This window comes from Eucalyptus grandis, chromosome 2, assembly GCF_016545825.1.
Source record: "Eucalyptus grandis isolate ANBG69807.140 chromosome 2, ASM1654582v1, whole genome shotgun sequence".
NCBI lineage: Eukaryota > Viridiplantae > Streptophyta > Magnoliopsida > Myrtales > Myrtaceae > Eucalyptus > Eucalyptus grandis.
In genome coordinates this window covers 36,259,108-36,331,196 of record NC_052613.1, presented here as the reverse complement: position 1 = coordinate 36,331,196, position 72,089 = coordinate 36,259,108, and the positions used below count along the sequence as shown (strand labels likewise).

At 38.3% G+C, this 72,089-nt stretch overlaps 2 protein-coding genes and 2 long non-coding RNA genes across 12 annotated transcripts; all 4 read right to left on the bottom strand.

Annotated features, from left to right (window-relative positions):
- Positions 1-8,763: 8,763 nt before the first annotated feature.
- On the bottom strand, positions 8,764-13,885 carry LOC120290957. 2 transcript variants are annotated; one of them, XR_005548756.1, is made up of 4 exons: positions 13,032-13,885; positions 12,847-12,940; positions 12,303-12,563; positions 8,764-9,089 (listed from the first exon to the last, which is right to left on the bottom strand). It is a non-coding gene; the product is annotated as an uncharacterized LOC120290957 (long non-coding RNA). The 2 variants fall into 2 exon arrangements; XR_005548755.1 differs by having other exon boundaries at positions 12,847-13,885.
- A 15,132-nt stretch (positions 13,886-29,017) lies between these two features.
- On the bottom strand, positions 29,018-36,472 carry LOC120290688 (secreted RxLR effector protein 161-like). The gene is made up of 4 exons (XM_039307051.1): positions 35,851-36,472; positions 29,511-29,545; positions 29,167-29,218; positions 29,018-29,097 (listed from the first exon to the last, which is right to left on the bottom strand). The coding sequence occupies exons 1-4, from the start codon at positions 36,470-36,472 to the stop codon at positions 29,018-29,020; spliced, it is 789 nt and encodes a 262-aa protein (XP_039162985.1).
- A 9,902-nt stretch (positions 36,473-46,374) lies between these two features.
- On the bottom strand, positions 46,375-49,092 carry LOC120290409. Its single transcript, XR_005548394.1, has 3 exons — positions 48,859-49,092; positions 48,529-48,777; positions 46,375-46,894 (listed from the first exon to the last, which is right to left on the bottom strand). It is a non-coding gene; the product is annotated as an uncharacterized LOC120290409 (long non-coding RNA).
- A 3,619-nt stretch (positions 49,093-52,711) lies between these two features.
- Positions 52,712-59,728, bottom strand: LOC120290407 (disease resistance protein TAO1-like). Of its 8 annotated transcripts, none has more exons than XM_039306569.1 (8): positions 58,086-59,728; positions 57,623-57,918; positions 57,016-57,309; positions 55,799-55,958; positions 55,250-55,505; positions 54,562-54,917; positions 53,428-53,518; positions 52,712-53,328 (listed from the first exon to the last, which is right to left on the bottom strand). In XM_039306569.1, exon 1 carries the CDS (start codon positions 59,634-59,636, stop codon positions 58,221-58,223), a length of 1,416 nt encoding a protein of 471 aa, XP_039162503.1. In that variant the 5' UTR covers positions 59,637-59,728; the 3' UTR covers positions 52,712-53,328; positions 53,428-53,518; positions 54,562-54,917; positions 55,250-55,505; positions 55,799-55,958; positions 57,016-57,309; positions 57,623-57,918; positions 58,086-58,220. The 8 variants fall into 8 exon arrangements, with proteins under 8 accessions (XP_039162503.1, XP_039162505.1, XP_039162508.1 ...); XM_039306574.1 differs by having other exon boundaries at positions 53,020-53,328; positions 53,428-54,917; positions 58,086-58,709; positions 58,803-59,728; XM_039306575.1 differs by having other exon boundaries at positions 53,020-53,328; positions 53,428-54,917; positions 58,086-58,691; positions 58,803-59,728.
- Between the last annotated feature and the right edge of the window lie 12,361 nt (positions 59,729-72,089).

The window sequence follows — 72,089 nt, the reverse complement described above, 5'->3', positions numbered from 1 at the left end:
ATATGGACATCAACCTAGCTATATGTGGAATTTTACGTATATAAAGGCTTAGGAGACCAAAGGGATTTGTATGAAAGCTTGTGGGACCAAGACATGTTGAAAATGAGATATCTTATTTACGTTTCCTTCCCCCCCTTTCGCCCTCTCTCTCGAGCGTCGCCCATGCCGATCCTTTCCCCATCCGACAACCCTCTGTAGTAGCCTTCAATTCTCTTTTCCTCCTTTGACTTTGGGTCCTCCCTTATCCATTCATCCCATGCACATTTCTCCCTCTCTCTCCCTTTTCTTTATTTTCCTGCACGTTCTTTTCCCCCTTGGTCGACACTCTCTACTCCTTCACCCCTTCTCTTTCCTGTTTGTCTCACACACCAGGCAACCAAACCTCTCCCTCACACTTTTGTCTCTTCTTTCATCTCCTTGGAAGCTCGACTTCTTCCTTTTGCTGCTCCATTGGCTTATGTTCTCCACTGAAGCTGCTGATCTTCATGCCAGCAACTGCCATGAAGACGCGAGCCCACTCCACCGAATCAATTCTACCAGCAATCATCCCCCACCGAGTCAACGCCATCTCCACTGAATTTCTTCAGGTTGACGCCAGCCTATTCTCCCACGCTAGCTACCCTCTCCCCTCCCCGCCAACGTTTAGCACATTCACAGCTTCTTTATCAAGTCCACCGAATCAACTAAATGCCACTCCCCCTCGACATCACACCCATAGCCCCACTGTAGCCCGCAACTTAGCCGAGCCAAGCCGTGACCAACAGCAACTGTGAGCCTTGTGGGGTCGATTTCGGCCTCAGTTTGGCCTCTTTTGGTGTCGCCGCTTCGGAGTTTGTCGCTCGTCTTCGCATCGCCATCGTCGTGGACTCACTGGATTGTTAAAACAGTGAGTTTACTCACTAATCTCCACTTATGAAGTTAATTATACTTAATGGTTGATTAGTTTATGCTAATTAGGGATTATGTGGTTAGTTAAAATGGATTAACAATTTAATTACTCATTATTGCATGTTAGGTATTTAGGGTAGCTTAATTAGCAACTAGATAGGTTGTATTCTTTATTTAGATTGGTTCAAAAATTTTCTCGGCGCATCTCGGTATTTAATTAGGCTTTTCCGACCTAAGTTTGCATTTATGGCATTTATTGGAATTTATTTAATTAATTTTGGTAATTATTTAATTATTTATTATTTTTCAGAAATTAGACCGAGATAGCCGATGACCGGAATTTCGTGCTAATCATAATGGTATGATTGGTTTATTTAATTGAATGCTAATTTGTGCAATTTGGTTGATGATTGTAATTTTGGGTATTTATCCCAAAATTTAATAATTTCAGTATTTAATTAGAAAATTACCAGGGCTTCGGTTTATAATGCCAAAAATATTTTTATAGACTATATAATTAGTGGGATATTATAAAATAAAGATATTATATTTTTGGCTCAGACCTACCGTGTACCCACACACGATTATTTTACTGGGTATTATGAAAACAGTGAAATGGTTAGTTGATGAGTATAATATCTCTATATCAACTTCGATGAGTTATAACATACAAATATTAGATTCGGTGAGCATATATCAGCTTCAAAGAGCTATATTATCTATCTAGATCAACTTCAGTGAGCTATACTATCTATCTACATCAGTTTAGGCGAGCATTTATTATACATCAGCTTAGGTGAGCATTAATCGTTTCGATGAAGCGATTTGATAGATAGTATTATTAGATAGATATTATTAATTTGATTGATTTGAAGTGATTGGTTGAGTGTTTAATTCATGCTGACTTGTAGGAAGGAACTGAGGCAAATGTAAGTCCTCTATCTCGTGTGTGTTTAGGCAGCCTTTAGGCATATTTCCTTCCTAATCAGAATTTAGGGGGTGAACTTGCTGAGACATTGTCTCATCCTATCATGGGCTCAACATTTTTAGGTCCTTAGATGGCGATTCCTCTAGAATTTTTTGGATGGCCGCGGGCCATTACTGAGCAGTGTATGGATGCCTTGGTCCTCGGTAGTGATTGGGTCTATGAGCTAGTGGTAACCACCGTCTAGGTCGAAGAAGGCCTATCTAAGAGGGTACCTCATCAATTCATGGCATGGTGCCTCCATGCACCCAATGGGCATAGGATAGATCCCATCTAGGGATTTGATATCCCTACCGTTGAGCTCAGCGTCGCTTTGGGTGACAACGCAGCTAACCCTCCTAATGGTGTTATGGAGGACCCGACGCCCCTGGAGCCTATGGAGATTGAAGAATTGGTGAATGGGTATGACTATATGGTCATAGGACAGCTCATTTGAAGGATTGACTTTTTGATGACTTTTATGAATATCGACTAGCTTTGTAAATGACCTAGTTTGCTGTGTATAAAAGGTATGTTGTGGTTTTCAAAATCTATGGCTCTGCTTTTCTATCCCATTTTTGTGTTGTCTGGGGATTTATTTATTCGTTTCCACATGTGCATAAAAATGATTGAGTCGGCGACGCGTCCTAGAACGTTGCAATTTAATCGATCATCGAGAGATGGGCATGCGCTCGAGGATCGGGGCATGATACATAGTATGACATTGTGAGATTTTTAAGTTTTTGGTGAGGGTAAAGAGAGTCGAGGACTTCAACTTCAAGCTCTTCATTTTGGAAATTTTCAAATTCTATACTCCATTGCATGGTCAACCGACATAATCCCTTCTTCATGCATAAATTGGCATCGTTGGCATCGCTAGCTTCTTGAACCATATGCAAATAAGAGTTGCACAATTCCTCTCCAAAGTTTTCTAGGTTTTTTAATTGATTCAACCTCGAGCCATTTCCCGTTCCTATTAAAAACTTTGACAACATCTCAAGACCCACCAAATGACCTATATTCAGAGGCATTGTTGTTAGTCTCCCTGTGTTGATAATGTCGAGAAATCTCAAATTGAGGAGTTTCTCCATACCTTTGGGTAATTCAATAAGGTATTGACAATCCCGCAATATCAAAGCTTCCAGGTTGTACGATGCAACAATTGACTTTGGAAGCATTACAATATCAGTATACAATAGATTAAGGTGCCTCAGTTTGCCAATGCAATCCGGTACCTCTTTGATGTAGTAGTGACTTAATGAAAGCACTATCAAGTACTTCAATGCCAACAACAAGTCACATAGCACATTCTGAGACAAAAATGACCTTTCATGATTGCTAGATTGCTTCTCAAACGATATGAAGCTCGTAAGTCTTTTCATTCCATGATATATCTTTACCTTTTTTGACACGATGTGCCTAGTGGAAATGAATGAGGTGTGACAAGCTAAAGACACATTTTTTTGATCACCCTCAAACTCAAAGTCCTCTGAGCTAAAAATGGGTTGCATTTGCAACTAACTGTGCTAGGTCATTCACAAGATCATAGATCCAGAATAGTGATTCATTACTACTCGACTTTTGAAATAACGATCTAGATACTAGCTTGTTGAAATAATTCAAACCTGCATCCCAATGGTCATTTCCTTTTTTCCCCCTCCACCAAGCCCTCTACAATCCACCAGCGAATCAACTCGTTTCAATGGATTTCATAGTCCTTGGGAAAAATAGCACAGTAAGCAAAACACCTCTTTAGATGAGGAGGGAAATGGAAGTAGCAAAGTTTCAAAGTTTCAAAGTTGGAAGGATCTTAATTCTTTCTTTTGGTAGATACCAAATCTTACTATTCAATATATCTTCCCATTCATTGGGACTAACTTTATTGCGTAGCAGCCTGGCCCAACGTCTTCAAAGCTAATAACAAACCTTCTCATTAATCCACTATTTTCCAGGCCGATACTTCAAGTTTAGGATGAAGATCGAAATTTCAGACTTCAAGAGCATGAAATGTGAACAAAGTCATAGAGACATCTAGTGACAACACTTCGAAAGTTATCGGTGTAGCACCGGCTATTGAAGCAACTTTGAGGTGACAAGTAGTGATAATGATCTTGCTTCCCTTCACTCCAAATTGAAAAAGGCTTCGAGAGGGTAGTCCAGTGTTCATAATGCTCATTCCAAATATCATCTAATATGACAAGAAATTTCTTGCCTAAAAGATTTTTCTTGAGCTTATCTTGAAGCCAATTCAAGGTTTTACCTTCACAGAACAAATAGCTATTGGTTGTCTCTATAATACCTTTTGTAATAGAAAGCACGTTGAAATTATCGAAAACACATGCCCATGCTTTCTCACCGAAGGTGAGACTAGCATCAATGTAGACTTGTTGAGCTAGGGCTATCTTCCTAACACCCCCTCCCTAATCCTACAATGGCAATCACTTCTAAATCCGCACATGTGCTATCGTCTTGTTCTCTGGTCAGTATCTCCAATTTTTCATCCTCCCTACTAACGAAAATAGTGTCCTTCAAATTAGTAGTGGAATCTGGCACATTCGATCGACTGTATGCTAATGGCCTCCCGACATTCTCTCTCAGGCTTAGAGTATTTTTCCAATTTATGATCGCCTGTAATCTGCCATCTGTCTTTTCCATCTCAGATCTCACTTTGCAGTTGAACATAAATGTTCTTGGGCTCAATCTAAAGCAACAACGTTGAAGGAGGGAATGCACCTTGGTGGTGCTCGGTTCTGCCTCTTGGACTTGTTTTCCGCAAATTTTATGGTGAACTCATCAAGCAAGTCGTCAATGTTGTAGGCCAAATTCCTGATATCTTTGAGCCATGACTTCACTCCTCCATGGCTGGTTAGTTGCCTATCCTCGGCATCATCCAACACCTCATTGATACTGGTCAGCATTTCCTTCCATTTCTTCAGAAACGTATCAATCCCCTCGCGCCGCGCAAAGTCGAGCAGCTCAGGAGAGGCCAACCTCTCGAACAACATTGAAAAAAGTGCACCAAGAAAGAGCTCTAAAATGAGCATGGATTGGTTCTAGAGTAGCAGAGGATTAAACAAGAGTGCGCAGATGATTTGAAACGAGGTATGCTGAGCGGAGAGGAAACAAAACTTCCTATTTTTAAAACAAGAGCATAAAATGATGGTGTGAACCAAAGACTCTTTTAGCATTAAAGTTCTCTAACTAGACCGAAATGGCTTTTAGAGTGCATCTCTTCAATCCACTTACACTGAAAAATGGACTTTGAGGAAACGGTCCGTGCAATTTGATCGGTCCAATGATAATTGTTGCATCAACCTAATATAGGGAGATCTGAATTTGAACCATTGAAAAATGTTGACCTCGTATGGACCTTGCATGATTTAACGATTTATATTCAATTTAAGATGTCTACTAAATTTGCTAAATAATTGCTCACATCCAATATATTGTGATAGAGGATCAGACTAAAATTGTCAAATGGATCATCTGTGAGCATCGAGCCACATTTATTTATTTTTTGGTCAAAAGGAATGTTTGATTTAAATAATCAATTTCTAAGCATTGATTTCACAAATTACAATAACAAAATACACAGAATGCTTCAAAATTTCCACTGTTGATTGATTAACAAGGTCTAGAAAGGGTCTATAACAAGATCTTTTTAAAATAATTAAAATTAAAAAAGGTGTCGTTAAATTCAATACTAAATAAGTATATAGGATTTAAAAGGACAAAATTATCCAAATTAAGGGTCCCATTCCTCATCGTCTCCATCTTCTCCAAGTTTGCGTGCCTAGACCGCCCTTCACCTCCATTTTGTCCATTCATTTCCTTCTACTAATAATGGCTGACAATGAGCGGGCTTAGGACTAGTATCTAATTCCATTAGCGTTGGAGAAAAGAATTGAGACTTAAGACTGGTGGTGGTGACTGGCCAAGTAAAGGACATATACGATGCAGAAAATCATCCATCTATATATATATATATATATTTATTTATTTTATAAGTTCAATATTCTTGTCTTGATTGAGGCCACCGGCAGGTCTCTTTTCAATATTTAGGTTTGGCCAGTGATGATTTGAAGCAGTCTCCTACCAAAGTTTTTCGGCGACTTGTGTTAAGTTGATAACTTAACTAAGGATACGTTATGGAATTCCGTAGTCGATGCCCATTTCCTCTGTCCACCTCGTCATCTGGGCCTTTGTTTAAAGTCCTAAAGTCATTGGATTGCTAGTACTAAATCTTAGCCGTTGATAATCAAATATTCAGCTAAAAAGTTGCTGGTTTTTCTTTCTCCATTGATTGCCCCGCGATGCTTCCCTTCCTTCGTCCTTTTTTGCACTCGAATCTGTTTTGCTCTTTCTTCTCGTCGGCCCAACCATTCTTCCTCCTCATCCTCTTCTTCGGTATCTGATTGTTCTTTTTCATCACTCTTTCTGTGTCTCTGTTTTTTTGTTTGTTGGTTTCTTCCTGTGGTATTCTCGCTCTTTCTTTCTCGGAAGAAGCTGCCGTTTCATTTTATCTGGTCTCATTTGATTTAATTACATTTCTTTTGCCTTAATTTCTCGAAAGCAAGTCGGTCGGATGTGGGACCAAATCTTGGCATCGTTAAAGCCGCGAAAGCCTCGGAAGATAAAGAAATGGGCCCGTCTCCAGCCCAACCCCGAAATTTGTGCTTTGTTCAGTGAGTTCTCTCTCACCACTCACATCACACAATTCCCAAATGCACCCATCTACCATCATCATGCATCACATAGATCATATGGCATCATGATTTCATTGATTCAGCCTCATGAATTCCATCCCGCTATCAAATATAGGACAGTTATTAAGTTTATGTGAATTATATCATCATTAACCAACAATCATAATTTGAGAGCCCTATGCGTTGAAAGCAGTAAAATTTTCGTAGTTTGATTGCTTAATGAGTGTCCAAAAACATTCGATGACAAAATTATTTTTAAATGATGACCCAAAAGAAAAAAGAATTATTAGTTTCTCTTCAATTCTGTCATTTTCACCTAGACTATAATTTATAACTTAACGCTCTATCTGCGTAGAACTAATCCCTTACACATGCACGATAGAATATGGACATAATCATGTCAATGGGATACAAGAAATTTTGAACCATCCACATGTGCTTTGATACAATGCTAGAAATGAATAAGTAGAACGCAGACAATTTGTTGGAAATTTAACAAAACAATTTGCTAATCCTTCAGAAGAGATTCTCTCTAGGTTCCGATTATACCCGGGAAAAGTGCCAAAAAAGTCCTAAACCTTTTGCCTTTGTGCCAATTTAGTCCTAAACTTTTTTTTGGTGCCGATTCAGTCCTAAACCTTTTTAAGTTGTGCCAATTCAGTCCTTTCCGGCCAATTTTAGCCGGATTTTGCTGACTAGACGCCGGCCGGTTGACGTGGCATGATCGGTGCTGACGTGGACAACTTTTAATAATTTTTTAATATTTTAAAAATATTTTTAAATACTTTTAATATTTTTTTTTTTTTTTCCCTCCAGCCGGTCGCCGAGGTCCGGCGACCGCCGGAAGTGACCGCCGGCGAGGGCGAGGCCGACCTCGCCGACCATGGGCGAGGGCCGGCGAGGGCGAGCCTCGCCGGATTTGGCAAGGTCGAGCCTCGCCGGCCCTCGCCGGCCATGGGCGAGGCTTGCCTTGCCCCGGCGAGGCGGCAGGGCGAGCCTCGCCCATGGCCTCATCTCGGCGAGGTCGGGCAAGGGCCGGCGAGGCCGGACCTCGCCCCCGAGATCCGGTGAGGCGAGCCTCGCCCATCGCCCATGGCCGGATCCGGCGAGGCGGCCATGGGCGAGGCTTGCCCTCGCCGATCTGGCGAGGTCGAGCCTCGCGCCCCTCGCCCATGGTCGGCGAGGCATGGTTGGCGAGGCTCGACCTTGCCGATCCGGCGAGGTCGGCCTCGCCTCGCCGGCGATCGCCTGCGGTCGCCGGACCCGGCGACCGGCTGGAGGAAAAGACAAAAATAAAAAATAAAAAATTATTTAAAAAATAAAAAAAATAAAAATTATTAAAATTTGTCCACGTCGCGCCGATCAAGCCACGTCGCCGGCCAAGGCCCAATAAGCAAAATCCGGTCAAAATTGTCGGAAATGATTGAATTGGCACAACTTAAAAAGGTTTAGGACTGAATTGGCACCGAAAAAAAAGTTTAGGACTAAATTGGCACAAAAGCAAAAGGTTTATGACTTTTTTGGCACTTTTCCCGATTATACCCCATGATCATTACCCTAAAGAAACCTACTCACCCTTTAAACTTTGCCAACCAGCGGCTCTAGGGCTATGTATCTTTGATTCCATCAAGCAAAATAAGAATAGTTATCAAAATAAACAATAGGCAAAGATTTCACTGAGTGCTATCCGAAACGTGAAACGCCTTCATTTGTGTTTGTACTAAAACTGACTAAGTCGTTCCTTAATCTTGGATTGTGAGTAAAATGCTGGAATGGAAGGGTTGAGACGCAATAAAAATCCGTTTCCGCGATAGATTACGATGTGCTTCACAGTGTGCTCAGAAATAAGACGATTGCCTGTGGGAATAAGTACTTTGTATCACTAAATGCAGGTAGAAATTTAATACCAAGTTCCTTCCGCTCATGGTGAGTAAATTTTGCAAATTAGAATCAGAGATATAAGGGAAAGTAGTCAAGTACGTTCAACAACTTAGTCAATGTGTTCAAATGGAGTTTCCAGACTAAAATAGGCAAAAGAATTTAAAGCACCTAACTGCCATTAACATGGCATCAACATGCCCTATCCATCTGAAGTTCTGAGCTACACTTATTCAATGCGGTACAACTTTATAAAATTTTCAAACTTGTGTTTGCTATTTATTTATCTTATAAACTTATGTCCAGACTTTAGATTTGTCCAGTGGATTGAAACACCAGTGAAAAACAGACATTTATTGAACAGAGAAAGAGAACATATCCATAACTATACCCGTGAGTAATTTGAGAACCAACTAATAATGGAAAAGTTTCCACAGAAGTCAAGATATTAAGAATCAAAGCATTCTGACAATTTCCCCAGCAACAAAAAAGTCAGAGCAACCACTTTAAGATTCTGTGCGTACAACCTTGTCTGCAGCTAAGGAATTAGAAAAAACCACACCACAAACTGCAGCCTGGATGAAGACCAACTCTTTAGTCCTAGCAGCAAGCCACTTCCAGTGAGAGTTACGAATTGCAGCAGATCCTTTGGCCTGCAGAGGAAGAGCAGAATCATAAGTTGTTCTCCTTGAGAAATGATTGCGGCAAGATCCCAGCATGATGCGACAAGTCATACTAAAGAGAAATATTATCTCCATTACCCACTATATAAATAACATGGCGTTCCAAAATTTTCCCAACTCTTCCAAGGACGATGGTTTTATAGCTAGGGAAAACATTGAGACCCACACCTCAACAAAACGCTCCACAGACACCCCATAATACAATCAAGATATTTCAAATGCCAAGGCCTCCAAACTGCTTAGGAGATGAACAATGTCCCATCTAACTTTTGCTCCCTCTTTAGCATCAGGATCTCCGTTCCAAGGGAAAGCACTACACTTTCCCTCAACCATTTCAATTACTTTCTTGGGCAACAAAAAAGAGTTGATAGTAATAGTTAACCATACTACAAATAACAGATAGGGATAAATGCTGTAAAAGTCCTAAAACTTGTCACGAAAATGCAATTGAGTTCTAAAACTTGAAAAAAGTGTAATCAAGTCCTAAAACTTGTCAAAATGGTTCAATTGAGTCATAAAGTTAACACTGTCGGCCTTATTGATGGAAAATGGCGACATGGCATTTTCAATTATTTTTTATGTTCCATCTGGCTTTTTAAAATAATTTTTATTCAATTTTTAAAAAATTATATTTAAAAACTAAAATTCATATTTTAAAAACTATTAAACAAAGAAAAAAAGAAAATGGCGGGAGGAGGCCGTCGCCCATCGCCGAAGGAGCCGGCGACGGTCACCCGGCCGCCGTTCGACCGAGGCGAGGCCTCGCCGGCGCAAGCGAGGCGCCTAGATCCGGGCACGCCGCCCCCCGGGCGAGGGCCGGCGAGGTCTCGCCTAGGGCGGGCAACGGTTGCCGGCCCCTCGTGAGGGCCGGCATGCCCGAGATCCGGGCGCCCTCGCTCGTGCTAGGTGAGGGTCGCCGGCCCTTGCCCGGGGTTGGCGAGACCTCGCGCTGGTCGAGTGGCGGGCGGCGATCGTCGCCGGCCCCTCCAGCGATGGGCGGCCACCTCCTCCTAACATTTTTTTTAATAGCTTTTAAAAATTAAATTTTAGTTTTTAAATATAATTTTTTAAAAAAAAATTGAATAAAAAATTATTTTAAAAGCTAGGTGGAAAATAAAAATTATTTAAAATAGAGTTAATACCATGAAGACCCCAAATTGGTACACCTGTGACAAATTTACCTCAAACTATTTTTTTTTTACCATGAAAAACCCAAACCGGTACACTTGTGATAAATTTACCCAATTAACCATAAAAATCATAAACCGGTACATTTATGACAAATTTACCACAAACTAATTTATTTGACTGCAAAAAACCCCAAACTGGTAAATTTGTGACAAGTATATCATTTGCTAAATTGTATTAATACCACAAAAAAATCACAAAAATTGTTAATGACAAACGAGCATAAAAGCCCAAATTGGTATACCGCTTAATCTGTCACATGTCATTTAATTTAATAATTTGATAGTAAAATTTAATGAAAAATTAACAGAAGGTAAATTTGCCATAAGTGTACCAGTTTTGGGTAAATTCGTCAAAGGTATACCGGTTTGGGGTTTTTGGTGGTAAAAAAAAAATAGTTTGAGGTAAATTTGTTATAAGTGTACAAGTTTTGGGTTTTTTAGGGTATTAACCCTTTAAAATACTACATTGGCGCCACGTCGGCATTTTCCGTCAATAAACTGATGGTGTTAACTTTAGGACTAAATTGAACCATTTTGACAAGTTTTAGGACTTGATTGCACTTTTTGCAAGTTTTAGGACTCAATTGAACATTTTGACAAGTTTTAGAACTTGATTGCACTTTTTGCAAGTTTTAGGACTCAATTGCATTTTCGTGACAAGTTTTAGGATTTTTACAGCACTTATCCCTAACATATATAATAAGTTGAGGATTGCCAGCATAAGAGTGGCTTTTAACAGTCCAAGCTTTAACTCTTGTTGTAAGTTGATGATTTTATGAGAGGCTTATAATCCTTGTCTGAAAGTCTTCCAGACCATAAAAAATTACTAGAAGAAAGAACCAAACAAGAATGCAGGGTTGGCTGAATGGTCATGCTGTCTGATTTGATTGCTGCATGTTAGACAAATGCATTTCTTAATAGTTTAACCTGTTAGGAAAGTATAGCCAACGTATAACTTAAACTCTCGTGGAGTAGAACCGATCCTTTACGCACAAGAGAGTGTGGACGTGATCATGTCAATGAGATAACTGGGGAAATGATGACAAACAATGTAACAGACGGGAAACTTTAAACAATTGACATGCGCTTTGATACAAGGCTAGAAATGAACAAGTAGAATGTGGACAATTTGTCGGAAATTTAACAAAACAAGTAGAATATAGACAATATGCTAATCGTTCAAGGGAGATTCTTTCTAGATTCTGATTATACCTTAATCTAGATTTTGATTATAGCTTATGATCATTACCCGTGTCTTTCAAACAGCCTGTCAAAAGAAATAGCATAAACAAATCTACCCGCCCTTTAAACTTTGCCAACCAGCGACTGCAGGCCCATGCATCTTTGATTCCACGAAGCAGAATATGAATAGTAATCAAAATGAACAATGGGCAAAGATTTCATTGAGTGCTATCCAGGACGCAAAACAACTTCATTTATGTCCATACTCAAATTGACTAAACCATTCCTTAATCTTGGATGGTGAGTAAAATGCTGGAATGGAAGGGTTGAGCCCCAATAAATCTGTTTCCCTCATAGATTTCAATGTGCGTCACTGTATGCTCTGACCAGAAGATTGCATGTGTGGAAATAAGTACTTTGTATCGGTATATGCACACAGAAAGTTAACACCAAGTTCCTTCCATTTCTGGTGAATGTTGAAAGGTAATTTTCACATATCAGAATTAGAGAAATAACGAAAATTAGTCAGGTACATTCCACAACTTATTAAATGGCTTCAAATGGAGTTTCCAGAGTAAAACAGGAAAGAGAATTTAAAGCACCTAACCACCATTAACGTGACACCAACTTGCTCTATCCATCTGAAGTTTGGAGCTACACTTATTCAATGTGATGCAACTTTCAAACATTTTCAAACTCGTCTTTGCTATTTATTAGTCATATAAATTATGTCCAGACTTTAGATTCATCTAGTGGATTGAAACATCAAGGGAAAAACATTAATGAACAGGGAAAGAGAAGAGATACATACCTCTATCGCCATGAGTAATTTGAGAACCAACTAATCATGGGAGAGATTCCACAAAAAGTCGAGACGTTAAGAACGAAGCCTGCAGTGGCATCTCCCTTCTTCTGCACAATGAGGAGCATTTTAACATGCAGGGTCCCCTTCAGCATCTTCTCCTTCCTAGACTTAATACCGGTGAGGCATGGTGAAGGAAGGGTATATCAACCTTTCTATAAGTCGCCAGGTCATACCGACAAACTTCGCCTGATGTAAGTACAATATAATCTATGAGGTAAACAAGAGTTAGAGAATCTTGAAGAACAAGACAGAGCACAGTGATGACAAAACAATTGGATGAGTGCAGAAAACTGCTAAAATGCAAAAATAAGCTGAGTCCAAATTCAAATGCAACAGTCCGTTTATAACATCCCAGACTTTTATGACATTTTTTATGGAGCGATGAAATCATGTGAAGCGGTTCAATGGAGAGAAAAACTGATGCCAAATCTGAGAAGAGAAGTGACTACGAGTAGAAGAGTAGAGGAGTAGTAAATGGCAAAGGCAATACCTGATTTTAATGAAATATTTCAAGACAGAGAAATCTTCATGAAAGGGGGTACTTTTGACGCCCTAGTTACGGCCTAAAGCTTCAGCTCACCAATCTGCTAAAATTAAAACACGCTTCTTTAAGCAACATAATTTTTGGGTCTAAAATATGAACAGCTTTTAAAGAGCCAACTCAAGTGATTATACCCCTTAATTCAACTTTTGGGATTTCGCGGATGAGGTCCCAATAGTAGCCGGTCCGTTTGGAGCACTGCTCCTTGAGAATCCTACAATTAAAGATCATGAGTTGCTCGAGGGAGGGAGGGAGGCCATCCTGGGGCAACTCCCTAAGCTTTGGGCATCGTGAGATCCCTAAGGCTCGGAGAGTGGGAGGGAGACTGCCGGATAATCTTTTCACATTAACTAAATCATCGATTCTAAGATGGAGCAGAGAGGGAGGAAGTGGAAGCATAAGATCCTCCTCTTCTCCCACTCCTCCAGCATTGCCGTCGATCCATAGATTTTGAAGGGAGGTGAGGGGGGTAAGCCAATCCCTCACCGATTGCTTCATATTCTCACATCCCCATACTGTAAGTTCCCGTAGCTGGGGCGGCAATCCTCCATGAGGGAAACACGTAATGCTCTCACAATCTAAAATTTCAAGATCACGGAGATATTTAAGTTGATTCAACCGGTCAGGCAACGATTTTATCTTCGGACATGCCCTAATAGAAAAGCAAGAGATGCAAGGAGGAACAGGAGGAAAGCACTCCAGCTCCAGAGCAGGACATTTGACCAATATCAAGGAAGTGAGATGGGACAGAGTATGTAGGTACTGTGGTAAGCTTCTCAAATTCTCACAATGCCTAATTTCAATCACCTGAAGTGACTGAAAACGGTCTAGAATTATCTCTTCAAGCGACTCCACTCCTTTGCAGAATGAAATTTTAAGACTCTCGAGGGTTGCAGGTAAAAATCTTCCCTCGTTGAATTGAGAGGCTGGTAGAGAATGGCATCCGAAGATCCTTAACTCTTGCAAACAAGACATCATGTCAGCCTGGGTATTGCTGCTATTGTTTGGTTCATCTATATGAATTCTTAATCCTCTGGGTAAAGATTGCAACATCTCGCAATTTGTAATATTGAATGATATCACCGATGTTGGTATGCCTGTTTCGGGGAAGGACACGAGTTTTGGACAATTCCCAATGGTCAAGCCTCTAAGAGAAGAGAGGGTGTGTGTCTTGCTTGGGAGCTTCTGTAGATTGAAGCAATATCTCAATTCAATAGTCTCGAGGTTGCTGGGCAGCTCTATATCTTCTTCAGCCATGAAAGATACGAGCTCTGGACAATTTTCAACGCATAAGCTCTTCAAACAAACGAGATTCCGAATTGCATCTTTATCTTGCCACAAGTACATTAACTTTTGACAACTTCCCATCTCCAACTTCTCTAATTTGATCAAGGAGCTTGTAAACTCATGATTTAAGCAAGCTAGGTCAGCAACGTCTTCTATAATAAGAGTGGTAAGAGATGTCAGGTTTAACAAACTTTTTAGCACCCCATCGTTACAACCTCCAAATGTTAATTTATTGAGACATGGAAGGCTTATGATAGAGAGCATGGAATCCATAAGTGGACATGACTTGATTTCGAGCTTTTTGAGGGAGTTTAGTTGACTAGGCAATCTTCCGATCAACATAGGACAATCCCGAATGACGAGATGCTCAAGACAAGGGAATATAACTCCTACTTCTTCAATGCCAACGTAATGAGACCAGTCTTCCCACAGTGGCATGTCCTTGAATTCCAAAGTCAATAAGGATGGAAAAGGACTTTCAACTCCATAAAATTCAGAACCTACCTTGCATATTGCATTTAAACCATCAATGTGCAATTCTTTTAGTGAAGATAGCTGCCCGAGTGATGGTAGTGCTTTGGCCTTGTGACACCCATGTAAACATAAATGCACTATATTAACATGTAAAGGACTTCCTAACCATGACGGGAATTCTAGGCCGCCATAATAGTATATTGTGAGATTTTCAAGGTTTTTGTGAGGGCAAAGAAATTCAAGGACCTCTCCTTCAAGCTCTTCATTTCGAAATTTTTTAATATCTATACTCCATTGCATGGATAATGTGCATATTCCCTCCTTTGTGCATAAATTGGCATCCTTAGCATCTCCGGCTTCTTGAACCATATGCAAATTGGTGATGCACAATTCTCCTCCAAGGTTTGTTAGGTCGTTTAACTCCTTCAATTTCGACCCATTTTCCGTTCCCACTACAAATTTGGACAACATCTCAAGACCCACCAAATTACCTATATACATTGGCGTTGCTATTAGTCTCCCAGTGTCGCTAATGTCGAGAAATCTCAGAGTAATCAGTTTCTCCATACCTTCAGGTAATTTGATAAGGCGGCGACAGCTTCGCAACAATAAAGCCTCAAGGTTGTACAATGCAACAATTGACTTTGGAAGCATTTCAATATCAGTGTATGACAAATTAAGGTGTCGTAGGTGCCTCAGTTTGCCAATGCAATCTGGTATCTCACTAATGTGATAGTGACTTAATGAAAGCACCCTCAAGGACTTCAATCTTAACAACAAGTCACATAACACTTTATGGGACAAGAAAGACTTATCGAAATACTTAGACTGCTTCACTAACGATATGAAGCACCGAAGTCTCTTCATTCCTTGATATATCTTGAATCTTTCTGGCACAATGCGATGGCTGGAAATGAATGAAGCGTAACGAGTTAAAGATGTATCATTTTGATCACACTCAAACTCAAATTCCCCTGAGCTAAAATAGGTTGCGCCTGCAACTAGCTTTGCTAGGTCATTCACAAGGTCATGCATCAAGAATTGGGAGCCATTGCTATTCGACTTTTGAAATAATGATCTAGATACTAGCTCGTTGAAATAGCTCAAACCTGTATTCCAACGGCTCTTTTGTTTTTCTCCCTCCAACAAGCCCTCTGCAAACCACCAGTGAATCAACTCATCCCGTTCGATTTTGTAGTCCTTCGGAAATATAGCACAATAAGCGAAACATCTCCTCAGATGGGAAGGGAGATGGAGGTAGCTAAGTTTCAAAGCCGGAAGGATGTTATTTCTTTCTTCTGGTAGATCCCAAATCTTACTGTTCCATATAGCTTCCCATTCATATGGACTGACTTTAGTGCGTAGCAACCCTGCCAATGTCTTCACAGCTAATGGCAACCCTTTGCATTTTTCTGCTATTTTCCGACCTAATACTTCAAGATCGGGATGATGATCGAAATTAATGGCTCTAAGAGAATGAAATGCAAACAAAGTCATGCAAGCATCCAATGACAACACTTCAAGAGTTATTGGTGGAGCACCAGCTATTGAAGCAACTTCGAGGTTTCGAGTCGTGATGATGATCTTGCTTCCCTTCGCTCCAAATTGAAAAGGCTTCAAGAGGGCTGTCCAGTTGTCATAATTCTCATTCCAAACATCATCTAAAATAATAAGAAACTTCTTCCCCCAAAGGTCTTCCTTGAGCTTGTCTTGAAGCCAATCTAGGTTCTTACCTTCACAGGGTAAATGGTAGTTGGTTGTCAGTAGGATACTCTTTGTAATAGCAAGCACGTCAAAATCATCACAAACGCAAGACCAAGCTTTCACATCAAAATAGTCAGTGACTCTAGCATCATTGTAAACTTGTTGAGCGAGAGCCGTCTTCCCAACACCTGGCATCCCTACAATAGGAATCACTTTTATGTCTGAGCATGTTCTATTGTCTTCTTCTTTGGTTAGTAATTCAAGGATCTCCATTTTTTTATCCTCCCTACCAACAAAAAATTCCTCCATCAAATGCGTGGTGGGAAACAGCTTATTATGTCGATTGTATGTTGATTGCTCCCCCTTTTTCTCTCTCAAGCTCAAACTATCTTTCTGAGTTATGATTCCATGTAATTTGGTATCCATCTTTTTTATCTTGGATCTCATTTTATAGTCGAACATAAATGCACATGGGCTCAATTTGAAGCAACAACTCGGACGAAGGGGTCGCACGTTGCTATAGCCAAAATCTACCTTGGATTTGTTTTCCGTGGATTTTGTGGCGAACTCATCAAGCAAGTCTTCGATGTCAAAGGCCAAGTTCCTGAGATCTTCGAGCCATGACTTCACCCCGAGATCACCATTCAGTTGCCTATCCTCTGCATCATCCAGTACTTGGTTGATACTGATAAGCATCTTCTCCCATTTTTTCAACAGTGTATTAATACCCTTATGTCGTGCAAAGTTGAGAAGCTTATGAGAGGCCAACCTATTAAATAGTATCGGAAGAAAGGCACCAAGAAAAAGCTCTGCAATGGGCATGGCTTGGTTTGTGAGCGGCAGGGGATTAAACAAGAGTGCCTTGAAGGGTCGAAACAAAATGTACAAAGCGCTGAGGAAACAAAAGTTCTTCTATCACACCCCAAAACCATCAAAATGAGGGATGACACAGTCGTCCTTTCACATTAAGAATGTAGCCTCAAACCACTAAATCCAACTCCCAAAAGTTCCCATTGACATCACTCTTGCTCTATTGCCCACTAATCGAGAATCTGAAAAGGTTTGGAAGAGAGGGATGAGCAATCACAAGCTCAGTGAGTACATTTCTTTTTTAAACAAATCGAGTAGCTACTATGCATATATAAGTATAAAGCACTACCAGAAACTCATAATCCAAATCTTTAATATATATATATATATATATATATATATATATATATATATATATAAAAATCATATATGAGTTGTTTACAAATCAGAAAAACTCATTTAAACTATTCTCACATTTCAAACATCAATGGTCAAGTCCATTAATTAATTTCTATTAGATACCACATCATGGTTCATCCATTGATCCATCTCATATCAAAACAAACGTCGATGCTCCATCTATCGACCATTTTTTTGTTCAATGACTAACTATGATCACGACATAATGCCTTACGATAAAGCGGTCAAGATTCTCTCCTTGGTAAGATCTCCACTTACGAAGCCGGTGGCTCGACCCAAAAGGATATCATAAACTCAGTATGCATATCCAAATGCCCCTCAATGAGCTCACAACGATATTGAGCACTAGCCTAACATCCTCCAATACCAATATCAAATCTACAATCAAAACCACAATTCACCTCATAAACTAGTTTCACAAACCAAATCGAATTAACTTTCACAACTCAATTAATCAAATACAATGTGTTTCGTAAAGCACTTCACGTATCCATACCCATAACTTTTGGCAATTCCTTCACAAAGCATTTGATCAAGGCATTTACAAATGATCGTTTCAAACTATTTCAATTCCTCATAAACCAAAACATATAACCAAAACATATAACCATTAATAAAAGTATTCTTTTCATGAAGAATTTCCTCAATTCGTTCATGATAATAGACTCATAAGCCATTTCCACAGATGCTTCACCATGTAATTTCAAAATCAACAGGGTAGTAAATGCTCGATCTAGATTTATGCAACAAACATGCTCTTCTTAGTTCAATAAATAAATAAATAAATATATATATATCGAATCATTATCAATCTAAGACATGATTTTATAACTCCATAAAAGATATAGTCTTACTCACACCCGTTGCCTATGATCAAACAATAAATTGGTATTCGTATCCTCGAAGTCCCAGCCCTATCAAATAATCGAGGAATTACGTTAAAATTGAGTAACATGATACCTCAATTACAACACGACGCGAGTATGCGATCTAATTTTGAAAGCTATCCTAATTGGACGAATGACGCGAGTACTTACAAGGTGTTACAATATGAAGTCAAATTGGCTTGACAAGATTCCCGTGGTGTGCACAAAAGAAATTCCTTCCTCTTCTTTCTCCTCCTTCTTCTTCTTCTCTCTTTCCTCTCTCTTTTTCTTTTTTGTTATGTCTCCCTGCTCTCTGCGCGAGCTCCCGGTTAAAAGAGAAAGGAGCCGAGCATCCTTTTCTGCCTTTTCGCACTTCGACTTTTCAAAGCTTTCTTTTCCAAAACATATAACCATTAATAAAAGTATTCTTTTCATGAAGAATTTCCTCAATTCGTTCATGATAATAGACTCATAAGCCATTTCCACAAATGCTTCGCCATGTAATTTCAAAATCAACAGGGTAGTAAATGCTCGATCTAGATTTATGCAACAAACATGCTCTTCTTAGTTCAATAAATAAATAAATAAATATATATATATATATCGAATCATTATCAATCTAAGACATGATTTTATAACTCCATAAAAGATATAGTCTTACTCACCCCGTTGCCTATGATCAAACAATAAATTGGTATTCGTATCCTCGAAGTCCCAGCCCTATCAAATAATCGAGGAATTACGTTAAAATTGAGTAACATGATACCTCAATTACAACACGACGTGAGTATACGATCTAATTTTGAAAGCTATCCTAATTGGACGAACGACGCAAGTACTTACAAGGTGTTACAATATGAAGTCAAATTGGCTTGACGAGATTCCCGCGGCATGCACAAAAGAAACTCCTTCCTCTTCTTTCTCCTTCTTCTTCTTCTTCTCTCTTTCCTCTCTCTTTTTCTTTTTGTTATGTCTCCCCTGCTCTCTACACGAGCTCTCGGTTAAAAGAGAAAGGAGCCGAGCGTCCTTTTCCGCCTTTTCACACTTCGACTTTTCAAAGCTTTCTTTTCCACACCTCCCTGCCTTACTCGGAAATGGGTCCTTTTCTATCTTTTCACACTTCGACTTTTCAAAGCTTTCTTTTCCACCCCACCCCCACTTTACTCGGAAATGGGTCCTTTTCCGCCTTTTCACACTTTGACTTTTCAAAGCTTTCTTTTCCGCCCCTACTCACCCCGTCACCTACGATCAAACAATAAATTGTTATTCGTATCGTCAAAGTCGTGGCCCTATCAAATAATCGAGGAATAACGTTAAAATTGAGTAACATGATACCTCAATTACAACACAACGCGAGTATACGATCTAATTTTGAAAGCTATCCTGATTGGACGAACGATGCGAGTACTCACAAGGTGTTACAATATGAAGTCAAATTGACTTGACGAGATTCCTGCAGCGTGCACAAAAGAAACTCCTTCCTCTTCTTTCTCATTCTTCTTCTTCTCTCTTTCCTCTCTCTTTTTCTTTTTGTTATGTCTCCCTCGGTCTCTGCGCGAGCTCTCGGTTAAAAGAGAAAGGAGCCGCGTGTCCTTTTCCGCCTTTTCACACTTCGACTTTTCAAAGCTTTCTTTTCCACCCCCCCCTCCTTACTCGGAAATGGGTCCTTGTCTTTCTTTTCACACTTCAACTTTTCAAAGCTTTCTTTTCCGCCCCGCCCCCACTTTACTCAGAAAATTGGTCCTTTTCCATCTTTTCACACTTTGACTTTTCAAAGCTTTCTTTTCTGCCCCCTACTCACCCCGTCGCCTACGATCAAACAATAAATTGGTATTCGTATCATCGAAGTCGTGGCCCTATCAAATAATTGCGGAATAACGTTAAAATTGAGTAACACGATACCTCAATTACAACACGACGCGAGTATATGATCTAATTCTGAAAGCTATATTGATTGGTCGAACGACATGAGTACTTACAAGGTGTTACAATATGAAGTCAAATTGGCTTGGCGAGATTTCCGCGGCGTGCACAAAAGAAACTCCTTCCTCTTCTTTCTCCTTCTTCTTCTTCTTCTCTCTTTCCTCTCTCTTTTTCTTTTTGTTATGTCTCCCCTGCTCTCTACACGAGCTCTCGGTTAAAAGAGAAAGGAGCCGAGCGTCCTTTTCCGCCTTTTCACACTTCGACTTTTCAAAGCTTTCTTTTCCGCCCCGCCCCCTACTCGGAAATGGGTTCTTTTTTGCCTTTTCACACTTCAATTTTTCAAAGCTTTCTTTTCTGTCCCGCCCCCACTTTACTCGGAAATGGGTCATTTTCCGCCTTTTCACACTTCGACTTTTCAAAACTTTCTTATCCGCCCCGCCCCCACTTTACTTGGAAATGGATCATTTTCCGCCTTTTCACACTTCGACTTTTCAAAGCTTTCCCTGGATTAGAGTTTTTGCTACGGTGTCACATCATAACTAATGCTCGATGTAGAAATTTTGCTCTTAAGATTATTCAGGAAGGTGAACTAGTTGAAACGTACGAAAGCGGGTTCAGACATCAGCGACTAAATAATAATTAAAAAAAATATCATAAATAGTTCATGGGTCTCCATGTCAAATAAAGTTTAAAATTTCAAGATTGCAATGTCAAATAAGATATGCTTATGTGTAATTAGGAGAACAGTGGGAGAGCCTAATTTCAATCCGCAGACCAACTAATTTTTTTTTTTAAACATGGACAAATCAATAAATTTAATCAATTTTCCCCTCTAAAAATGGGCGTCTATAATTGTTTGTGGAGAAATTACAGGATTTCTGTTGAAATGCATTCCTATCCTAGAGAAGGTGCATTCTCTATAGGGCGGAGTGCACCCACTTCACAATAAGTTGCATCCTTTGATGGTAAAGTGGATGCGTTTCACTCTGGTGCTGGTCAAGCGTACGCCTTTTAGCCTCTTAGGAATAGTGATTATTTGTGTGGACAGCACAAGTATCGGAAAGGTCAACGAAGGAGAATAGTTGCTTTAGTTGGGAATGATAACATTCTCATCAAAAATTAATTTTTGAAATAAAAATAGATTTTCCGATTACTTTTAGTGTAAACATAATATTGCAATAAATTGAACATGATGATTAAAATTCCGACTAAGATGATCTAGGTTACAAATCTAACAACTTAATATAACCGTAGCTCATTGACATCAATTTTTTCTCACTTTTCCAATCTTTTTGAATTAAAAGTTTGTCGTGAGTACCATCTATTAAATTTAGATTCTACTCATATCTCTTTTTCCTTTTTTTTTTTTTTTTTTTGCTTGCACACACATAAGCATGTCTTCTTTTTTCGGTAAAGTCAAAAATAATTCCAGCCATTCGAATGGCTCACTGAGGGTGCAGTAAGTTAAAAATCAAAAGAAACAACACTTTAAAATCTTATCATAGGGATTAAAAGCAAAACTCACATCCCTCCTATTACGTTGACAATTATACTAATAGTACTCATTCCATTTACAGAAGACAAATATATAATGGAGAGAGCCAAAATAGTGAACGTGGGAATTTAACACATAATATGACTGATATGAAGTGACCGAAGGAGCTTAAGAAGTCGCCGGTTAAAAGTTGGGTCTCTCTCTCTCTCTCTCTCTTTCTCACCGTTTGGAAACAAGATCCCTCCATGTCCTTCTCAGTACTGGCGTTCACACGTATGAAGTCTAAACGATGGACAGGGCAGCACGTTTGAGTTGGGTCCCTCGGCCATCAATGAGGCCTAAGTCTTAGCCTGCGTGTGCGTGGATTAGTACCGCCCTCTGGAGCAACGAGGTGGACATGACACGAAGCTTTAATAATGGCTACGGGACCGACGAAGGGCCAGAAAGCAACTTGACTCCACGACCATGGATAATTAACAGTGTTTGTCTCAGGCCAAGCGGTCAAAAGTTGAATGGAGGCGGCAGGGGCATGAACAACTCCACATGATTGACAAGAACGGACCGAAGGAGCTTTGACTAGTCGCCCGCGAGTGATAAAAAGAAAAAAACCGCCGGTGGAGGATTTGAGGACCGGCGATGGACGGGAATTAGGCGACGTGCAACGGTGATTTGCAGTGGCCGCGGAAGATGCTAAGGGAGCTTTCCTCCTCCTCCTCTGCGTTTTAGAGAGAGAGAGAGAGAGGGCGGACGCTTTGAGTGAGAAAAGATAATTTAAGGACATAATCAAGCCTTTCTATTGTCATCAAGAAACCATTTATGATAGAGGGTTCATGGATATTTGAATCGTAAAAAAAATCTCTTAACAATTGATTAAAGAACGTTTCTAAGCCTGTTTGATATGACAATTTTATGTTAATATTAAAGTCTACTTCGTACGATCGCAGTAAGGCATAAAAATAAAATAACCTAAGTCTCTTCTTTTTTTAGGGAGTTCCGTTGGTTATTATATTCCGAGAGAGAACAATTTCAGATCATCATAGTAATATGCCAACCCTAAACTCTCTAAATGGTTTTTAATCTTCATTAACTCATCTCCAAAACTTTTATTAACCACCTGTTGATGCCAATATATTACTTCTCTATTTTAATTGCTCTTTTGCACAAATAATTTATTAATTACTCCCTCTCTCTTTCTCCATACATATTACTTTTCAATTTCTTTGCTATTTTATTTATAGTTTGTATGTTATTGTTATCCTTTTCTCACATGAGTGTTTTTCAATTTCATGTTGAAGAAAATTCAACGATTTTTCAAAAGATTTGATAAATAATGAATTGTCTCGTTAAATATGATTAACAAGAGAAATTATCACTTTGCTTCTTCTTTTTTTATTTATAATTCTCGTAATAATCATGGAAATATCCCTTACTTAATGACACTTAGACGTCAAATAAAGAATACTCAAATCTTTTTTTATTCAATTTTGATTTTTGTACATCGTCACAAACATATATTGTCTTGACATGCGCAACGCATGCGACATTCTACGAGTTAAGATAAAATGAGTGTATAATAAATAGGTGGTGAGGCTCCTTGTGGAATTTACAAAGGTTCTCCTCGTTGATCTTCGCACAACTAATGGATCATGAATTGTCTCGGTTCAACAATGTCATTGCTTGGAAATATCCTTCATTGACAGGGGAAAAACAGATTTGACTTCGGTAAAATACTTTCTCTACTAATATTTAAATACCTTCAATCTTGTCATCTTGTACCTTTCCCCTCTCCTTGGCACACTACTTCGTGTTGTTGTCTGGCCCCCATTTCTTGATCCAGCTAAACACAGAGTGTCAAAACATACTTGTTTATGGAGAAATTACAAGATCCCTGTTGAAATGCAGTCCTATTATACATAAGGTGCATGCTTCTTAGGGTGAAGTGCATGAGGGAAGCGCATGCTTCTCGTCATGATTTATGCTCTCCTTTAGGTCAAGTGCTCGGTCCTTAGAGGCCAAGTGCATCCTTCTTAAGATCAAATGAACACTTGTTATGGACCTTATGGTCAAGAGTGAGCTCATTCTGGCCTATGAATGAAAGATATGCCTCTTTCGATGAGGAGCATGCCCTTCCACAGGTTGATGTTGATAGGGCACCCTAAATATTCCTACCGTTCTATCAACATGAGCTGGCGTTCGCTTTCTATTGTTGTAAGAACCGGTTAATCCAAACTAGCAATTGTGTCTAGCATGATCATTTGCAAAATAGAGCACTTCATGATTAGGTTCTCAAACAAAAATCTTTAACTTATTCCGGAAAAAAAAAACAAAAAAACAAAGAAGAAGAAGAAGAAGAAAACTCTCCCACTTAAAGCATTTCGACTCTTTGGTGCCATGGGTCAAAATTGAAGCAGTCGCCATCCATCTCGCAAGCAACGTCGAAAAGGACCTGGAGCTCACAAACATCGTCGATGCAAGCGGTCGCAAGTTATCCATCAATGCTTTGCTCAGCCCCTGAACCACGCTCTGCTCTCTAACTTCAGGAAAGGCCAAGATTGAGCGTAATCTTGCCCTCCCGTTTCTCCAACAAATAGTTTCTTGGCCCTTTCAATGATAGCAAAATAACAAAAAGTATAGTAAAACCAATTTATTAAAATTGGAATATTATGAGCTTGTCAAACTTCTCTTTAATGTTGCATATGACCATTTGTTTAAAGGTCCATTTGCAATATGTTATATAATTCGGTATATCACTCTATTTCACCGTGAACTTAGTCATCTCCATAAATGGAGATCGTCAACTAACATTGGTGATATTCCGACAAATCGACTCATTGTTTTGACTACCGACCGATTTGATACTCAGCTCCTCCGTTTTTTACCTAGCTTAAGTAGTTTAGACTCGAAAATATTTGCCGTAGTGCATGGTAAGATATATCATCCTTCAAACATGAAATTGAGCATGAGAAAATTGACGGAGAATTCACTTCGACCAAATGTTATTCTATCAAACATTAGCTTATTAAGACATGACCAAACACAACCATAGAAGTTAGGTAGTTTAAGCAGTGAGTTTGGAAAGGTGGCTTAGTGATAGGAACAATATTAAAATATCACCATTCTTCAAAGCTTCAATATTGAATGTTACAACTTCACATGCAAAGGACGCTAGGCAGAGAATGAATGCAGGATTAGATGAAACGAGTCAGGTTTCGCCATTGAGGACGAATTCGATCCCTGAGATGATTTTCCACAAAATGCACGTCGGTTTTGCCGGCGAAGTTCAAACCTGATCAACATTGTTTCCGTGCAATTGCATAGAGTTGATTTCTGTATCCTCTATTGTGGATTTTGAAGGGCGTAAGGAGGGTGACCATAATACCACGACTTGGAAATTATCCTCAGCAAGTCCTTTAAATACTTGAAATCTGTTTGTTCTTTCTAGTTCCCCCATTCCTAACATGATTAGTCCACCAAATGCCAGCTCCATTTCACTCCAGTTTAGGACTTCAGTAACTTTTCTATCTCATCAACGTATGTAATGTAGCACACATTTACAGATTGGTCGCAACTCTCTAATCTGTGAGCAATCTCCAAAAAAGAGGGTGGAAAAAAAATTATTTCATAGATACTGCAGTTACAGCCTTCTCATCGTTTTCTGATTTAAATTTTGTATAATATAATAGATGAAGCATTATCATGGAGATATATACATTCTTCGAAAGCTATCCAGCTGCAATCACTAACTCATCTCCAAAACATTTATTAACCACCTGAAGATGCCAATATATTACTTCTCTATTTTCATTGCCTTTTTGCACAAATAATTTATTAATTACTCCCTCTCTTTCTCCATATATTATACTTTTCAACTTCTTTGCTATTTTATTTTAGTTTGTATGTTATTGTTATCCTTTTCTCACATGAGTGTTTTTTAATTTCATGTTGAAGAAAATTCAAAGATTTTTCAAAAGATTTTATAAATAATGAATTGTCTCATTAGGTACGATTTATAAGAGAAATTGTCACTTTGCTTCTTCTTTTTATAATTCTCTTGAAAATTACGGAAATATCCCTTACTTAATGACACTTAGAAGTCAAATAAAGAATCTCGAATCTTTTTAATTCAAATTTGATTTATGTACGTCGTTATAGATATGTATTGTGTTAACATGTGCCGTGCATGCGAGATTCTACTAGTTAAGACGAAACGAGTGGATAATAAATAGGTGGTGGTTAAGACGAAATGAGTGGATAATAAATAGGTGGTGAGGCTCCTTGTGGAATTTAGAAGGGTTCTCCTCGTTGGTCTTCTCGCAACTGATGGACCACGAATTGTCTCGGTTCGACAATGTCATTGCTTGGAAATAATAGGTGGTGAGGCTCCTTGTGGAATTTAGAAAAGTTCTCCTCATTGGTCTTCGCGCAACTGATGGACCACGAATTGTCTCGGTTCGACAGTGTCATTGCTTGGAAATAAAAGGTGGTGAGGCTCCTTGTGGAATTTAGAAAAGTTCTCCTCGTTGGTCTTCGCGCAACTGACGGACCACAAATTGTCGCGGTTCGATAGTGTCATTGCTTGGAAATAATAGGTGGTGAGGCTCCTTGTGGAATTTAGAAAAGTTCTCCTCGTTGGTCTTCGCGCAACTGACGGACCACAAATTGTCGCGGTTCGACAGTGTCATTGCTTGGAAATAATAGGTGGTGAGGCTCCTTGTGGAATTTAGAAAAGTTCTCCTCGTTGGTCTTCGCGCAACTAACGGACCACGAATTGTCGCGGTTCGACAGTGTCATTGCTTGGAAATAATAGGTGGTGAGGCTCCTTGTGGAATTTAGAAAAGTTCTCCTCATTGGTCTTTGCGCAACTGACGGGCCACGAATTGTCTCGGTTCCACAGTGTAATTGATTGGAAATAATAGGTGGTGAGGCTTCTTGTGGAATTTAGAAAAGTTCTCCTCGTTGATCTTCACGCAACTGATGGGGCACAAATTGTCTCGGTTCGACAGTGTCATTGCTTGGAAATATCCTTCATTGACAGGGTATTCAATAAATTACTTTCTCTGCTAATGTTTATGTACCTTCAATCTTGTCATCTCGTACTTTTTCCCTCTCCTTGGCACAGTACTTCGTGTTGTTGTCTGGCCGCCATTTCATGAACCAGTTAAGGACATGGTGTCAATCTGACCCAGAAAAAAAAAATCATTGTTTATGGAGAAATTATAAGGTCCCTATTAAAATTAGGGGTGAGCGGTTCCAGGTTCCTTATAGGTTCCGCCTGGAACCTGGAACCTGCCATCGGGTATAGGTTCCTCAGTTTTTGAAACTTGGAACCTACCCATCGGAACCAGAACCTGTAACCTACCCTGTCACAAGTTCCTATTCGGTTCCAGGTTTCAATAGGTTTTTTTTTTTTTTTTTTTTAATTTCATTTTTAGTTTAAAAATGGAAATGAATGTAACAATAATAAACAAACTTGTCATTCATCAAAGAGTATACAAAATGAAGAGAACTATCAACAGAGGAAAATCAATTCTTGACAAGGAATTCAACTAGATAAAAGAGAATACTTGCATCGATTGGTTATCTTTCTTGACCCATAAAAGAAGAATTATGATCTGACAGAACAAATAATCAATGCATTTGAAGTTTCAGCGGACCCACACTTTTTGGTTGTAAGGATGCCAGGCAAAGTCACAGAGCCACAACCATTCCAATTATTTGACCCTTTCTTCTACACTGCAACATCAGAATTTGAAAACAATCAAGCAACAACTAGGCCTTTTAACACTTTGTCTAGCATGACATGTACAGATTCACGCCTATTCTCATCTACGTACATAATTCTCTTCCCCAGAAGTATCATTAGCTCATTTTCGATGACTCATTCCAGCTTCATGATTGCTAATTTGTTGACAAGACGAATTAGACACGGATCTAAAGCTATGTAGCTCTCAGGTCAATTGGCTTGTATTTGCCTGAATCATTTTCATGAAGTATGCCATTTGGAGATAGCAGGCATTGGAGAGCAAGGAAAAACTGAGCCTGACATCATCACATGAATAAGCTGAGTCCCAATAAGGACACATTCCACAATAAAATTCAGTCTCCAAGCAAGTGACTAATGCTGGAAAAAGAAGCCAACGACAAAGAATTTAGCCATACCCATTGAAATCCAACAAGTGCGCACCAGCAACCTGGCAATCCATACCCTTTACTGCTCAAGAGCTACAAGAAAGGATAACGAGCAATGTTAGGGCAATCAGATAGCCAAAAAGTTTGAAGACATCATGCAATTTGATGGTAGGAATGTAAGCTCTAGACCCCTACCAAGAGCAACAAAGCACCCAATGAAAAGCATCCACTCATTGAAAGACTTATGAATTTGAGATCTCATCCGGCCTGCATTGTGCAAACAAGCACAGATCTGTCAGGAACTCAATCTATGAAGAAGTTAGCTCCTTTGATGACAAATAGAGCAATTCAGCATGTAATTGGATATGAGAACTACTTAGTTTCCTTTTCTTTCTCTATCTTTTAATCCTATTGTTTTTTCCTCAAATCTTAGTGGCGTGATATGATATTAATGCATGTAGTTTCAGGAGTTTACTAAGGTCTGGAAGTAGATGTACAGACAACTAATGCAAAACTGGAGTTGCAAGTGCAACTACTAATGATCGTAATCCATTCTATATTGTGAATTATTCAAAAGTATCAGCTCAAAGATGGATTTGCCGGGAGTAAGGGGCGACATAATGTGGAATTAGTAAGTTGGGACTAAAATGAATTTTTAGAAAAGTGAGATATTGTATTTATTTCCCTTTATTTGAGGGAGAAGGACAAACTATAAACGTACATAAAAGCATATGATAATACATGCATCTGCATCCAAAAATATCTCTATGATTCGCTGGTGTTCCCACAGAGCCCATCTGAAAAAAACAAGGAATAAAAGTGATTGGACAATGATAAGAGAAGTTTGGATCACTCATAGGTCAAACGTATTATGCTAATAGAACTCACATTAGTTACTGCTTGTACATTTTCAAGAAATAATAACTAAAAATAAATATGATAAGAGAATGTGAGTTGACGAGAATAGAATGCAATACATGCATTCTAGTCTTTGACTTTCATACCTTCAACTTCAGGATGCAAGAAAATCATAGAAAGCACCATAAACATCAACCATAGTTCTTGTGCGATCAAAAACTTTAGCAACATGACCTGAAATGCATAGGTAGACAAATGGAATCACAGAGCGACCATTATGGGAGTACCAGATCTATTCATTGCCTGCACTCGCATCAACAACACCAACAGACTTCACAATAGCACCTTTTCTCAACTGCAAATCACAACAAGCATTGTAACTGTTTGGTACCAATTTGGCAGCAAATTTTACATCTTCGGCTTGGATTTATCAAGCAAGTTTGATTACTTTTACCAAAACATTCAGTCTATTAAGAGAAGCAATTTATATAATGCGACAACATAAACACGGGCAAGTATGCTGACTATGCTTTTTACCGGAAGAGGCATCTTTTAATTTTGATCAAGTAAAAAACCCTTCAAGTATTACAGAAACATAAGAGACACGTGAGAACAACGAAAGAAGAAAGCAGAAGGCTTACACATACCTTGGACTCAGCAACATCCTCAAACATTTTAATACCTGAAATCACAAAGAAATCAACATTATAGAGACTTGACGATACTTACAAAATAGCATGTTATTTGACAATACTTAAAAATTAGCAAGCGGCGAGCGGCGTCAGGGGCGATTGGGCTAGTGGTGAGCGGTGTCGGGCGATTGGGCTAGTGGTGAGCGGCGTCGGGGGCGGTTGGGCAAGCGGCGAGCGGCGTCGGGGGCGGCTGGGCTAGCGGCGAGCGGCGTCGAGGGCAACTGGGCGAGTGGCGAGTGGCGTCCACCGGGGGGTCGAGCGGCGTCCAGCGGCGGCGTCGAGGGCAAGCGGCGTCCAGCGGCTGAGCGGCGAGGCGAGCAGGGGGTGACGGTGTCGAGGGAGCAAGAGGGGGTGAGGGGCGTCCAACGGCGAGACGAGCGACGTCCGGCGGTGGCATCGAGGATAAGCGGCGTTCGGCGGTGGCGTCGAGGGCGAGCGGCGTCCGGCATTGGCGTCGAGGGCGAGCGACGTTGGGGACAAGGCGAAGCGAGAGAATGAGTCACGAGAGAGGAGAATTGAACTGAGCGTAAGCGAAAAATTGATTTAGGGTTTTTAGGAATAGGTTCCGGTTCCTACCGGTTCTGGTTCTCATAGGAACCGGAACCGGAACCGGAACCGGGAACCGCCGGTTCCCCGAAATAGGAACCGGCCTCTCAACTGGAACCGAACCGGAACCTCCAGGGCCGGTTCCCCCGGTTCCCCAGTTCTACCTAACCATGCTCACCCCTAGTTAAAACACAGTCCTATTTTGGATAAGGTGCATGCTCTGTAGGGTGATGTGCATGAGGGAAGTGCATGCTTCTCGTCGTGATCCATGCTCTCGTTTAGGTCAAGTGCGCGGTCCTTAGAGGCCAACTGCATCATTCTTAGGATCAAGCAAACACTTATTATGATCAAGAGTGAACTCATTCTGGCTTATAAAAGAAAACTTACCTCTTTCGATAAGGAGCATGTCCATCCACAGGTTGATGTTGATAGGGCAACCATAATATTCTTATCGCTCTATAGTTGGCATTCGCTTTCTGTAGTTGTAGGGACCGGTTAATCCAAACTAGCGATTGTGTCTACTACGATCATTTACAAAATAGAGATGATATTTTTTTTCCATTATTTTTACCATCGGTCAAAATCCAATCTGTCTCAAACAAAAATCCTTAACTTATTCCAGAAAAAAAAAAAAAACCCTCCCACTCAGCGCATTTCGACTCTTTGGTGCCATGGGTCAAAATTGAAGCAGTCGCCATCCATCTCGCAAGCAACGTCGAAAAAGGACCTGGAGCTCACAAACATCGTCAATGCAAGCAGTCGCAAGTTATCCATCAAAGCAAGTTATCCATCAATGCTTTGCTCAGCCCCCGAACCATGCTCTGCCCTTTAACTTCAGGAAAGGCCAAGATTGAGTGTAATCTTGCCCTCCCGTTTCTCCAACAAATAGTGTCTTGGCCCTTTCAATGATAGCAAAATGACAAAAAGTATAGTAAAACCAATTTATTAAAATTGGAATATTATGAGCTTGTCAAACTTCTCTTTAATGTTGCATATGACCATTTGCTTAAAGGTCCATTTGCAATATGTTATATAATTCGGTATATCACTCTATTTGACCGTGAACTTAGTCATCTCCACAAATGGAGATCGTCGACTAACATCGGTGATATTCCGACAAATCGACTCATTGTTTTGGCTACCAATTGATTTGATACTCAGCTCCTTCGTTTTTTACCTAGCTTAAGTAGTTTAGACTCGAAAATATTCGTCGTAGTGCATGGTAAGATATATCATGATAGAATAATAGCCAAAGTGCCAAAACTTGGCACGGAGAGACACTTAAATGCAAAAATTTCGGAAATGTACACTTAAGTGTCGGTTTTGGAGTAAAGTGGAACGCTTAAGTGCCACTTCGACCAAAATCCGGCCAAATTGCTTACGTCGCAATTTTCCGGCGAGTTGGGTGCAAAACGGCATCATTTTGCTTGCTAACGTGGCGAAAAATGCAAAAACGACGTCGTTTATGTCGATGTAAATAATTAATATAAAAATTAATTAAATTAAACTTAAACTTAATTTTATTCAAAATATTCTAAAAATTAAAAACTTAAAATTAAAAAACCTAAAAAATAAAAAAAAAACTTAAAATTGAAAAACCTAAAAAATTAAAAAATTAAAATTGAAAAACCTAAAAAATAAAAATCTTAAAATTAGAAAACCTAAAAAATTAAAAAATTAAAATTAGAAAACCTAAAAAATTAAAAAATTAAAATTGAAAAACCTAAAAATTAAAAAATTATAAATGAAAAAACTAAAAATTAAAAATAAAAAATAAAAAAACCTAAAAAAATAAAAACTTAAAATCAAAAAGCCTAAAAATTAAAAAAAAATTAAAATTAAAAAACCTAAAAAAATTAAAATAAAAAATAAAAAAACTAAAAGCATTAAAACTAAAATTACAAAACCTAAAAATAAAAAACTTATAATTTAAAAACCTAAAATTTAAAAACCTAAAATAAAGAAATAATAATAAAAAAGGCCCTTCCCGACGGCGGCGGCGAGGGCTCACCCTTAGCCGCCCCTTTGGCTCCCCACTTCTTTTCCTTTTTCTTGTTTTTTTAATTTTAGGTTTTTTAGGTTTTAGGTTTTTTAATTTTTATGTTTTTTATTTACAAGTTTTTTATATTTTAGGTTTTTTAATTATATATATCTTTTATTTTTAGGTTTTTTAATTATAATTTTTTTAATTATAAGTTCTTTATTTTTAGGTTTTTCAATTATAAGTTCATAATTTTTTAGGTTTTTCAATTTTAATTTTTTTAATTTTTTAGGTTTTATAATTTTTATTTTTTAGGTTTTTCAATTTTAAGTTTTTTAATTTTTAGGTTTTTTAATTTTAATTTTTTAAATTTTTAGAATATTTTAAATAAAATTAATTTTAAATTTAATTTAATTAATTTTTATATTAATTATTTATACATCGACACAAAACGTCGTTATTTTTGCATTTTCTCGCCACGTTGACAAGCAAACGACGCCGTTTTGCACCCAACTCGCCGGAAAATTGCCACGTTAGTAATTTGGCTGGATTTTGGCTGAGTGTCACTTAAGGCTGCGTTTGTTTTGATTTCTTTTTCTGTTTTTAAACAACTTTTTTGTTTTTTTGTTCCTGTTAAACAAAAAGGACAAACGCGTTTGTTTGCATTTTTGTTTAAAACACATCTAATGTAAATAAGAAACAAAAAAGTTGTTTCTTGTTTTGGAACAAAATTTAGGAATACTTTCCATTTTCTTCTCTTTTTTCTTCTTCTTTTCTTCTTCTTTTTCTTTCTTTTTCTTTGGTCGGTCGCCGGCCTCGGCCATGGCCGGAACCGGCCGTCGAGGGCCGAGACCTCGCCGGAGCGTTGCCGGCCCTCAACGAGGCCGAGACCGCCTAGCCAAGGCGAGGCCGAGCCTCACCCGCCTCAGCGAGGCTCGGCCTTGCTAGGGCCGGCGAGCCTCGCCGTGGCCGGGCGAGGCCACCGGCCCTCGTTGGCCGGTAGCCGGCCATGGCCGAGGCCAGCGACCGGCCAAAATAAGAAAAAGAAAAAGGAAAAATAAATAAGAAAAATAAGAAAGAAAATATAAAAATAAAAATAAAAATATTTAAAAATTAAAAGAAATAAAAAAATTATACAAATTTACCAAATGTGTTTCTGTTCATTTTTATTCTCGGAACAAGTTTATCAAATGCGTTTTTTTGTTTAAAAATTGTTCCCTGGAACATAAACACTTTTCTCTATTTATGTTTCCTAGAACAACTTTTAAATAGAAATGTTACCAAACGCGCCCTAAATGTTCCACTTTACTCCGAAACTGGTACTTAAGTGTACATTTCCAAAGTTTTGGCACTTAAGTGTCCCTTCGTGCCAAGTTTTTGCACTCCGTGGTTTCCCATACTCGATATATCATCCTTCAAACATGAAATTGACATGAGAAAATTGATGGAGAATTCACTTCGACCAAATGTTATTCTATCAAACATTATCTTATTAAGACATGACCAAACACAACCATAGAAGTTAGGTAGTTTAAGTAGTGAGTTTGGAAAGGTGGCTTAGTGATAGGAACAATATTAAAATATCGCCATTCTTCAAAGCTTCAATATTGAATGTTACAACTTCACATGCAAAGGACGCTAGGTAGAGAGAATGAATGCAGGATTAGATGAAACGAGTCAGGTTTTGCCATTGAGGACGAATTCGATCCCTGAGATGATTTTCCACAAAAATGCACGTCGGTTTTGCCGGCGAAGTTCAAACCTGATCAACATTGTTTCCGTGCAATTGCATAGAGTTGATTTCTGTATCCTCTATTGTGGATTTTGAAGGGCGTAAGGAGGGTGACCATAATACCACGACTCGGAAATTATCCTCAGCAAGTCCTATACTTGAAATCTGTTTGTTCTTTCTAGTTCCCCCATTCCTAACATGTTTAGTCCACCAAATACCGGCTCCATTTCACTCCAGTTTAGGACTTTAGTAACTTTCCTATCTTGCCAATGTATGTAATGTAGCACACATTTACAGATTGGTCACAACTCTCTAATCTGTGATCAATCTCCAAAAAAGAGGGTGGAAAAGAAATTATTTCATAGATACTGCAGCTACAACCTTCTTATCGTTTTCTGATTTAAATTTTGTATAATATAATAGATGAAGCATTATCATGGAGATATATACATTCTTCAAAAGCTATCCAGCTGCAATCATGTGCTACTCTGTATCATGGACCAAGTGCTTCTTCATGTGTTACCTTTGGTTATCTTAAAATACTGAATCCTGATGATTTCTGTAGTTGCCGGAAACCCATAACATGGGACAGAGTTTCTGGACCAAAACCATTGCATTAAGATCAATTTGCAAATGTTGGTTGGATTATTCAAGTTAGGATCAAAATCATTATATTCTGATCAATTTGCAAGTGTCGGTGGGACGTCTAATCCAAACACTTCACCATACTTTTCTTTCACTTTTTTCTTTTATTGGACGATATTAAAATTGAGAGTGAGATATTGATCACCAACAAATTATATGTGGAATCTCTTGGTTTGGATTTAGGTTTAACCCAACCAACGAATACTCCAATGGAGATCCACAGGTTATGATAAGGCGCTTGGAGGGGCAAAAAGCACCAAGATATAATAGGATTTAACATCACATTTATACGTATTAACTTGAGATTATTATTACAATTAGAAGACCTATTTTTTTGTAACATTTAAACATGTCCTTTGATGGGTCAATGATCGGTCAATTGCTAAATGTTTGGTCTTACGTCCATATGTCATGTATAACTTTGTAATTAATAAGACTTACTCTCTTTTTATTCCTTTTATTTTACAAGTCGTCTCTCATGTGAAAACATGAACTTGAGATATCACTAGAGAGCATGAAACTCGAGACAGAGTTGAGTCTGTTAGAGATTGCATATAAACAAAACTTGGAGATCCCGATTTGTCCATAACAGGTAAATTCATAATATTAATTCGGGATCGAATAGCGGAAACATAAATATCAACATACCTCCAGCCATTGATGAAATCTAGAAGTGGGAAACCTCAAAATCTTTGATGGATCCACACAACACGAGTGATTTGCAATATAGAAAACGCACGTCCTGTTCTACTAGTCAATCCCCTTCACAAAACCTGATGGTGTGTTTTTCTGTATCATGAGGGTTTGACCCAGACGACCTGACGTTTTTATTCCGTTGGTTACGTTACCGGTATCTCCCATCAAGACCATTATGGTAATGTAATAACGGACAAATATCACTTAATACACGTGGGTAATAAATTGGGCAATAATTGGAATTTATATAGGGAATTGATTTGGTATTTATTGGGAATATAATATTGGAATCATATTTAGAATAATCAAATATATTACATATTTTAACATTCTCCCACTTGATCCCAATATTCCTTCAAATGAATTATTAACCCAAACCCACAAAACTTCATACTGAAATAAAACACATGAATCACGGCGATGAGTCCTCTTAGAGCGAGTATTATCTCCCGTGTATCACAATGTATTTCATCAGGCCATATGTGATCAAATAACTTAATGAATAAACCTTATGTTTACTCCAGGTCAAACGTAATTATTTTTCTCATAATAACTAAATGTATACAACCGTATTGAGAAAAAAACATTATAAATGAATAAAAGTCTCATAAATTCTTCCATATAAAGAAAAATTTACATGATTGGACCAATGCCCATTCTAGAAACATGATTCTTATAACTCATTGGCGGCATGCCTTTAGTTAAAGAATCAGCTATCATCAATCCTGTGCTTATGTGTTCTATGACCACTTTCTTCTCTTTAACACGTTCTCTGATGGCTAAATACTTGATGTCGATGTGCTTGCTTCGACTACCACTTTTGTGGTTCTTAGCCATAAAACCTGCAGCTGAATTGTCGCAAAATATTCTTAACGGCCTAGCAATGGAATCCATAATTCTAAGCCCCGATATGAAACCTTTCAACCACACACCATGTGAGGTGGCCTTAAAACAGGAAACGAACTCTGCCTCCATAGTGGAAGTGGCAACCAAGGTCTGTTTTGCACTCCTCCGGATACAGCTTCGCCAGAACATAAAAATATATCCCGATGTTGATTTACGGGAATCAATGCAGCCGGCAAAGTCTAAGTCCGAGTAAGCAACTACCTCCAAGTTGTCCGTTCGTCTGTACATAAGCATGTGTCCCTTTGTTCCTTGAAGATACCTCATCACCTTCTTTGCAGCTCTCCAGTGGTCCATACCTGGATTACTTTGGTATCTTCCCAACATTCCCACAGCAAAGGCTATGTCAGGTCGAGTGCAAACCTGAGCATACATCAAGCTTCCAACAACAGAAGCATATGGGATGTTCTTCATTTGTTCCCTTTCAAAATCATTCTTCGGGCATTGGTTTAAATTAAACCTATCACCCTTCACTATGGGTGCTATACTTGGTGAACAATCTTTCATCCGAAACCTCTCTAAGACCTTATTGATATAGGTTTCTTGAGATAGTCCTAATATACCTCGAGGTCTATCTCTATGGATCTTAATGCCAATGACATAAGATGCTTCACCCATATCTTTCATATCAAAACTCTTAGAGAGAAATTGTTTCACTTCATATAACAACCCCTTGTCATTGGTTGCAAGTAAAATATCATCTACATATAGCACAAGGAAACAAATTTTGCTCCCACTGACCTTCTGGTATATATATTGATCCATGATATTCTCTTTAAAACCGAATGAAGAGATGATCTCATGGAATCTTAAGTACCATTGGCGGGATGCTTGTTTCAAGCCATATAGAGACTTTTTAAGCTTACATACCAAATGCTCACCAGCATTAGAGAAGAATCCTTCTGGTTGTTTCATGTAAACCACTTCTTCTAATTTTCCATTGAGAAACGCTGTTTTCACATCCATTTGATGTAACTCCATATCAAAATGAGCAACCAATGCCAAAATAGTACGAAGAGAATCTTTCTTGGATACAGGAGAAAACGTCTCCGTGTAATCGATTCCCTCCCTTTGAGTAAATCCCTGGCAACGAGTCTAGCTTTATATCTCTATATATTGCCTGATGAATCCTTCTTAGTTTTGAAGACCCATTTACAACCAATGGCCTTTGCACCATCAGGCAACTCAACTAAATCCCAGACTTCGTTTGATGCCATAGAATTCATCTCTTCCTTCATGGCATTGTACCATAAATTAGATTTATCACAACTCATGGCTTGTGAAAATGACTTAGGATCACTTTCAGCTCCAACATTATAGTCAGATTCTTGTAGATACACAATGTAGTCATTAGGAATCGCTGATTTCTTCATTCTAGTAAACCTTCTTAATGTCGCATCAACATTCTCCTGAGGAGTATGCTGTTCTGCTGGAAGTTCAACAGTATCTGGTAATTGCTTAACAGTTTGGTCTACTGGATCAATATCAGCTGGTTGTGGATTTTCAATGATTGGTTGCTCAGCGACCGGTTGAACTGAAGGGGCGCTGTAAGCAACAACCAATCCAGTATTTGAGGTGGAAGGTTGAGTATCTGAATGATCTTCTTCGGGGACAAAGTCCTTGAATTGATCGCTCCCACTAATCAGATCATTTTCAAGAAATTTAGCATTTCTTGATTCCACAAACCTAGTGGTGTGATATGGACAATAAAATCTGTATCCTTTGGACTTTTCGGCATATCCAACGAAATACCCACTTATAGTCCTTGGATCTAACTTTTTTTCCTGTGGATTATAGACTCTTACCTCAGATGGGCATCCTTAAACACGTACATGTCGCAAACTCGGTTTCCAACCTTTGAATAATTCAAAAGGCGTTCTTGGAACAACCTTGGTTGGAACTCGGTTTAATATGTACATAGCCATTTTAAAAGCCTCATTCCACAAAAACTTAGGAAGTTTGGAGTTGCTAAGCATACTCCGCACCATGTCCAATAATGTTCGGTTTATTCTTTCTGCGACACCATTTTGGTCCGGTGAACCAGGCATAGTGTATTGGGCAATAATCCCATGCTCTTCAAGAAACTTCGCAAATGGACCAGGTGCTTGTCCATCTTCAGTGTATCTACCATAGTATTCTCCACCTTTATCCGATCTCACGATCTTAATTTGCTTGTCACATTGTTTCTCTACTTCGGTTTTAAATACCTTAAAGGCATCCAGTGCTTCGTGCTTATTACGAAGCAAGTAGAGATACATGAATCGTGAATAATCGTCTATGAAAGAAATGAAGTATCTATGACCATTTGAGTCCATATATAGACTACAAATATCTGTATGTATGATTTCTAATATTTCTGTACTCCTCTTAGCACCTTTCTTTGACTTGTTGGTCTGTTTTCCCTTTATACAATCCACACAAGTGTCATAATCAGTAAATCTAGAGTATTAAGTACTCCATCATTTACTAGTCTCTTAATTCTATCCATGGAGATATGTCCCAACCTCCAGTGCCACAACATAGAGGAATTCTCATTCACAACACATCGTTTTATCCCAGCGTTATCATGAACGTGCATCGCATTATTAACGGTATTGTCTTGTAAATTAATTTGAAAGAGACTATCAGACAAAATACCACTCCCAACAATTTCAGATTTATACGATAAATTGAATGTTAAATCTGAAAATTCAAAGGAGTATCCCAAAGGTACAAGTCTTGAAACTGAAATTAAATTCCTAGAAAAACTAGGAATATAAAAGGTCTTTTCCAAAATTAAAACAAAACCACTACTGAGAACTAATGTGCATGTCCTAATAGCTTCCACACGCGAGCGCATCTTGTTTCCTGAATTGATGCCTTGTTCACTTCCCACTAGTTTTCGCTAGTTCTGAAAACCCTACAAGGAATTCGAAATGTGGATTGTAGAACCAGAATCAATCCACCAAGTGTTGTGACTCACATCAACCATATTAGTTTCATAACATACACATGTGAGTTGGTTACCTTTCTTTTGGAGCCACGCTTTAAATTTGGCGCAATCCTTCTTCATGTGCCCCTTCTTTTTACAGAATAAGCACTTGGATTCCTTCTTAATGCCAGCTTGGGGAGGTAGAGGCATCTTACCCTTCCCCTTTTGCTTGCCTTGCCCTTTATACTTATCCCGTGTTGCCATATGAGCACTTTCTCATTTCTCCATTAGTAGCCTCTCTTCCTCTTGAACACACATGGTCATGAGTTCATTAATTGACCATTTAGTGTTATGTGTGTTGTAAGAGATCTTGAAGGGAGCATACTCTTGTGGGAGAGTATTTAGGATATAGTATACAAGAAAGGATTCTGATATCCCAACCTCAAGATTCTTCAGCTGAGCTGCAATGTCCCTCATCTTCATGATGTGCTCACGCACACCTCTTACACTGGTAAGCTTCAATGATGAGAACTTCATAATTAGGGTCATGGCATGCGCCTTCTCTAAAGACTCAAATTGTGCATCAATGGCCTTCAGCAATTCCTTGGCATTGTTATGCTGAATGACCGAACCACGAATGCTAGCAGAGAGTTTTGTCTTTATGTACATCACACTGAGACGGTTGGACCGCTCCCATTGAGCATAATGAGTATGCTTAGCATGAGTACTACTCTCAGTAGGTTCAGGTGGTTCGTCTGACCTAAGAGCATAATCAAGATCCATGCACCCCAATTGGAGAAGAACTAATTCTCTCAATTCTTTAAAGTTATTTCTCGTAAGCTCGGGAACAATTATACCAGAACTAATCGTAGGTGGTAAAACTGCATTATAATCAAAGGAAACTTATGTATCAATATATTTGAGGCAAATAAACTTAAATCATATTTTACCAATGTAAAACATGTTTTAAAATATGAATCACATAACATCAAAAACTACCTATGGGTTAAGTTTCTAATTTAAATTGATTCATAATTACTTCATGATGAAACTATCAAATTATATTCCCTTCCTTAATCCTTGTGGGTAAATTAAGAAAGATAAAATAATATTTCATCCTAATTAATCACATTAATATATTGAAAATTCCTGTGGGATAAAATTCATAATATTAATGTGAATAATTAAAATTATTGTCTTTAACTATATGTGATCCAAAGGCTGTTAATGTATATAATTTAATATAATCAAAGATGTTGTGGCTAATCCTTAATCAATTAAATATATACAGATCACTAGACATTTAATTTTATTCATAGAATTGCACCTTAGGGTAGAACAGTAAAATCACGTGCAAAAGGAGTAAAACTGGAATTTTGCACGCAAGGCCAGAATTGGAATTTTACTTTTAAGGGGTAAAACATGAATTTTACGCCCAAAAGGGAAAAATTGTAAGTTTACACACCCCAGTGGGGCAAAATCGGAATTTTGTGTGGGCAAGGGCAGAATCACAATTTTCCTAAAGGCGGAGGGGCAAAATTGAGAAACCATAGGCACGCCTGCAACGCACACGTGCTTTTCCCATTCGGGCGCGTGCAACGCACGCTCCCGCTTCAGCCCCTTGGGCGCGTGCGTCACACGCGCCCGCTGCAGCCCCTCGAGCGCGTGCGTTAAACGCCCCCACTGCAACCCTTCGGGCGCGTGCGTTGCATGCACCTGCTGCTGCTCTCGGGCGGGTGCGACGCAGGCGCCCGAGGTCTTCTTTCGGGCTCTCTTCCGCCGCTTCTTCCGCCGCAACCGCCTCTGTTCCGCCGTTTGGGTCTCCTCCCACAACCCATGTCCGACCAAATTGGTTGATGGGTTTCGAAGAGAACGCCGGGACAAACGAATAGATTCAAGATCCGGCAAAAAAACGACCATGTATGGACCAGAATAAAGCCAACAATATGCCCTATAAAACCCTAACCACCAAAATTTCACCGCTCGATTAACCTTCGATGATTAGTAATATGTCGAAAAATTTAGGGGTTTCTCTTCCTAATAGCGGTGTGATCATTCAGATCCATTATCGCATGGTGGGTGGCCCGAATTTGGTCGGAATTCTCAATTCCAATCCAAGCCATATACAAATCCGAAATTTATCCACATATAATTCAATAAAATAAATTCCAAAATGTTTTACCAAGGCAGAGATTGCAAATAAGGGCTTTGATACCAACCGTAAGAGATTGCATATAAACAAAACTTAGAGATCCCGATTTTGTCCATAACTAGTAAATTCATAATATTAATTCGGGATCGAATAGCGGAAACATAAATATCAACATACCTCCAGCCATTGATGAAATCTAGAAGTGGGAAACCTCAAAATCTTTGATGTATCCACACAACACGAGTGATCTGCAATATAGAAAACGCACGTCCTGTTCTACTAGTCAATCCCCTTCACAAAACCTAATGGTGTGTTTTTCTGTATCGTGAGGGTTTGAACCAGACGACCTGACGTTTTTATTCCGTTGGTTACATTACCGGTATCTCCTATCAAGACCATTATGGTAATGTAATAACGGACAAATATCACTTAATACACGTGGGTAATAAATTGGGCAATAATTGGAATTTATATAGGGAATTGATTTGGTATTTATTGAGAATATAATATTGGAATCATATTTAGAATAATAAAATATATTACATATTTTAACAGAGTCATCCAAGCACATTCGTGCTCTTGCCAAAAGTGTAATTCTGCTTGCCATGCCCATGACGGAACAATTCATTAATAAAACAAAACGAGATTAAAGACAACACTGGTCACACATTATCAACAGACACAGTTTCTGGAGTATATATATAATTTCCTCTCAGTCTTTAGAAAAACACAAATGCTCTCATTGTCTTGACCAGGCGGACACCAATTTGTGTATCTACATACTGGCTGAATAATTTTGCCAGTTTTCACATTTATTAGTACCGTTTATATAAGAATTATGTGCAAAAAGGCAATTGAGAGACCCACATAGTCATCGATCTTACATGGTCTAATGCTCTCAAGGATAGATTAGGCTTAATTGCCCGAAGTTGGATGGCAAAAGGGAACAGAGGGGCCAATAAATTCAGAAAGAGATAATTTATCCATTAGATATTGAGTATCATGGTCTCTTCATATTACTACAAGGAAAGGGAGATCCTACGTTAAAGGTAATAATCCATCTAAATTTCAATTATGCCTCATGTTTAGTGTAAACATAATATTGCAGTAAATTGAATGTAATGATTAAAATTTCGAGTAAGATGATGTAGATTTCAAATCTAACTTAATATAACCGTAGCTCATTGACATCCAATTTTTTTCCTCACATTTCCAGTCTCTTCGAGTTAAAAGTTTTCCGTGGATACCGCCTATTAAATTTAGATTTTACTCTTTTCGTTTTTTTTTTTTTTTTTTTTTTTTTTTGGGTAAATGCATAGCTTGTGCCCTTTTTTCGGTAAAGTCAAATGATAATTCCAGCCATTCAAAGGGGTACATAGGCATTTACTAACTAGCCAATTGAGGGTGCAGTTAGTTAAAAATTAAAAGAAATAACACTTTAAATCCGTCTGATTATGTGGACAATTATACTAACGGTACTCCATTCCATTCACAGAAGACAAATATATAATGGAGAGAGCTAAAATAGTGAATGTGAGAATTCAACACATGTGCCATGCTTAATCCGTGTAATAACATAAGAATGACGCGGCTGCGAAGGAATTTCTCTGTTTTCCAGAGTTGTTTTCCATTCTTGTTTGTCGTGCTGATTCACGCATCCAGGGTGACGCGGCTGCCAAAGGAATTTCTCGATCGCTTTCCTCTTCCTGCCACCATCAGATGATTTTCTTGGATGATTCGACTTCTTTTTCTGCGTAATGTTTTGGTCGGCCAAGCTTATTATAATTCGAGGGTTCATAAAACGCACTGGTAATACCGTTTCACTCCAGATAGAGAGAGTTCTCCGGCTTTACAACTCCGTTCATGGAGCCAGAATCTGGAAATCCAGCTCCTCGCAATCCGTCTCAGGTCAGGGTTTCTCATCACGTTGAATCGCAATTCAGGTCGGCATCATTCATGTGTTTGACTTAGACGGTGACGCTGGCTGATGTTGAATTGTGCTGCTTTGATCCTGTTGTGGATACTGGATTCAGTGGTTTGTTTGCGTGAAGTTTTGGATAGATTTCTCATTAGGATGCCCTCATTTTCTTCTAATTCTGGCTCTCTATCTCGTTGAATCCGTATCTATGCTCCGGGGGTTTGAAACTGCTCTTGCCGTTTGTGCTTTTGATACTCTCTGTCCATATTAAGCGTCTCAATCACCGTAACTGGGAAACTAGCTGGTTTCATTCATTTTACTTGGCCCAAGAAACAAAAGAACTGTCTTGTAATGGAGCTAAATTTCACACGTGGTTGTCTTATTGAATTGGCCTTTGCGGGCGTGTTTTTCTTTTGTAGTTCGAAGACGATTTGTTTTTCTTCAGAAGCGTGTTGCTCCGATAAGTGACTCGATATGCTGGATGGGTAGCGATGTAGGTTGTTGGAATGAGGTCAGGGTGAATTCTGATCGAAAGTTGTTGATGCAAATCATTGATCCTTCAGTTTCCCGCAATTCTGTTTTAGATAAACGGAGCATCCTCGTAGATAGCCCATCGTTACTTTCCAACCATGAAGATATCCTGTATATCCACCACCTTATTTTGTTGTTTTATTGAAGTTTTCGTTACGAACCATCGGCCTTCCAGAAAATCTTTCGGAATCAGACATTATTCCTGCCCGCCCTCAAAGAAAATCTTCGGAAAGCTGTCAAAGATAGAGTCTCCACGTTTTCAAGAATCCCGGACAATCCGTGTAACCGAAGGATCCAAATGGCCTGGGGAATCCATCCTGCAATCTTTGAATAACTCTGTTATTAATCTGTGGCTCGTTACATCAGTATGCTCCTCTTTCGGATGCCTTGGTGCCTCGGCTGTTTTGGGTCCCCCCCCCCTTGTTTATCGTCTTGGCAGGTTGTGGCTCCCGGGCTCTTGGCTCTTGCCTGTTCCTTTCTCTTGGCCATATGTTTGGCCTTTTGTTGCTGGTGCTTCTTTTCTTCTTTGCAGTCCATCCGCCTCCCGTCCACTCAGTTTGACGCCTGTGTCAGCTTGAGTGTATGCCTGGAGTCGGTTGGTTGTTGTGCCTTTGTGTAACTCTTTGGTTCTTTAGCTATATTATTCTTACCTCTTACCAAAAAAAAAAAAAACCATCGGCCTTCCAGTTTCTTTGAGTTATATACAGTTGTCTCTGACTTTCCAATAGAAATTGTCATTTTCTTAAGACTCCATTTGTTTCGCAAAAAAAAAAAAAAAATGATTAGAAAAATATTTTCCTAAAAATAATATTCACCTTTCACGGAAATGTTTGAAAATAAATTATTATCAATACCGAAAATATTTTTCATTGACTAATTATTTTAAACAATATAAGCGGTTATTTATAAAAAAATATTTTCTCAATCATTCATTTTCCATAAAAACAAATGAAGCATTGAGTTTCATTCGAGTCACGAAATATAACTTCTAGGAAAACGTTTTCCGGATTTTTCGACGTTTTTCGAATTTTCTGATGTTTGCTTCATGAACAATAAACTAGTTCAAGAAAACATTTCCACCAATGGAAAAAACACTATCAAAAGTGAGGAAAAGAACAAATATGGATATATATGACTGTACATGTGACCTCACAGCTTTCACTTGAACTTTGTTCATGTGGCCTTACAACTTTCTTGGGTCAACCCGATCACTTCGCCTCTTTATCACTGTACCAGCACATTTGTTGGGATGTTACATAAACTCGTGTTTGCTATTTATTTGTCATATATATATATATATATATATATATATATATTAAGTGCAGACTTTAGATTTCATCTAGCAAATTGCACGTTAAGTAAAACGAGGGTCCCCCTTCAGCATCTTCTCCTAGACTTAACACCGGTGAGGCGATGATAAAGGAAGGGTATATGGACCTTCTAATAGGGTTTTTCTGTACTTCTCGAGGGAGATGAAATCCTTCATTCTTATCTGAGTCCTCATAATTCCGTGATTAGTAATCCATGTGTTTAGGGGTGATCGTGAAATTTGTGAGTAAATATACGAAAAGTTGAGACTCATCGTTGCAACTTTATGCGACCAGTACTTGTTAACGCTTTACTGTCAACTTTTTAACCCCAAATTCTCCCACAGTGATATTTTTTTTTTCTCTTTTATTCTTGGCTTTTTTCCTGCACATTAATTGAATTATTAGCAAAATTCTCCCATTCCTTCTATTCCGCTTTCTTTTCTCGCAACAAGACCTTATAATACAAAGACTTGCAGTAAAAAAACCAAACGAACCTAAAAAATCACTTTCATAAATAACGAGTTGTATTTATTACTAGGATTGATCTAAGAACGCTGCTAGTAGAAGTCATTATATAGACTTCGAAAATATGATGACAGCAAGTACGCACAATCTTCCCAATTCTACGCTGTAAGACTACCAATTTAACCATGTCATCACCATATTTCCTACTTTAATTATCTTTTAGTGTTTTTTGACAATTTAAAGGCCCCGAGTTTCAAGTGGGCAAAGTACTTCCTAAGTTGGATTTTCATGTCAAAGACGTGGGCTGGATCTCGGAAGGCCTTCATCGGCAAACTTGCTTTCTGTTGGATAAACGTAAGCACGAGCACAAACGCCATCAATGATTCCAAATTTATCTCTTCATTAAAATGAAGACGAAATTAAGACGAAGAATTATAAGCAAAAGATCAATTTGAACGTAGAATTTCTAGCAGATGCAACCCAGTGAAATTAATATGAATTGAAAATAGAAGAAGAAAGACTAAAATGCTGTAAAGTCTCTTGGAACGGAAAAAAAAAAAGGAGATCCCTTTAATTGATTGGGTTTCTTCCTTAATAACTATATGGAGAAATGAGAAGGCCAGTGACATAGAAATTGGAACTCATGAAGATTGGACCCCAAACAAGTGATTGAAGTTGACATCCGTCTGCCATCACAAGCATAGAGATGACATGGAGCAAAAACATGCAACTATACACACCGGAAAACAACGATAAGCACAACTTAAAACAAAGCTTACTTCTTTTTTTTTGGGTAGAAAATAAACCTTTAGCTGGATAGTTTTCGCAATGTTAGATTCCAAGCATGAGACAGCCTATATGCTTCCAATGCCAATCTTATTTTGAGACCAAGGCAATTCTCAAAACTATGCATAACAAAGAGCTTGATAATTTTGATTACATCAACATCCAAAGGAACTACCTGTATATGATACGAACTATTCATGGACTCAAGATATAACAAATACAGTGGTTCCATATGAACTCTAATAGACACTTCTGAAAATCTTTCCCTGAGCAGCTTGTTATATTAAACCAAATTCATAATCCCAAACTCTAGGAGTTTTATGAATCCAACAAAGCTGCAGCACCTTGCTCCATACTTGATTAGAGAAACTACACTTGAAAAATAGATGAGAGCAAGATTCCATGCTTATATTACAGAACAATCAGAGAGATCTAGTACTCCCAACACACCAACTGTAAATCCTCTAAAAAGTGGGGAGTTTATCACGTATTACTAACCAAGAAAAAAAGCCAGCTCTTGGCACATTAGGGGAGAATCCACAAGTTTTTGCCAGTCAACATTAGCACTCTTGCTTCTAACAATTTTGCAAGCAACAAAGGAGTTATAGCAACCATTTGAAGAAGCTTTGCATACAGCTTCATCTGCAGCTGAGGAAATAGGAAAATTCACACCACAAACTGCACCTTGGATGGAAACCAACTCTTCAGACCTAGCAGCGGGCCACTTTTGATGAGAGTCATGAATTACAGCAGATACTTTGGCCTGCAGAGGAAGAGAAGGGTCATGAATTCTTCACCTTGAGAATGATTCCGGCAAGATTCCAGTATGGTGCCACAGATCATACCAAATTATCTCTATCACCCACCATATATCTGGTGCGGGGTTACAATGTATTCCTGACTTTTAATAACTTCCAAGGTAGCATCTGCTTAGCAGTCAAAACGGTAGCTACAGAGCGAGGCAAAAAATAGAGACCCACACCTCAACAAAATAATCCACAGACACCTCAACATACAAGCAAGATTTAACAAAGCCAGTCTTCAAATGCCAAGGCCTCCAAACTGCTTAGGAAGGCAGACAGGGTCCCATCTAACTCTTGATCCCTCTTTTGCATCAGGGTCTCCCTTGCAAAGGAAAGCTCTACACTTTTGCTCAATCTTTTTAATAACTTTCTTGGGCAACAAAAAGAGTTGACACTATTTGTTAACCAGATTATGAACAATAGATTTAATGAGCTGAAGTCAGCTGGCATATGAGAGTATTTTAGCTGTCCAAGCTTTAAATCCCATTGTAATTCAATCAATGCCAACAATCCTGGTCTGAAAGTCTTCCAGACAATCCCAAATCACTAGAAGAACAAACAAACAAAAACATAGGGTTAGCTGATTGGTCATCCTGTCGGATTTGATTGCTGCATGTTGCATTTCCTAAAAGCTTGTTAGGAAACATGCCAACCAATGTATACATAATCCATAACTCAACACTCCCCCTCAAGTAGAACCCATTCCTTAGACACATATGACAAAATGTGGTCGTAATTATGTCAATAAGATAACCATGGAACAGGAGAACAAACAACATAATAGGCAAGAAATTATGGACCATTGCATGTGCTTCGGTACATGTTAGAAATGAACAAGTAGAAAGTGGACAATCTATTGGAAATTTAACAAAATAAGTAAAAATGCAGACAGTATGCTAATCCTTGAGAAAAGATTCCTTCTTGATTCTGATTATACCCCATAATCATTACCAGTGTCTTTCAAACAGCCTGACAAAAGAAAAAGCAGAAACAAATCTACCTACCCTTTCATCTTTGCCAACCAGTGACTTCAGGTCTATGCATCTTTGATTCCACAAAGCAGAATTTGAATCGCAATCAAAATGAACAATGGGAAAAAATTTGATTGAGTGCTATCTGGGATGGCAAATGCCTTCATTTGTGTCTGTACTCAAACGGACTAAACCATTCCTTAATCTTGGATGGTGAGTAAAACACTGGAATGGCACAATAAATCTGTTTCCCCCATAGATCTAGATATGCATCACATTATGCTTAGAAACAAGAAGATTGCGTGTGGGAATAAGTACTTTGTGTCAGTACCGAGTTCCTTCCACTTTCCACAACTTAGTAAACGTGTTCAAATGGAGTTTCCAGACTAAAACAGGAAAGAGGATATAAAGCATCTTAACTGCCACTAACATGACATGAACTTGCTCTATCCATCTGAAGTTCTGAGCTACACTTTTTCAATACGATGCAACCTTCAAACATTTTCAAACTTGTCTTTGCCATTAACTTATCATACAAATTATGTCTGTTACATCTAGTGGATTGCAACATCAGGGGAAAAACAGACGCTTAATGAACAGGGAAAGAGAACACATATCCACACCTCTTCCCCCATGAGTAGTTTGAGAACCAACTCTAATCATAGCAAAGAGTTTCCACAAAAACTCAAAAGATGTTAACAACAGCAGAGCCTGCAGTGGCATCTCCCCTTCGTCTCTACAATAAGGAGCAATCTCACATCCAAAGTCCCCCCCTTCAGCATCTTCTCCTCTTAGACTTGATACCGGCGAGGCGACGGTGAAGGAAGGGTTTATAGACTACGCCCCATGAAACGTTGCAGCAGACACCATGTCTACAAACAAGGTTAGAAACAATTAATCCACTATAGAATTCAACGGAAGCTATAAAAAATAAGGACAAAAATTAGAGAAACCGTTGCTCGTTCAGGCTAATGAGATCAATCTACAGGCCGCGTTTAACCGAGGAAATGCAGCTGACTACTGACTGACTCGTCCCCGACGAAGGCTAATTTTGAACTAAAGAAATTACCTTGTGTGGATGAGAAGAGAACCCCGCGGAAAGCGACGAACAAGAGTTAAAATAAGGAAAGCGCGAAGTAGCTTTATTTACCTTCGCCTTGCGAGCCCAGAAATACGGATAATTGCGGGTGGTGCAGCTATTAATATCTTAATTTTCGCTGACAAGTCAAACATGCATTTTTTGTAAAACTATGTATAATATAAAGATAAATAAATAATGAAAACATAAAAATGAAAAAAATAGAATAGAAAATAAACATAATGAAGCACCAGGTCCATCAAAGCCCATCGCTCTAGCCCGGTATGATCACCTTGTTCCAACCTAGCTCGGTCCATCGACAAGTGCAGCCCCGACCACAAGTCAAGCCCATCAACCACCTGGCCCAATTCACCTCAACCCACCGATCCACAAGACCAGCCCAGGCCACACTAGGCCCATCAAGTTATAATAAAACCCATTAAGCCAAACTTGGTGAAACCCATAAAGATTTGAATTGAGCTCGGTTCACCTCATTGGAACCGGCCCCCCTCTCCCCACTGTTGTTCTCTCTCTGTCACCCTGAACGTTGGAAACAAAATCGTGCACATTACAATGTTTGATTGCCTATTGTGTTCGCAACTGAGACCTCCTTGTTATTGAAATAAGCTCATCGACAATTCAATTGCATCGATTTCTTCATTGTTTAAGTATGTTTGTTGATCGGTTCTTGATGTATGGGCGTTCCTTAAGTCCTATTGTGTTGTATTAAGAATGGATCTAGGAACTATGCACTTTGATACATTTCTACCTCGGTTTAGATCTAAGTTCAGTGTTCTTGCAACATAAATTTGATTTTGAGTATTGCTAGATTAGGACAAGAATCTCTTGTATGGAAATGAATTCAATCCAATGTGTTTTTGCTGAGTTCACACATTATATTTACTAGAATCACACTTCGATCGTCCCCACAATCAGCGATGGCTCGCAAGCTTACATTAGCCACAATGAAAAAAAAAAAAAACAAAAGAAAATTTATTCAAAAAATTTCCAATTTTTTAAAAATTTGTCTACACTAGTGCTGGCTATGTCTCGTGGAAAAATTAGTGTCCACATTCAAAATTTCCAAGCAAAAGTGATCCAAATGACTACATTAGCAAATTATCAAAATATTTATAACTAAATTGGCTAAATTGAAAGATTTATGACTAAATTGACATTTGTACATTAAGTTTAGATGATATTTGTACAATATATTTATTAATTTTTTTGGTAAAATGTCACACACAATTTCCAAAAAGAAAATGAAAATTTCATTGAATTTAAGTACTATGTGATGACTTCAAATGTATAGGGTAGTATACTTTACAACAACAAATGAAGAATCATAGCCTAGAAAGCGAGACAAAATATTTCATAAATCTTAGTTTCTATAGGGAAATATGAGAAGACTCAACAAAACATAAATGAAAATATTTATTCAAGCAAAATTCTATAATGTAGGAAGTAGTATACAATTCTAATTCGAATAATTGTCTAGAAAAACTTAAACCTATAGCGGCAAATTCATTCCTAAATTTTTCAATTTTGCCAATTTAATTCTTTCGGCTAATCTTGACTGGAAATCGTTAATGTGACGGTCGTGTTACGTAGGATGGTCAGCACTCACGTCAGAAATTTTTTACCAACATTGGTCGTTGCTAGGTTAGGCACAAGTATACGATATTGATTATTCGAGTTCTCCTTCTTTGTTTTATTTGCTCCCATATTCTCAAATTTGTAAATTGTGAAGGATGTAGATTGTATACTTACCTAGTCTAGAACTGCTGAATCAGGTTTGCAAAGGGAGGCCTTTGTATAGGGCATGGGCTCATGGGGATGACCAGTTTTGTTCAATGGTTTGCTGTCGTCTATGACATTAGGGAACGAAATAAATGAGTTGCAGAAGAAAGGAGGATTACGATGAAAAACTGCAGAATTTGAAAATAAGATTATTGCTTATGGAAGAAGGGCATCTTAGGACAGGGATAGATCGAAATGATCGTCTTGGTCATTCGAGTGTGTAGTGGCCGACTTTTTCTTTGAGTTTAGAGAAAGTATAAAAAGGCTAAATAAAGGTCACGTGCAGGCAATCGAAAACTGGAGAAAGGTAGTACTCATGCGGACTTGCCCGTGGAAGTTGACTTGGGATTTTATCATAAAGTCAAAAACACTTTTGCTTATCATATCAGTGAAATAATTAGTGGGGAAATGGAATTTGACATTTTTTTGGTTGTGTAACCTGTGTACATCATTCCGTTTTTGGCAGCCTTACTTTCAGATTTGCCATTGTTAATCAATCCCATTTACCCCAATAATTCCTCCGATGTTTGCTTATTCTAGGACATTTATTCAACGTTCTTCAACCTTTTGGAATTAAAATCAATAAGTCGGACATGTAATGTTATGTCAATAATTGATTGAAAATATTCAATCTCACGATGGAATTCGATACTTAAATGAGGAAAAGTATTGCTTATCATTGACTCTTGAGTTTTTGACGGACAAATCGAACATGTGTTTATATTAAAATAAGTGAATGATGAATAAACACCAGGCCCATCACTCTCCAGCCCATCCATGAAGCTCGTCCACTTCCGCTCCAATTCAGACACTCTGGCCCTTCAAAGCCTAACCCCTCACCGCGAGCCCGAATTCCACCGGCCGACGACGCCATCCCATTTTCTCGGTGACAGCACCTCGCCTTCTGCTAGTTAAAGTTCCTATTGAATTCTGTTTGCACATGTTTTGATGTGCAATTGAAGAGGCGCCGGTTGTGACTTACTGGGTTTCCTGTATATAGTCAATTGAAATGCGTACAAATTTGGACATATAGGCGTACTGTGTTGCTTGTTGTTTATGTGTGCTTGGATATCTCAAATGCCGGTCGCGTGCATTCGTTGTTCGCTGTACATGTGTGTGATTGCTGTGTCAACTGATGTTGTGCTAACTTTGGAAAATGTGCATGGTATTAATCATCTAAGCTGCTAAATATGAGAAGTTGTAGTCCTCAGGATTTTTCTAAGTAACAGCGCTAGCATAAGACCTTATTATCCGGATGTAGCAAATACGAGCGCAAAAACGCTATGAGAATACCAATTCACTCTATTTAAATCATATTAAAATATAGCCAAGTTTCTCAAGTTATTTCCTTTTTCACAATTGTATTTATTGTTTCAACATTGTTTAAAGGACACGAGTTTGAACTTTGAAGTGGGCTATTTGCTACGTAAGTTAGATTTTTCTTGTCCAAGACGTAGGGCTGCTTCTTGGAACAGGTCTTCATCGGCAAACACGCTTTTCATTAAATGAAAAGTAAGCACAAACGCGAACACCCCGAACACCCTCCATGATTCCGTGAGGACGAAATGACGAATATCTACGAGAGAGAGCAGAATTTCGGAAGTCGAATTTCATGCAGACATAACTAAATGAAATTACCATTAACCGGTTAAAAAAGAAGAGAGTAGAATGTGGTAAAATCTCTCAATGAATCTTGTAGTTAAATAAGTGTTTACTCTCTTACTCTTGTAGCAACTCCCTTTCATGGATTGGGGTCCTTCCTCAAGAACTATTTGAAGAAATGCGAAGGCCAGTGATATAGAAATTGGACCTCATAAAGAATTGGACCCCAAACAAGAGGGTTGAAGTTGACATCTGTATCACAAGCATATAGACGACAGAGCAAAACATGCAATTCTACACACCAAAGAGCAACAATAAGCACCACGTCAGACAAATCTTTACTCTAGCTAATAGTTTTCACAGAGTCAGATTCCAAGCAACACAATCTATGATGCTCATTGGTGCCAATCTTATTTTGAGACCAAGGCAATTCTCAACACTATGCTTAACAGAACTTCATAATTTTGATTTCATTAAACATCCAAGGAGGCACCTGAAAAGGCAACATGGACTTCAAGATAAAATAGATGCAGTAGTTTCCAGATAAACTGCGATAGACACTTCTGAAAATCTTTCTCTGAGCAGCTCGTTTCATCTAAACCGAATTCACAATCGTAAAATCCAGGACCTCAGATGAATCGAACAAAGCTGCAGCACCTTTCTCCATAATTGATTGGGGAGAAACTACACTCAATAAACAGATGAGAGCAATATTCAATACGTAGATCACAGAACGAGAGAGAGAGAGAGAGAGAGAGAGAGAGAGAGAGAGAGAGAGAGAGAGAGAGAGAGAGATCTAGTTACTCTCAACAGACCAACTGTAAATCCTCTCGACAGCGGGAAGTTTATCATGTATTACTAACCCAAAAAAAAAAAGCTAAATCTTGGCACATTAGGGAAGAACCACCCAAGTTTGTCCCAGCCAACATCAGCATCCTTGTTTCTGACAATATCCCATGCAACAAAAAAGTTAAGGCAACTATTTGAACAAGCTGTGCAAAAAACAACTTTATTTGCAGCTGAGGAACTAGGAAAAACACACCACAAATTGCAGCTTGTATGGGAACCAACCCTTCAGACCTAGCAGCAGGCATTTCCAATGAGAGTTAACGTATTGCAGTCGATCCTTTGGTCTGCAGAGAAGAGAACAGAAGATTCATAAATTATTCTTATCGAGAATGATTCCGGCATAGTGCCAGAATTCATACCAAAGAGAAATATTATCTCCATTATCCACTATTTGTATAATGTGGGATTTCAAAATGTTCCTGACTTTTAATAAACTCTTCCAAGCATACGTAGCATCTGGTTTACAGTCAAGATGATAGCTAGAGAGCCAGGCAAAACACTTAGAGCCCACAACTCAACAAAATACTCCACAGACAATTTAAACTACAAAAAGATTTCACAAATCCGATCTTCAAATGCCAAGTCCTCCAAACTGCTTAGGACAAAAAGTGTTTCATCTAGCTTTTGCTCCCTCTTTGGCATAAGGATCTCCATTCCAAAGGAAAGCTCTACACTTTTGCTCGAACATTTCAAAAACTTTCTTGGGAAACAAAAAGAGTGGACACTAATAGACTACGAATGACAGAGACAATAAGCTGAAGTTCGCCGGCATATGAGCGGCTTTTAACTGTCCAAGCTTGAAATCTATTTGTAATTCAATGATTTTATAGAGGCTTACAATCCTTGTCTGAAAGTCTTCCAGACAAACCACAATTACAGGAAGAAAGAACCAATAAGAACATACGATTGGCCAAGCTGTTTGATTTGATTGCTGCATGTTAGACAAATTCCTTTCTAAAAACACCGTAAGCTGTTAAGCAACGTGCTAAGCAATGTATATAGAACGTATTTGACCAAACAAATGTACATATAATGTATAAGTCAGCATTCCCCTTGCGTAGAACCAATCCCTTAAGACACACACAACAAAATGTGGACGTAATCACATCAATGAGATAGCTGCAGATGATAACAAGAAACATAAAAGATGAGAAATTTTAAACCATTAATATGCTTTGATACAATGCTAGAAATGAACAAGTAGAATGCAGACAATTTGCTAATCCGTCAGAAGAGATTCTTTCCAGATTCTGATTATACCCCATGATCATTAGCCATGTCTTTCAAACAGCCTGTGAAAAGAAATAGCGGAAACAAATCTACCCACCCTCTAAACTTTGCCAACCTGTGACTGCAAGGCTATGCATCTTTGATTCCATGAAGCAGAACATAAATAATTATCAGAATAAACAATAGACAAAGATATCATCGAGTGCTATCCAGGACACAAAAATGCCTTCACTTGTGTCTGTACTCAAACCGACTAAACCACTATTTAATCTTGGATGCTGCGTAAAATGCCGGAATGGAAGGGTTGAGGTGGAATAAATCTGTCCCCCATAGATTTTGATGTGCACCACAGTATGCTCAGAAATGAGAAGATTGCATGTGTGGAATAAGTAGTTTGTATCGGTAAATGCAGACACAAAGTTAACACTGAGTTGCTTCCACTTCTGGTGAATGCTGCAAAAGTAATTTCCGCATATCATAATCAGAGATATAAGGGAAACTAGTCGAGTACATTCCACAACTTAGTAAATGTGTTCAAATGGAACTTTCAGACTAAAACACGAAAGAAGATTTAAAGCACCTAACTGCCATTAACATGACAATGTGCTTGCTCTATCTATCTGAAGTTCTGGCTACACTTTTTCAAGGAGATGCAATTTTTAAACATTTTCAAATTTGTCTTTGCTATCAACTTATCATATAAATTATGTCCAGACTTTAGATTCATCTAACATCAGGGCAAAACAGACACTTATTGAATGGGGAAAGGAAACATATATACATACCTATCTCCATGAGTAATTTGAGAACCGACTAATCATGGAAAAGCTTCCACAAAAGTCAGATCTGAAGAACAAAGCCCGTAGTGCCATGTCCCTTTGTCTCTACAATGAGGAGCAATCTCACATCCAGGGTCCCCTTCAGCATCTTCTCCTCCTAGACTTAATACCAGTGAGGCGATGGTGAAGGAAGGGTATATAGACCTTTCTATAGGTCACTGGGTCTTACCAACACAATTCACCAATGGAATTCCAATGTAATCTGAAAGGCAAGCAAGATTTAGAGAATCTTGGAGAATGAGACAGAGCACAGTGATGACAAAAGAATTGAATGAGTGCAGAAAACTGATAGAATGCAGAAATAAGCTGAGAATCCAAATTTAAATGCAATAGTCCATTAATAACACCCCAGATTTTTATTTCATTTTTGTTGGATCGAAGAAATTATGCGAAGCGTTTCAATGGATAGGGGAACCGATGCCAAATCTGAGAAGAGAAGTGACTAGGAGTAGAAGAGTAGAGAGTAGGAGGAGTAGTAAATGGCAAGATTGATACCTGATTTTAAGACATCTTCGTGAGATGGAGACGGTGATGGAATTGAGGACAATGGAGTGGAGAGATGAAGCATAGGTGATTAAGGTGCAGACAACAAAGGAGAAGGACACGATGATGGAAGGGACATTTTTCACAGCCCCTAGTTTTGCCCAATTGTTGTCTGCAAAAATTAAAAACACCCTTTTTAAGTAACATAATGTTTCCAATGAGAGTTATAAATTACAGCAGATACTTTGGCCTGCGGAGGAAGAGAAGATTCATAAATTATTCTCCTTGAGAAATGATTCTGGCAAGATCCCAGTATGGTGTCACAAATCAAATTAAGAGAAATATTATCTCCATTACTGACTATATATCTAATGTGGGGCTTCAAAATATTCTTAACTTTTAATAACTTCTTCAAAGCATAAGTAGCATCTGGTCTACTGTCAAGATAATAGCTCTAGAGCCAGGAAAAACATAGAGACTTCACCTCAACAAAATACTCCACACACTTTAAAATGCAAGCAAGATTTTACAAATCCAGTCTTTGAATACCAAGGCCTCGAAACTTCTTAGGAGGACAGACGGTTCTCTACACTTTCGCCAACCATTTCAAAATCTTTCTTGGGCAACAAAAGGAGTTGACGCTAATACTTAACCACACTACGAATAACAGATTTAATAAGCTGAAGTTCGCTGGCATATCAGAGGCTTTTAACTGTCAAGGCTTTAAATCTTGTTGTAATTCAATGATTTTTTGAGAAGTTTATAATCCATATAAGAAAGTCTTCAAACCAAACAAGAACATAGGGTTGGCTGATTGGTCATGTTGTTTGATTTGATTGCTGCATGTTAGACAAATACATTTTTAAAAGCTTAAGCTGTTAGAAAACTTGCCAAACAACGCATATAAAAAGTATAACTTAACATTCCCCTTGCATGGAACTAATCCGTTACACATGCACAACAAAAGGTGGACGTAATCACATCAATGAGATAACTAGGGAAATGATAACAAACAACATAACATTCAAGAAATTTTAAATCATTGACGTGTGTTTTGATAAGATGCTAGAAATGAACAAGTAGAACATGGATAATTTGTCGGATATGCGGAAATATGCTAAATCGTTCAGAAGAAATTCTTTTTAGATTCTGATTATAACCCATGATCATTACCCACCTTTTAAGCAGCTTTTAAACAGCCAATCAAAAGAAATAACAAATTTACTTACCCTTTAAACTTTGCCAGCCAGCGACTCCAGGGCGATGCTTCTTTGATTTCATGAAGCAGAATAGGAATATTTGTGTCTGTACTCAAACCAACTAATCCATTCCTTAATCTTGGATGGTGAGTAAAATGATGGAATAGAGGGATAAGCTGCAATAAAATCCGTGTCCCCCATAGATTCCAATGTGCGCCACAGTATGCTCAGAAATGAGAAGATTGCTTGTGTGGGAATAATTACTTTGCATCAGTAAATGCAGACAGAGAGTTGATACCGACTTCCTTCCACTTCAGGTAAATGCTGCAAAAGTAATTTTCACATATCGGAATCAGAGTATTCAGGCACATTCCACAACTTTGTAAATGTGTTTGAATGGAGTTTCCAGACTAAAGCAGGAAAGAGGATTTAAAGCACCTACCTGCCATTAACATGACATGAACTTGCTCTATCCATCTGAAGTTCTGAGCTACGCTTTTTCGATGCGATGCAACTTTCAAACATTTTCAAAACTTGTCTTTTTGCTATTTATTTATCATATAAATTATGTCCAATGGATTGAATATCAGGGAGAACATATACTTAATAAACAGGGAAAGAGAACATATATACATACCTCTATCCCCAGCGAGTAATTTGAGAACCATCATGGGAAAGAGTTCCCACAAAAAGGTCAAAGATGCTAATGATAGATGAGCCTGCAGTTGGCATCTCCCCTCTTCGTCTTTACAATGAGAAGCAATCTCACATCTCAGGGTCCCCACCTTCAGCAGCATCTTCTTCTAGGCATGGTACCGGCAAACTTCACCGATGGGAATTCCAATGTAACTTGAAAGGCGAGCAAGATTTAGAGAATCTTGGAGAATGAGGCGGAGCACAGCGAGAACGAAAGAATCGGAGGAGTTCGGAGAACTGCTCAGAATGCCAAAAAAAAAAAGTAGCTGAGAAATCTAAATTTTGGCTGGAGCGATGAAAACATGGGAAGAAGCAGTTAAAAAGGGAGAAGGGGAAGTGATGCCAAATCTGAGAAGAGAAGTGACTACGAGTATTGAAGAGTAGTGATCGGAAAGATTGATTACCTGTTTTAATTGGAATATATTCATGAGATGGAGATGGAGGTGAGGACGACGACGGAGTGGAGAGCCGAAGCAGCGGTGGCGATGGAGGTGCACACAACAACAGGGGAAGGACATAGATGATGAAAGAGCCAGGCCTCAGCCTATATACATGCCTAATGTAATTTGTGGGATTTCGCAAATGAGGGGCCAATAGCAGCCGGTCCCTTTCTTGCATCGCTTCTCTAGAATTGGGCAATTGTATAAAAGGAGTTCTTCGAGGGAGGGAGGGAGGCTATCCTGGGGCAACTCCCTCAGCTTCAGGCAACACTGGATCCATAAGTTCTGTAGAGAGGGAGGGAGACTGCTGGACAGTCTTTCCACTTTCCCCATATCATGGATAGAGAGATGGAGCAGAGAGGAAGGGAGCGGAAGCACAAGATCCTCCTCCTCTCCCACTCCTCCCGCACTACCGTCGATATTTAGCCTTCCAAGGGAGGTGAGAGGGGTGAGCCACTCCCTCACTGGTTGCTTCATATTCTCACATTGAGTCACCTCAAGTTCCCATAGCTGGGGCGGCAATCCTCCGTTGGGAAAGCGCGTGAATCTCTCACACCTCCAAATTGACAGCTTTCGGAGACATGTGAGCTGATACAATTGATTAGGTAACGATTTTATCTTCGGACAGCTATACAGAAAAAATTCCAAGATACTGGGAGGAAGAGGAGGGAAGCACTCTACCTCCAAAGCAGGACAACCAGACAACACCAAGGAAGTGAGCTGAGACAGAGTGTGCAGACCCTGGGGTAAGCTTATCAAATTCTCGCAACACACAATTTGAATCTCTTGAAGAGACTGAAGAGGATCTAGATTTATCTCCGCGAGTGACTCCACCCCCCCGCAGTCATAAATGCCAAGTCTCTTGAGAGTTGTGGGTAAAAATCCTCTAAGTAAAGATCGCAACATCTCGCAGCACTCGATATTTAATGATATCATTGATGTAGGTATACCTGTTTTTGGGAAGGATAAGAGTTTTGGACATTCATAGATCGTCAAGTCTCTAAGAGAGGAGAGAGTGTGCATTGTGCTTGGAAGCTTCTCTAAATTGACGCACTTCATCAATTTGATAGTCTTGAGATTACCAGGCAGCTCTATATCTCCTTCTTTAGCCACAAAATATATGAATTCCGGACAATTGTGTACAACTAACCTCTTCAAACAACGAAGAGTCCGAATTGCATCTCCGTCTTGCCACAAATATCTTAACTTTGTACATTCTCTAATCTCCAACTCCTCTAGCTTGATCAAGGAGCTTGCGAGTCCGTGATTTAAGCAAGTCAGTTCAACAACATCATTTATGGTTAGAGCAGTTAGAGATGTCAAGCTTACCAAACTCTGCAGCACCCCCTCATTACAACCTTTGAATTCTAATTCATTGAGAGATGGAAGGCTAATGAAAGCTGGCAAAGCTTTCAGCTTAGGGCAATCCTGAATGACGAGATGGTCAAGACGGGGGAATACAACTCCAACTTCTTCAGTGTCGATGCAATGAGACCAATCCTCCCATATCAGCATGCCCTTGAATTCCAAAGTTAATAAGGATGGAAAATGATTGTTACTTCCATGAAATTCAGACCCTACCGTGCATATTGAATTTAAACCTTCGATGTACAGTTCTTCCAGTGAAGTTAGGTGCCCAAGCAATGGTAATGCTTTGACCCCCCGACACCCATGTAAATGTAAACACACAAGGTTAACATATGAGGGACTTGCTAACCATGACGGGAATTCTAGGCCACCATAATAGGATATTGTGAGATCTTCAAGGTTTTGGTGAGGGCGAAGAGAGTTAAGGACCTGTCCTTCAAGATCTATATTTCGGGAAATTTCAAAATTTATACTCCATTGCATGGTCAACCGGCATATTCCCTTCTTCATGCATAAATTGGCATCGTTGGCATCCTCGACTTCTTGGACCTTATGCAAATCAGAGATGCACAATTCCCCTCTAAGGTTCTCCAGGTTTTTTAACTCCTTCAACCTCGACCCATTTCCTGTTTCCACTATGAACTTCGACAACATCTCAAGACCCACCAAATTACCTACATACAATGGCATCTTTTCTAGGCTTCTTGTGTTGGTAATGTCAAGAAATCTTAGATTGATCAATTTTTCCATACCTTTAGGTAATTCAATGAGGTATTCACAGCCCTGCAACATCAAAGCTTCTAGGTTGTGCAATGCAACAATTGACTTTGGAAGCGTTCTAATATGAGTATGTGACAGATTAAGGTGCCTTAGGTGCCTCAATTTGCCTATGCAATCCGGGACTCGTTGATGACATAGTAATTCAATGAAAGCACCCTCAAGTACTTGAATTCGGACAACAAGTCACATAGCACTTTCGGGACACACGGGAAAAATGATATGTCTTATTTAACGATATAAAGCTCCTAAGTTTCTGCATCCGACGATATATCTTGAGTCTTTCTGGCACAATGTTATCACTTGGAAGGAATGAGGCATGACGAACTAAAGATACATCAAACTCAAATTCCTCTGAACAATAATGGGGTGCACCTGCAACTAGCTTTGCCAAGTCATTCACAAGATCATGCATTAGGAATCGTGATTCATTGCTACTCGACTTTTGAAATAACGATCTATTTACTAGCTCATTGAAATAATTCAAACCTACATTCCATTGATTCTTTGCTTTTTTTTCATTCACGAAGCCGTCCGCAATCCACCAGTGAATCAACTCGTCCCGCTGAATTTCATAGTCTTTGGGAAATATAGCACAGTAAGCAAAACATCTCCTCAGATTAGAAGGAAGATCGAGGTAGCTAAGTTTTAAAGCCGGAAGAACGTCATTTCTTTTTTTTGGTAGATCCCAAATCTTGCTGTCCAATATAGCTTGCCATTCATGGGAACTAACTTTAGTGCGTAGCAATCCAGCCAATGTCTTCACAACTAATGGCAACCCTTTGCATTTTTTCACTATTTGGAGACCTAATTCTTTAAGATAAGGATAATCATCAAAATTTCCGACTCCAAAAGCATGAAAAGCAAACAGAGTCACGCAAGCATCTTGTGACAACTCTTCAAGGGTATAGGGTCTAGCACCGGCTATTTTAGCAACTAGGAAGTTACGGGTCGTGATGATGATTTTGCTTCCCTTCACTCCCCGATTGAAAAGGTTTCAAGAAGTCAATCCATTTTTTTTTTATAGCTCTCATTCCAAACATCATCTAAACAACAAGAAACTTCTTCCCGAAAGGTTTCGTTTGAGCTCATCTTGAAGCCAATCCAGGTCCTTATTGTCACAAGACAAAGAGCAACTTATTTTTTGTAGGATACTCTTTGTAATAGCAAGCGTGTTAAAATCATCGGAAACACAAACCCATGCCTTTGCATCAAAATAGTTGGTGACTCTAGCATCATTGAAGACTTGCTGAGCCAAAGCCGTCTTCCCAAGACCCGGCATCCCTACTATGGGAATTACTTTTATATCTGTACATGGTCTATCGTCTTCTTCTCCGGTTAGCAATTTGAGAATCTCCATTATTTTATCCTCCCTCCCAACAAAACAATTTTCAGTCAAATGTGTTGTTGGAATTGGCTTACCTGGTAAGTGGTTTGTTGATTGCTTCCGTTATTCTCTATGGGGCTCAGATTATCTTTTCTCTTCGTGATCTCCCGTAATGTGGCATCCATCTCTTCTATCTTGGATCTCATTTCGTGGTTGAATGTGAATTCTCTCTGGCTCAATTTGAAGCAACAACTGGGAAGAAGGGAATGTGCCTTGCTAGTGCTGGGTCCTGTCTTGACTTGCTTTCAACAGATTCTATGACGAGCTCATCAAGCAAGTCTTCAATGTCGTAGGCCAAGTTTCTAAGATCTTCTAGCCACAACTTCACCCAGGCTTGGTCGGTGAGTTGCTTATCTTCTGCATCATCCAGCACCTTTTGGATACTCTTCAGCATCTGCTCCCAGTCCTTCAACCGCGTATCAATTCCCTCGCGCCGGGCAAAGTTGAGAAGCTCGACAGAGGTCAACCTATCGAACAACACCTGAAGAAAGGCACAAGAAAGAGCTCCGCGATGGGCATGGCTTGGTTTGTGAGCAGCAGAGGACTAAACAAGAGTGTCCTGAAGGGTTGACACGAAGTGTATAGAGCGGAGAGGAAATAGACGTTCTTCCGTCTAGGACAACAGCATCAAATGATAGAGTGAATCAATGGACTTATTAAGCAGTAAAGTGCTCTTTTCTTTTATCGGAAGAAGCTGCCATTGCATTTCATCGCGTCTCATTTGATTTAATTTCATTTATGTTGCCTCAATTTCTCTTAAGCAAGTTGGTCGGAAATGGGACCAAAGTCTTGGAATCATTAAAGCCAGGGATAAGTGCTTGGAGAAGTCCTAAAACTTTGTCAAGAAAATATAATTAAGTCCTAAAACCTGCAAAAGTACAATAAAGTCCTAAAATTTGTCAAAATATTTCAATCGAGTCCTAAAATCAACACTGTCAAATTTCCTAACATAAAAGCTGACGTGGCACGAGACGTGGCTTTTTTAATCATTTCTCTCTCTTACATGGCGAATAGTTAAAAAAAAATTCCGTTAGGAAATTTGACGGCGTTGAGTTTAAGACTTGATTGAAATATCTTAACCAGTTTTAGTACTTAATTATATTTTTTGCAAATTTTAGAACTTAATTGTATTTTCGTAATAAATTTTAGGATTTTTGCAACACTTATCTTTAGAGCCACCAAAAGTTCGAAGTGGGCCTGTATCCAACCCAACCCCGAAACTTCTACTTTATTGTTGTTCATCAGTTCTCTCTCACCACTCCCATCACATAATTCACAAATGCACCCATCCGCCATCACCATACATCACATAGCTCATATGGCATCATGGTTTCGTTGATGTAGTCACATGAACCCATCCCGTTATCAAATCGTGGAGCAGTTGTTATGTAAACTTAATCTATGTAAATGTATCATCATTAAACACTGATCATATGGGTCCCAACTACTATTCTGCGCAACACGAGCCCATACATTGAAAGCTGCAAAATTTTCGCCGTCGATTGCTCAATGAGTGTCCAAAAACACTCTATAAAAAAATTTATTTTTAAATGATGATAAATTTTTTTTTTTTTAAAATTGTTAGTTTCTCTTCAATTCTGCCATTATCACCTAGATATGCTCTACCAAGAATATATAATCAGATTATATTAGATGGACAAGAAAACCGGGTGGTTATGGATCAAATTGAATTGCAAACCTTCAAGCTTCAATTTGTTTTTCCCCTTTTACCAAGCAACAATGATTATATCATAACCCACCCATGGGCAGCATAATTGGTTGAGATCTCTCCTCTAGCGAAGAAGGTTAAGGGTTCAAACCCTACGTTGTTAGCGACAAAAGCGGGGGCCTCGGCGATGGGTTGCTAAACCAGTTTCCCCCGAGGTATAGTCGCTATTGGGCCTCCATCGTTGAGGCCCGTGAGACCCCAAATCGGCATAAACTGACAAGGGTTTCAGCGGATCCTCGATCACCAAAAAAAAAAAAAATGATTATATTATAGATTATATCATAGCAAAGCTTCCTTGGTCAAAAAATATACATGTTTATTGTTTTATCCCATTTAAAGAGGAGCAACCTAACTTCAATATGCCCACTTGCCGTTTAGATAGGTGGAATTTAATATATACTTACATGTCCTAGTGTTATAGTGTGCATAAATGTTACGTAATGCCCATCCATCTCTATTGTTGTTCTTTCCGTTCCTTCTCCTAATAATGGCAGACAAGAAGCTGGTTTAAGACTAAAACCTCATCATCCAAAACCTCATCACGGCAGACAAGAAGCTGTTTAGTTAAGGCATTAACGAAGGTTAGGCTACAGAGTTCCATGGTCCCTACCTATCTCCTCTTTCTTCCTCATGTTTGGGTCTTTATTAAGGTTCTAAATTGCTGGATGACAGGTATTAAATCTCGGCCGTTGATAATTACGTATTCCTGTAAAAAGTTCCTGGTGTTTCTTTCTCCATTGATTGCTTGTCGAGGCTCTCCCTCCTTCGTCCTTTTTTTGCATTCAAATCTGTTTTGCTTTTCCTCATTCCATATATAAATAAAATTTTGCCCATCGAGCTATTATAAGAATTGAGGAAGTAGAGATGATTTGCATAAAGGGACAAAGTGGATGAACGAGACAACCTCTTTATCCTCTACAATGGTGCATGGAGATGTTTTTATGTAGGGTGGAGAGATTTTTTAAAATTATTTCGTTCATTAATATTGCATAATTTTATCCTGTATTACTTTTTTAGTAAAATGAATGCCAAAGCTACATAAGGAATACATACTCTTTGAGCTACAATTTCTATTAGGACGTTGCTGGGCTGACAGCACAGTTATTCTCCATGAGTAACGGTGCCTTTTCAACCACACACATTTCAGAAAGAACGTGGACAAAATTTTCTCAGAATTTGGACAGTTTTTTTTTTTTTTTTTTTTTTCAAATAGTCAATAAAAATTAACGAAAGGGAAATATACTTATGCCTGTGAACTTTTTTTTTAACAGCTTTGATTAACTATTTAAATGTAAAACTCAATTCTTCATAGTGTACTTGCAACAATATTTTCACATATTATTGATATAAAGAAAGTCATCTTAGTAATCCACATGTGTATTTCACTAATTTAATTACATTCCAAGACATTATCGAATAAGTGAAAAATTATGTATACTACAATCAGTCTCATTGTGTTGTTGAATGTAGACACAATATATACTTATCTAGTTAAGATGTGTTAAATTGAAATTTGACTAGCATGATGAAAAAGTTGGGCTATACAAAATATAAAAAAGTGAAGTGAGGCAAAAAATTTAATCAAACAAATTCAATATACTATACATTTTAAAATAAATTTCAATTTTGGATAGTTACAAAATGATCTTTGAGTTGACTTGGATTGCTTTGGCTCAAGTTGAATTTATCAGTGTTTTAAGTTGTATAAATAAATATTCAAGGGCTAATTTTGGTAATTGTTTCAATTTTGTTAAATGATGAATATAATTTTTCATGACTGCAAGTGTGAAGAATGTTTTAAATAGTGATGTTGTCAATAGAAATTCTAATTTATTTGTCTTATAATAAAAATGTTTGGACTGGTCTTTCTACATGAAATGTAAATTATTTCATGTTGATAATGCTTTCAATAAAACTCTCTTCAATTCCTTAGGATTTTTCTATTTTCTTATTTATTTAATTTATTTTTTAATCTAAGTTTGTGGTTGGGAGCAACGTTACTCTCCAAGGAGTAACGGTGCCGTCACCTCATCATTATTCTTTCTATTATGTGCACAATCAGCATAAATAAATAAATAAAAGCTTCCATTCGGGGCTACAATATTTATAATGTGCACAATGACTTGATTTTGGATTACATGGGGTATGTTTTACCATCGATTAAAACCATTTTTATTACCGAATCACAAGGTCACTTGTTTAAGAATATTTGTTGCTATTATTTGCAAGATAGTTTCTACAGAATTGGGACTCTATATATAAATATATATGGTTGCGCATGTAGAAAAGCTAAAGGAGAGGAGAGATGAGGCTGAAACTTCCTCTTTCATTCAAAACAACGAAGTCTTTTACAAAAGACAAATACATAACATAAAACATCACTAAAATAGAACCCATAATTATCCATGTTCTGTATAAAAGCACTTACTCCGCTAACACCTAAAAACTATGACAACCGACTCCACTAACTTCAATAATCGAAGAACCAAATTAGCAAAACTTGCAAAAAGAAATAACTATTATTTCAACAATCCCTCCCTTAAACTGATGTTTACTAACATTCAGTTTAAAGTCTTGACTGTTTTTCAACATGCAAACACCTAGTAACCTTCTGAGCTTCACAAATGACTTCATCTTGAGGGCCTTGGTGAATATATCAACAACTTGATCTTCACTCCTGCATTAAATTAGATCAATTGTTCCATCATTGTTAAGATCTCTCAAGAAATAAAACTTCACATCAATGTGCTTGCTTCTTCCATGTAGCACATGATTTTTGGAGAGTTTGATTGTTGAGTTGTTGTCACAAAAAATTTTAGTAGCTCTTGGTTATTTGAATTGCAGCTCCTCAAGAATTCTTCTTAGCCAAATAGCTTGACAAGTACTGGCTGTTGCAGCAACAAATTCAGCTTATGTACTTGACAATGTGACAATTGGCTGCTTATTAAATGACCACGAAATAGCACATGTCTCAAACATAAAAGCATAACTCGAAGTGCTCCTCCTATCATCTTGATCTCCTGCATAGTTACTATCAGTCAATCCTAACAAATTGGACTTTTCACCATTCTTGTAAAATAACCCAAAGTCTATAGTTCCTTGCAAGTAACGAAGGATTCTCTTGGCAGCTAACAAATGCATTTCTATAGGATTTTCCATATATCTACTGATTGAACTCACATAATACATTATGTCCGGTCTTGTTGCAATTAGATACATCAAACTGCCTACAATTTGTTTGTAAAGTGTACCGTCAACCTTCCTCCTTCATGATCTTTAAATAGCTTTAAGTCAAACTCAATGGAGTGTTTACTGGATTACAATCCTTCATCTAAAACCTATCAAAAATTCTCCCACATATTTCTTTTGAGAAATAAAGATCCCATCATCTGATTGTACCACTTTTATACCAACGAAGTAATGCATCATACCAAGATCGGACATTTCAAACTCATTCATTATAGATTTCTTGAATTCTTCAAACATTTCATCACAATTTCCAATAACTTTTCACCCTTATTGTAAAATAACCCAAAATCTCTAGTTCCTTGCAAGTAACGAAAGATTCTCTTGGCAGTTAACAAATGCATTTCTGTAGGATTCTCCATATATCTACTTATTAAACTCACATAATATATTATGTTTGGTCTTGTTGTAGTTAGATACATCAAACTGTCCACAATTTGTTTGTAAAGTATGCTATCAGCTTTTCTCCCTTCATGATCTTTGAATAGCTTTAAGCCAAACTCAACTAAAGTGTTTATAGGATTACAATCCTTCATCTAAACTTGTCCAAAATTTCTCCCACATATTTCTTTTGAGAAATAAAGATTCTATCATCCGGTTGTACCACTTCTATGCCAAGGAAGTAATATATCATACTAAGATCAGACATTTCAAACTCATCCATTATAGATTTCTTAAATTCTTCAAACATATCATCACAACTTCCAGTAAATATAAGATCGTCAACATACAAGCAAACAATGAGTATTTTCTCTTTATCTCCAATATTGACAAAAAGCGTATGCTCATAAGGACATTTTGAAAACCAACTTTAAGAAAATAAGTTTCAATACGACTATACCAAACCCGATGGGCTTGTTTTAGCCCATAAAGAGTTTTCTTCAATCTATAAATTTTATGCTCATTTCCAATATTAACATAACCAGGGGGTTGCTTGATAAATACCTATTCCTCCAAGTACCTATGCAATAATGTCAATATGGTATCTAGTTGGAAAATAGGCCAAGAATTTTTGTGCCGCCAATGCAACCACCAATCGATCATGTCATGTCTCGCAAATCGGAGAAAAAAATTCTGCATAGTCAATCCCATATTGCTGCTTGTATCCCTTGGCTACCAAATGTGCTTTATATTTGTCAACTTCACCATTTTCTTTTAGTTTTGTTTTAAAGACCCACTTTACACCAATGGTTTTTTGTCCATCTGAAAGATCAGATAACTCCAAAGTATCATTTCTTTCTATGGAATTAATTTCATTATCCATCGCTTTTCACCATTTTTTTTACAGCATTCTCAAAAGTTGTAAGATCATAGTTTGAAACAAGGCAAAATGAGTAATTGAATCTCCAATTCTAGTTACCTCATAGTCTTCCATCCAAGCAAGCCCACGTCTAACACGGCGAAGAGATTGAGCTTCTTCTTCATTGACTTCAGCGTCTATTGGCGAAATTCCAACAGCTGTAGAAGTCATATTTAATGAATTATTAGGCATACAAGGTGCTGAAATTTGCTCCTATTCAGCATCATTATCGTAAAGAATTTGGGTAGGCTGCTGCCTATTTCAATCACAAGTGTTCTCTTCATAAAAAATAACATCCCTACTAGTCACAATCTTCTTTGTTAGTGGATTGAATAATTTATATGCTTTGGATACTTCACTTACACTAAGAAAAAGACACATTTTTCAGTCTTGTCATCAAGTTTCTTCCTTTTCTCATTCAAGACATGGGCATATGCGATGCATCCAAAGATTCTGAAGTGATCTACAACCAGTTTTCTCCCACTCCAAGCCTCTTCTCGTGTCATATTTTGAACATCAAAAGTTAGATTTCTATTCAAAACATGAATATTCCAATTTACTGCTTTTGGCCAAAAAGTCTTTGAAACTCTTTCTCTTGCCAATAAGTTTTTCACCATGTGGAGAATAGTTCTATTTTTCCTCTCAGATACACCATTTTGTTGTGGTGTATATACAGCAGTAAGCTCTCTTCAAATTCCATGCTTTGCACAAAAAGCTTTAAATTCTTTTTAGCAATATTCACCACCACGATCTGTTCAAAGGGCCTTAATGGTCTTTCCTGCTTCATTTTCCACACGAGCTTTGAAGCTTTTAAATGTGGAGAAAGTTTCTGATTTTTCTTGTAAAAAGTAAACCCAAGTTTTTCTACAAAAATCATTAATGAAGGTAATTAAGTATCTTTTACCTCCATTAGAAGATGGGTTTATAGGACCGCAAATGTTGAATAAACATCATTTGCTATCCATGACTTCTTTTTGAAAATTGAGAACAATGTTGTTTGCCAACAACACATTCTTAACGGAGCTTGGGAAGGAATAATAATTTGAGGGAAGAATTGTCACCATGTTTTTCTATTGGAGGGTCTTCAATCCACCAAAACTTAAGTGACCATAACGAAAATGCCACAGCCATGAAGGATCTTTCTTTTCAGCCATCAAACAAGATTGAATATTTTAATATTTAATGGAAACAATCTATTTGAACTCATAGGAACAACTGCAATAGCACCTCTAATAGAATCATAAATTTCATAAGCACCTCTGAATGGTGATTACATAACCATTTTCTTGTAATTGACCAACACTCAATAGGTTACTTTTCAGGTCAGGAATATACAACACATTAGAGATCGTTTCCACAAAACCATTCTTGGTTCTTATCTTAATATCACATTTTCCCATCACTTTCACCGTAGAATGATCTCCAAAACTCACAATGAATGAAAATCTTCATTTAGATAAGAAAAAAAAGACTTACTTCCACTCATGTGGTTATCTGCAACTTCTATCCACATATCAAATATTTGAGTCGCGCTTCTTTTCATCTTGAACAGCCATCAACAATGTTTCTACTTCATTTTCTTCTACAAAATTTGAACTTTATGCCTTTTCTTTATTATTAGGCGGCTAGTATAACATTCAGATGCATAATGACCAAATTTATGACATCTAAAACATTCTACCTTAGATTTGTTAGGATCCGTCCTCTTCCGCCTTTGCCTTGAAATTGGTCATTATTGGCTTTAAAATTCCTACCAATAACTCTATTTCTTCGATCTTCCTTCCTCTACCTCTACCTCTACCCCTTCCTCTGAAATTGTTGGAATGAGTATTGGTGAAGCCTTCAATACTTGCTTCTCTCTTTGTTAAACTTCTGTTCATCTTCGTTCATGAACCAATAAGGAGCTTTGCAATTCATCAAGAGAGAGCGCATCTATGTCTTTTGACTCTTCAATTGAGCAGACAATATAATTAAATTTTGGTGTCAAGGAACGCAAAATCTTCTCCACAATGGTGAACGCCGTCTATCTTCTCGCCATGGAATCGCATCTTGTTGCTAATCTCCATTGTTCTGGCATAATAAGTAGTGACAAATTCTCCATCCTTCATTGCTAATGTCTCAAAATCTCTTCTCATGGCTTGAAGCTATACACGCTTCACCCTAACAAAGCCTTGATATTTCTTCTTCATAGAATCCCAAATATTCTTGGAAGTTTCGTTGCAAAGAATAGTCTCAAGATGGGACGATCAATAGTCTGAAAAAAATAATTTTTTGCCTTTAGGTCCTTCAACTTTCTAGCTTCCAATTATGCTTTTACTGGAATCTGTCAAAGTCATGCCCGGTGGCTCTTGAATTCCAGATTCGACAACCGACCAATACTTCTTTGACCGTAAAAAATTCTCCATTAGCATGCTCCAGTGGTCATAATAACCATCAAAGCATGGAATTGATGGTTGAACAAAATTGTCGGTGGCCATTGGAAATATTGCTACTGCAATTATCTCACGAGCGTATCTTACACCTCTAAAACTTCTTTATCAGTATTTAAAAAAAAAAAAAAAAAAAACTCTCTCACACTTCTTTTCAAGCTCTAATATCACCGTTGAAAAGCTAAAAGGGGAGGAGAGATAAGGTTGAAACTTCCTCTTTCATTCGGAACAACGAAGTCTTTTTATAAAAGACGAATACATAACGTAAAATACCACTAAAAAGAAAACCTATAACTACTCATGTTCTGCATAAAGTACTTACTCCACTAACACCTAAAAATTAGGACAACTAACTCCACTAACTTCAATAACTGAAGAACCAAATTAGCAAAACATGCAAAAAGAAATGACTATTGTTTCAATAGTGCAAACACGCACCGAGTGTATCCTAACAAAAATCGTGGGTTGCCCCACCCAAGCCTCCATTGCAACGAGTCTTCCATCTCCCCTTTGGAAATAAGATCTCGATATAAGCCATAAGGTAGAGCATACATATGTTCCCGTGAGTCAGAAAGGCTACTGGTAGGTTGGCTACCAAGACCTAATAGGTTTTTTGTCCATACTTCGGGCATTGCATTTAAGTGTCTATTTAATTGATTCTTTTTTCAATTGACAGTTTAAGATGGCCGATATCCTCATTGGAAATGAAACTACTGGTAAGTGTTTATGCATATTGTTTCTGGATCAATTATCATTATTTTCCTCCTCCTTATGGCATTAAGTGATTACAAACTCTCTTTTCAGGATTTTGTGCTAGTGGTTGTTCGACCATTGCGGATTCAGGACCTCCTTGGCAAGGCCCTATTGTAAGTTTCATAAGTAATGAGAAATTGCCATTGTTCATCCTATTGACAAATCCTTTGACACGCTAGACAATGTACATGTGCCTGAGTGGCAAATTCACTATATTTGACTATTATCATATTCTGCATTATTCAAATTTATATCTATGAATAAACTTGATTAGTTTAGTGTTTGAAAGGGATGAAAATTGAAATAGGTAGTCAATTGTTATTTCTTGTTTTATTGGTTTCACTTTTAACTTTTATATATGAGGGAAAAACTTATTTAGTTCTATAATGTGAGGGAATACATTTATGAACTCATCTTTCATTTCTGTATTTACTAGCTTCTTTATTTGAGATAATTATGCAGAAATTTTCCAAGAGCTTTGAATGATACATGGCTTAAATTAACTTTTGTTGATTGAACATGATATTGGCAAATGGGTTTCATCATCTTGTTCTATCACGTAAAATCTCCTTGGACCATGCTAATCCGTTGTGGAAAGTGAACTACTAAGGTGATGATAAGGCAGGGCACCTTTAGATATTCTCATTCAATGGGCAATGGTTATTATAATCAATAGTTTTTATTTATATAATATCTGATTACTTAGTGCTGCGCTGGATCTGGTTGACATTTCTTCATTTTAGGGTTGTCTTTTGTCTTGTCACCTTAAATGCTTCCACTTGGAACCATCATATAAGTAAGACTCACCCATAAGCTCAACCGTCAGAGCAAATCAACTTTAATGTTGCCTTTAAATTTGAGGATAACAATATGGGATATTCTCATTCGATGGGCAATGGTTATTATAATCAATAGTTTTTTATTTATATAATATCTGATTACTTAGTGTTGCGCTGGATCTGGTTGACATTTCTTCATT

What these genes read in the sequence shown, in the direction of transcription:
- LOC120290407 (XM_039306569.1), bottom strand. Translation starts at nt 59,636, where the DNA reads ATGCTGATATGGGAGGATTGGTCTCATTGCATCGACACTGAAGAAGTT.
- LOC120290688 (XM_039307051.1), bottom strand. Translation starts at nt 36,472, where the DNA reads ATGAAGAACATCCCATATGCTTCTGTTGTTGGAAGCTTGATGTATGCT. An exon ending in AGGATGTTGCTGAGTCCAAG is followed by an intron (nt 29,219 to 29,510) that starts GTATGTGTAAGC and finishes TGTGATTTGCAG; the next exon opens with TTGAGAAAAGGTGCTATTGT. An exon ending in TGTTGTTGATGCGAGTGCAG is followed by an intron (nt 29,098 to 29,166) that starts GCAATGAATAGA and finishes TATGCATTTCAG; the next exon opens with GTCATGTTGCTAAAGTTTTT.